General features: G+C 48.0%; 1 protein-coding gene across 1 annotated transcript; it reads left to right on the forward strand.

The window, feature by feature from the left end:
• The first annotated feature begins 22,379 nt into the window (after positions 1–22,379).
• On the forward strand, positions 22,380–55,244 carry LOC122932802 (aldehyde dehydrogenase family 3 member B1-like). Its single transcript, XM_044287422.1, has 5 exons — positions 22,380–22,471; positions 35,531–35,705; positions 37,017–37,127; positions 39,723–39,843; positions 55,094–55,244. The coding sequence occupies exons 2-5, from the start codon at positions 35,547–35,549 to the stop codon at positions 55,189–55,191; spliced, it is 489 nt and encodes a 162-aa protein (XP_044143357.1). The 5' UTR covers positions 22,380–22,471; positions 35,531–35,546; the 3' UTR covers positions 55,192–55,244.
• Positions 55,245–67,059: the final 11,815 nt, after the last annotated feature.

Below are 67,059 nucleotides of genomic sequence, written 5' to 3' on the forward strand. Positions count from 1 at the left end.
TATACAATGTACTGTCCTCTGTAATATACATATATATATATACAGCAGATAAAGGTTCGCAGCACTCCTTCCTTGAAAGATAAAATGTGCTCTTTTATTCACACACATCAAGTGACAACGTTTCGGTTTTCTCACAGAACCCTTCTCGAGTGCAATAGTGCTGATCTAAGTACATAGTAAGGTTGTTACCAATACAAACATGCTGCACTCCCCTCTTGTGATTACAATTCACTCATCTGTATCTATGTAAACAGCCTAACCAGCCCTTTCTATATACGCCCTCGTGTCCTGACCACACTGCATAATCATAGTGCATGTATAAAGTGCCGATAATAAAGTGCATGGTGCAATTAAAAATCCCTAATTTCTATACCTTGCTGGGGGTATATGCAATGAGCTGAATGGCTGGCGCCTTGACTCGTGTAGGTACGCGGTGACTCCCGCGTCTCGTCCTCGCCACTGCGCATGTGCCGATCACTCACCAGCTGTTCGGCCGCACATAAACTCCATGCGTCACCAACAGGCGGGGTCAAAGCGCCGCAACGTCTGGCATACTGCGTCACACGTAACCCGTGCATCACGTGCCCACGCGTCCGCCGCCGCATCAGCCAGCGTCACTTCACTTATCCTTTCCGCCATTTTACAGCAGGGCAATCTTTTGGGCAATACCTCTATATAACATCCTACTCATCACCATTGCTTTCTACTGCCCTAGTTACCATCCCAGCGAGATAAGATAATGCTGCTATACAGTAATCAAACAACATAACCAATCGTATTGTAATATAACTAAAAAGCATAATTTTCCACAGGGTTCACCCAACACAGCGTTCTGGACACACAAGAAGAATGGACAACAGAGAAGGGGCACTAACCGACCATCCCCCCTGTTACCCTAAACTCAACGTTTAATCCTTTCGGTTTCAAAGTATCCAAACAGAAGATCCATCTGAGCTCCTTTTTCTTTAAGACAGTCAACCTGTCCCCTCCTCTTTCTAATGGTTTAACGTGATCCAAGATCATAAATCTCAGGTCACTTTCCTTATGAGTCTTCTCCACAAAGTGTTCCGACACCGGTAGACCTCTTCTTCCTTATGAGTCTTCTCCACAAAGTGTTCGGACACCGGTAGACCTCTTCTTCCTTATGAGTCTTCTCCACAAAGTGTTCGGACACCGGTAGACCTCTTCTTCCTTATGAGTCTTCTCCACAAAGTGTTCCGACACCGGTAGACCTCTTCTTCCTTATGAGTCTTCTCCACAAAGTGTTCCGACACCGGTAGACCTCTTCTTCCTTATGAGTCTTCTCCACAAAGTGTTCCAACACCGGTAGACCTCTTCTTCCTTATGAGTCTTCTCCACAAAGTGTTCCGACACCGGTAGACCTCTTCTTTTACTTCTGATGGATTGTCTGTGGTCATTCGACCTCGTTTTCAGATCACACGTGGTTTCACCCACATACAGCTTTTTGCAAGGGCACCATAGCACATAGATTACCCACGATGAATCACGTGTGAGATAATGTTTGATGTTGAATATCTCCCTCGTTTCGGGATGTGTGAATGCAGACCCCTTATGCATGAGTCTGCAATTCACACACCGCAAACACGGGAAACATCCTGTACGTTTTGTCTTCAAGAAGGTTTGTCTTAATAGATTTTTCTCAGGGCCTTTGGAATGCACCACTTTGTCCCTGATGTTCCTTGCTCTTTTGTATGCCATCATAGGCGGTTCCTTAAAAGCCGCTATGGTGGGATGAGCACTGCTCAATAATCCCCAATGGCGCCTCACTATGCGCTCTATATTAGGACTTAACTCATTATAAGATGACACAAAGGGTAACCTCTCGCTAGCATGTTTTGGTTTAGTAACTAACAACTCCTCTCTGGACATGCCTCTCACTTTATCAGCGTGTCTTTTCACCAGACTTCTGGGATATCCCCTATTCACAAACGATTGCTCCATGTTCCTTAATGCCTGATCCACTATTCTCCTTACTCTGAGCATTTGACTAAATGGTAAAGAATTCACCATTCTTCTTGGGTGTCCACTTGCAAAATGCAGCAATGTGTTCTTATCAGTGGGTTTTATATTCAAATCCATGTGTATTTGTTCATTCTCTACATAAACCTGGGTATCAAGATACTGCACCGGGTCCACCGATGCCGTTAATGTAAACTGGATCTCCTTATCTAAGGAGTTCAAGTGTACATGAAAGTCCATCAGTGCGTCCATGGTGCCAGATGTCATCTATGTATCTCCACCACGTCAAAACTTGGTTGAAGTGGGGAGATTCATAGACAAGTCGTTCCTCAAATGACCGTACAAATATATTTGCATAGGTGGGCACAGCGTTGGACCCCATCACCGCGCCCACCATCTGCAGATAGAACTGTCCTTGGAACACAAAATAATTGTTCCGCAACGACAGCTCCAGTAGTATCAAGATGAACTGGTGAGTATGTGCAGGATATTGCGAATCCTGCAACATCTCAGCAACTGCCAGTAAGCCCTTTTCATGATTAATCGAGGTGTACAATGATACCATGTCAAAAGACGCTAGTATAGCCCCCTTCGGGATCCGTATCCCTCTTAGTTTGGTGATGAAGTCTCCAGTATCCCTAATGTATGATTTTGCACCCATGGCGTATTCTCTCAATATTTTGTCAAGAAAGACATTAATATTCGAGAAAATCGAGTTCCTGTCAGAAATTATCGGCCGTCCCGGAGGATCTTTTAGCCTCTTATGTATTTTGGGTAATACATATATAGTTGGACTAACTGGAGACTTCACCACCAAAAACTCCTTGAGTTGTTTATTAATAAGGCCCTTTTCTTCTGCCAAACTTAGCTGTACCTCTATTTTTTTTGACAATCTCAAACCTGGGGTCCTTACCCAATGGTTTGTACACACCAGGTTCTGCTAATTGTCTGTGTATCTCCTTTACATGTTGAGCAGTGTCCATGACCACGATCCCACCACCCTTGTCGGCAGGTTTTATGGTGAGATCGGGGTTCATGGACAAACTCTCTAAGGCAGACATTTCTTGCGCAGTGATGTTTGGTTTCACAAATGCATCGGATTTAGTTTTTCGCCTCAATAAAGCTCTATCTCTTTTCACTGCATCGATAAAACATTCCAGGGCATGTGAATTCACAATGGGGAAAAAAATCACTTTTTAAATGCAGACCAAATTGTCTCAATGTTAACCCCATATCTGATGAGATAGCCTCATCTGCAATAAAAGTATCAGTGGAACCGGGGTCGAACCGCACCCTCAGTCTAAGATTCCTGAAGAGGCGGTTCAAGTCCAGTTCCAACTGAAAACCAATCAGGCTTAGCCTGTGGACAGAAGGACAGTCCTTTGTTCAATACTTTCAATTCATGTTCAGTCAATGTATGTGAAGAAATGTTTACCACTACATTCTTCTCTATTTCCTCTTGGCATTCGTCCGTCTGGAGTTGTTGGTCCTCATCAATCTTTGCGCTCTGGTTTTTTAACCCTAACCCCAAAAGATTGCCCTGCTGTAAAATGGCGGAAAAGATAAGTGAAGTGACGCTGGCTGATGCGGCGGCGGACGCGTGGGCACGTGATGCACGGGTTACGTGTGACGCAGTATGCCAGACGTTGCGGTGCTTTGACCCCGCCTGTTGGTGACGCATGGAGTTTATGTGCGGCCGAACAGCTGGTGAGTGATCAGCACATGCGCAGTGGCGAGGACGAGACGCGGGAGTCACCGCGTACCTACACGAGTCAAGACGCCAGCCATTCAGCTCATTGCATATACCCCCAGCAAGGTATAGAAATTAGGGATTTTTTATTGCACCATGCACTCCTCTGGGGAATCCCAGCTAGCAAAGGTCTGTCCTAGGGTATCAGTCGGGGAATCGGGTCTTACCTGGGTCTCGGCGGCAGGTGGGCTGGTTCCAGCAACACGGGTCTGGGCCCGGGTAGTTACTGGGTGGACATCAGCAGGTCCCATTGGAGCATAAGCAGAAACCAAAGGGGCCAGGTCATTCCCGAGCAAGACATCAGCAGGCAAGTCTTTCATAACCCCCACATTCACATGTCCAGAGCCCACTCCCCAATCTAAATGAACCCGGGCAACAGGTAGACGGAACACGGCGCCTCCTGCTACCCTCACTGCCACAGTATTTCCAGTGTGTTGGTGTTCCGAAACAAGGTTCTTTTGGAGCAGGGTCATAGTGGCCCCGGTGTCTCTCAGACCAGTGACCACTTTACCGTTTAGTCTAACGGTCTGCCTGTGCTGCTGCCGGTTATCCTGCTGGGCTGCTTGTACTGGATCCGCCTCATGTAGTATACCCCAAAATTCCTCCTGCTCAAGACAGTGAGCGGAAGGCTGGGGTGGCTGCTGATTTCCGCCGGCTGGTTTTCTCCACGACTGCGCTGGGTTGGTATTGTTCAATGGGCACTCCGGTCTCTTGTGCCCCAGCTGTTTGCACCCATAGCACCGGATAGGCTGAGAGTAATCCCGGGCATTGAACCGAGCTGGCTGAACATAATTGTTCGCTGGTGGTATTGTGGGGGTGCGTTGCGCTGGGGGGTGATACACAGTAGTGGTTGGAGGTGCTGCCGGTTTGTACCCCACTCGGGTAGGGACCTTGGCTGCTGTCTGGTCTAGCCTTCGTGCATCTGTGTATTCATCGGCCAGACGAGCAGCTTCAGGTAAGGTAGCGGGTTTGCGGTCCCTAACCCACTCTCTGACTCCTGCAGGTAACCGATCAAAGCAGTGCTCCAACAAAAATACTTGCAGCACCTCTTCCCCAGTTACCGCTTGGCACCCTGCCATCCAGTGGGCTGCGGTGCGGTGTACCCTGCATGCCCACTCCACATAAGAATCGCCAGCCTGCTTGTTAGTGTCCCGGAATCGCCGCCGGTACGCCTCAGGGGTGACAGCGTATCTGGCCAAAAGGGCATCTTTTACTGCCCAGTAACTTGTAAGATCCTCCTCTGGGATGGCCCGAAAAGCCTCACTGGCCCGGCTGGATAATTTCCCAGAGAGGATAGTGACCCATTCCTCTGCGGGTACCTGGTGTAAGGCACACTGCCTTTCAAAATCGGCCAGGAACCCGTCAATCTCTCCCTCCGCTTCCACAAAATGTCTAAATGCAGCAAAAGGTACCTTTCTCCTTCCATTGTTATTATGGGGTACATCTGCTGCTGCAGCTCCTCTTCCCTGTAGCGCCTGTTGTGCTGCTACTGCTGCTTGCACCTGGACCACAATATCTGCTGCAGGGTTGGGGCCAAGGTGTGCCAGCCTTATCTGGACTGCCCGGTTAAATTGTACCTCCTCGGGTGTTAAATCCAGTATGCCAGGCCCATTAGCTCTCTCCGTTCCCTGTGCTGCATCCATCTCCAATAATATAGAAATAATCTCTCTCTTCTTGAGATTACTCGCTGATCGTCCTCTGCGTTCCAATATACAGACGTGGACAAAATTGTTGGTACCCTTTGGTCAATGAAAGAAAAAGTCACAATGGTCACAGAAATAACTTTAATCTGACAAAAGTAATAATAAATTAAAATTCTATAAATGTTAACCAATGAAAGTCAGACATTGTTTTTCAACCATGCTTCAACAGAATTATGTAAAAAAATAAACTCATGAAACAGGCATGGACAAAAATGATGGTACCCCTAGAAAACACAGAACATAATGTGACCAAAGGGACATGTTAATTCAAGGTGTGTCCACTAATTAGCATCACTGGTGTCTACAACCTTGTAATCAGCCATTGGGCCTATATATATGGCTCCAGGTAATCACTGTGTTGTTTGGTGATATGGTGTGTACCACACTCGACATGGACCAGAGGAAGCAAAGGAAAGAGCTGTCTCAAGAGATCAGAAAGAAAATTATAGACAAGCATGTTAAAGGTAAAGGCTATAAGACCATCTCCAAGCAACTAGATGTTCCTGTGAGTACAGTTGCACATATTATTCATAAGTTTAAGATCCATGGGACTGTAGCCAACCTCCCTGGACGTGGCCGCAGGAGGAAAATTGATGACAAATCTAAGAGACGGATAATCCGAATGGTAACAAAAGAGCCTAGAAAGACTTCTAAAGAGATTCAAGGTGAACTTCATGCTCAAGGAACATCAGTGTCAGATCGCACCATCCGTCGTTGTTTGAGCCAAAGTGGACTACATGGGAGACGACCAAGGAGGACACCATTGTTGAAAACGAATCATAAAAAAGCAAGACTGGAATATGCCAAACTACATGTTGACAAGCCACAAAGCTTCTGGGAGAATGTCCTGTGGACAGATGAGACAAAAATCGAAGTTTTTGCCAAGGCACATCAGCTGTATGTTCACAGACGAAAAAATGAAGCATATCAAGAAAAGAACACTGTCCCTACTGTGAAACATGGAGGAGGCTCTGTTATGTTCTGGGGCTGCTTTGCTGCGTCTGGCACAGGGTGTCTTGAATCTGTGCAGGGTACAATGAAATCTCAAGACTATCAAGGAATTCTAGAGAGAAATGTACTAGCCAGTGTCAGAAAGCTTGGTCTCAGTCGCAGGTCATGGGTCTTGCAACAGGACAATGACCCAAAACACACCGCTAAAAACACCCAAGAATGGCTAAGAGGAAAAAATTGGACTATTCTAAAGTGGCCTTCTATGAGCCCTGACCTCAATCCTATTGAGCATCTTTGGAAGGAGCTGAAACATGCAGTCTGGAAAAGGCACCCTTCAAACCGGACACAACTGGAGCAGTTTGCTCATGAGGAGTGGGCCAAAATACCTGCTGAGAGGTGCAGATGTCTCATTGACAGTTACAGGAAGCGTTTGATTGCAGTGATTGCCTCAAAAGGTTGCGCAACAAAATATTAAGTTAGGGGTACCATCATTTTTGTCCATGCCTGTTTCATGAGTTTATTTTTTTACATAATTCTGTTGAAGCATGGTTGAAAAACAATGTCTGACTTTCATTGGTTAACATTTATAGAATTTTAATTTATTATTACTTTTGTCAGATTAAAGTTATTTCTGTGACCATTGTGACTTTTTCTTTCATTGACCAAAGGGTACCAACAATTTTGTCCACGTCTGTATCTTTAAGGGTAGCACGCCTTAATTCCTCATACTGCATCTCCACCCTGGGATTTGTAGCTGGCCTTCTGGGCGGTAGGATTCATCCCGTTGCTTGCCACCAATTGTTACGACACTCACCGCCAGGTAGATGACGCCGCTGGTTAGTGAATAAGCCCCTTTCTCCAGGAATGCAGTTTTTAATCCAGCCGATCATCAAACCCCCGAATGGAGCATACGAACGTGGCAACTCCCGATCAGCAATTCAGTCGAACTCCTTCCACAGCTAGCAATATACGAAAGCGCTGTCCCAATAATAAATCCCTCCATAAACGAGACCAAGCTCCGTCTTGAAAGTCAAACAGGGAATGTTTTATTGAGGGCTACCCGCCCATTTTTATGCAGGTCCCCATCTGGTGGACACGCTCCTAGGGGCCCAGAATGGAGACTGGGACACAGGACAGACATGCAGCACTACAGAGACAATACATCCCCACAATGCATTATGGTTTCCTCCTCTCTGCCCTGGAGACACCCGAGGAATAATCCAATTATCTCCCAAGACAGAGGGAAATCACCAATACACATGTGGGGACAACAGAACAGACATCACCATTTACACACACAATGTCACAACCCTTTTCAATACACAGACATTTAGCGTCCCACAATGGCACAAATTAGACCAGGAGTTCAAGTTGGTTCAAGTCCTTTGTGAACAATGAGGCCATTTAGGTTACCTAGCAGCACACGCCTCTCCTGGGTGGCCGTCCGTCCAGTAGTTCCAATCGGTATGTGGGGAAACACACGAACAGGGGCATACGGACAGGAAATCCAGCGAAATGAAGGCAAACAGACGAACCAGCAATATAGGTCTATACAGATGGATCTGTCACAATATATATATATATACAGTATATTGTCCTCTGTAGTATATATACAGTATACTGTCCTCTGTAGTATATATACAGTATACTGTCCTCTGTAGTATATATATAGTATATTGTCCTCTGTAGTGTATATACAGTATACTATCCTCTGTAGTATATATATAGTATATTGTCCTCTGTAGTATATATACAGTATACTGTCCTCTGTAGTGTATATATATATACAGTATATTGTCCTCTGTAGTATATATACAGTATACTGTCCTCTGTAGTATATATACAGTATACTGTCCTCTGTAGTATATATATATATATATATACAGTATATTGTCCTCTGTAGTATATATACAGTATACTGTCCTCTGTAGTATATATACAGTATACTGTCCTCTGTAGTGTATATACAGTACACTGTCCTCTGTAGTATACAGTGGAGGAAATAATTATTTGACCCCTCACTGATTTTGTAAGTTTGTCCAATGACAAAGAAATGAAAAGTCTCAGAACAGTATCATTTCAATGGTAGGTTTATTGTAACAGTGGCAGATAGCACATCAAAAGGAAAATCGAAAAAATAACTTTAAATAAAAGATAGCAACTGATTTGCATTTCATTGAGTGAAATAAGTATTTGAACCCCTACCAACCATTAAGAGTTCTGGCTCCCACAGAGTGGTTAGACACTTCTACTCAATTAGTCACCCTCATTAAGGACACCTGTCTTAACTAGTCACCTGTATAAAAGACACCTGTCCACAGAATCAATCAATCAAGCAGACTCCAAACTCTCCAACATGGGAAAGACCAAAGAGCTGTCCAAGGATGTCAGAGACAAAATTGTAGACCTGCACAAGGCTGGAATGGGCTACAAAACCATTAGCAAGAAGCTGGGAGAGAAGGTGACAACTGTTGGTGCGATTGTTCGAAATGGAAGGAGCACAAAATGACCATCAATCGACCTCGCTCTGGGGCTCCACGCAAGATCTCACCTCGTGGGGTGTCAATGGTTCTGAGAAAGGTGAAAAAGCATCCTAGAACTACACGGGAGGAGTTAGTTAATGACCTCAAATTAGCAGGGACCACAGTCACCAAGAAAACCATTGGAAACACATTACACCGCAATGGATTAAAATCCTGCAGGGCTCGCAAGGTCCCCCTGCTCAGGAAGGCACATGTGCAGGCCCGTCTGAAGTTTGCCAATGAACACCTGAATGATTCAGAGAGTGACTGGGAGAAGGTGCTGTGGTCTGATGAGACCAAAATAGAGCTCTTTGGCATTAACTCAACTCGCTGTGTTTGGAGGAAGAAAAATGCTGCCTATGACCCCCAAAACACCGTCCCCACCGTCAAGCATGGGGGTGGAAACATTTTGCTTTGGGGGTGTTTTTCTGCTAAGGGCACAGGACAACTTATTCGCATAAACGGGAAAATGGACGGAGCCATGTATCGTGAAATCCTGAGCGACAACCTCCTTCCCTCTGCCAGGAAACTGAAAATGGGTCGTGGATGGGTGTTCCAGCACGACAATGACCCAAAACATACAGCAAAGGCAACAAAGGAGTGGCTCAAGAAGAAGCACATTAAGGTCATGGAGTGGCCTAGTCAGTCTCCGGACCTTAATCCAATCGAAAACCTATGGAGGGCGCTCAAGCTCAGAGTTGCACAGAGACAGCCTCGAAACCTTAGGGATTTAGAGATGATCTGCAAAGAGGAGTGGACCAACATTCCTCCTAAAATGTGCGCAAACTTGGTCATCAATTACAAGAAACGTTTGACCTCTGTGCTTGCAAACAAGGGTTTTTCCACCAAGTATTAAGTCTTTTTTTGTTAGAGGGTTCAAATACTTATTTCACTCAATGAAATGCAAATCAGTTGCTATCTTTTATTTAAAGTTATTTTTTCGATTTTCCTTTTGATGTGCTATCTGCCACTGTTACAATAAACCTACCATTGAAATGATACTGTTCTGAGACTTTTCATTTCTTTGTCATTGGACAAACTTACAAAATCAGTGAGGGGTCAAATAATTATTTCCTCCACTGTATATACAGTACACTGTCCTCTGTAGTATATATACAGTATATTGTCCTCTGTAGTGTATATACAGTATACTGTCCTCTGTAGTATATATACAGTATACTGTCCTCTGTAGTGTATATACAGTATACTGTCCTCTGTAGTATATATACAGTATACTGTCCTCTGTAGTATATATACAGTATACTGTCCTCTGTAGTGTATATACAGTATACTGTCCTCTGTAGTATATATACAGTACACTGTCCTCTGTAGTGTATATACAGTATACTGTCCTCTGTAGTATATATACAGTATACTGTCCTCTGTAGTATATATATATACAGTATACTGTCCCCTGTAGTATATATACAGTATACCGTCCTCTGTAGTATATATACAGTATACTGTCCTCTGTATTATATATATACAGTATACTGTCCTCTGTAGTGTATATACAGTATACTGTCCTCTGTAGTATATATACAGTATACTGTCCTCTGTAGTGTATATACAGTATACTGTCCTCTGTAGTATATATACAGTTTACTGTCCTCTGTAGTATATATACAGTATACTGTCCTCTGTAGTATATATACAGTATACTGTCCTCTGTAGTATATATACAGTATACTGTCCTCTGTAGTGTATATACAGTATACTGTCCTCTGTAGTATATATACAGTATACTGTCCTCTGTAGTATATATATATATACAGTATACTGTCCTCTGTAGTGTATATACAGTATACTGTCCTCTGTAGTATATATACAGTACACTGTCCTCTGTAGTGTATATACAGTATACTGTCCTCTGTAGTATATATACAGTATATAGTCCTCTGTAGTATATATACAGTATACTGTCCTCTGTAGTGTATATACAGTATACTGTCCTCTGTAGTGTATATACAGTATACAGTCCTCTGTAGTATATATACAGTATACTGTCCTCTGTAGTATATACACAGTATACTGTCCTCTGTAATGCATATACAGTATACTGTCCTCTGTAGTATATATACAGTATACTGTCCTCTGTAGTATATACACAATATACTGTCCTCTGTAGTATATATACAGTGTACTGTCCTCTGTAGTATATATACAGTATACTGTCCTCTGTAGTATATATACAGTATACTGTCCTCTGTAGTATATACAGTATACTGTCCTCTGTAGTATATATACAGTATACTGTCCTCTGTAGTATATACACAATATACTGTCCTCTGTAGTATATATACAGTGTACTGTCCTCTGTAGTATATATACAGTATACTGTCCTCTGTAGTATATATACAGTGTACTGTCCTCTGTAGTATATATACAGTATACTGTCCTCTGTAGTATATACAGTATACTGTCCTCTGTAGTATATACACAGTATACTGCCCTCTGTAGTGCATATACAGTACACTGTCCTCTGTAGTATATACACAGTATACTGTCCTCTGTAGTATATATACAGTATACTGTCCTCTGTAGTATATATATACAGTATACTGCCCTCTGTAGTGTATATACAGTACACTGTCCTCTGTAGTATATACACAGTATACTGTCCTCTGTAGTATATATACAGTACACTGTCCTCTGTAGTATATACACAGTATACTGTCCTCTGTAGTATATATACAGTATACTGTCCTCTGTAGTATATATACAGTATACTGTCCTCTGTAATGCATATACAGTATACTGTCCTCTGTAGTATATATACAGTATACTGTCCTCTGTAGTATATACACAATATACTGTCCTCTGTAGTATATATACAGTGTACTGTCCTCTGTAGTATATATACAGTATACTGTCCTCTGTAGTATATATACAGTATACTGTCCTCTGTAGTATATATACTGTCCTCTGTAGTATATATACAGTATACTGTCCTCTGTAGTATATACACAGTATACTGTCCTCTGTAGTGTATATACAGTACTGTCCTCTGTAGTATATACAGTACACTGTCCTCTGTAGTATATATACAGTGTACTGTCCTCTGTAGTATATATACAGTATACTGTCCTCTGTAGTATATACAGTATACTGTCCTCTGTAGTATATACACAGTATACTGCCCTCTGTAGTGCATATACAGTACACTGTCCTCTGTAGTATATACACAGTATACTGTCCTCTGTAGTATATATACAGTATACTGTCCTCTGTAGTATATATATACAGTATACTGCCCTCTGTAGTGTATATACAGTACACTGTCCTCTGTAGTATATACACAGTATACTGTCCTCTGTAGTGTATATACAGTACACTGTCCTCTGTAGTATATACACAGTATACTGTCCTCTGTAGTATATATACAGTACACTGTCCTCTGTAGTATATACACAGTATACTGTCCTCTGTAGTATATATATACAGTATACTGCCCTCTGTAGTGTATATACAGTACACTGTCCTCTGTAGTATATACACAGTATACTGTCCTCTGTAGTGTATATACAGTACACTGTCCTCTGTAGTATATACACAGTATACTGTCCTCTGTAGTATATATACAGTACACTGTCCTCTGTAGTATATACACAGTATACTGTCCTCTGTAGTATATATACAGTATACTGTCCTCTGTAGTGTATATACAGTATACTGTCCTCTGTAGTATATATACAGTATACTGTCCTCTGTAGTATATATACAGTATACTGTCCTCTGTAGTATATATACAGTATACTGTCCTCTGTAGTGTCATTTACTTTACACAGTTTAATGTCCTCTCCAAAAATAGATATTTCACTGTGCAAGCCTTCTCATTTTATAACTAACTAGTGTTGAGCACCAAAGTGCTCGGATGCTCTGGCCGAACACCTCGGGATGCTCTGGCCGAACACCTCGGGATGCTCGGGTCGAACACATCGGGATGCTCGGGTCGAACACATCGGGATGCTCGGGTCGAACACATCGGGATGCTCGGGTCGAACACATCGGGATGCTCGGGTCGAACACATCGGGATGCTCGGGTCGAACACATCGGGATGCTCGGGTCGGGATGCTCGGGTCGAACACATCGGGATGCTCGGGTCGAACACATCGGGATGCTCGGGTCGAACACATCGTGATGCTCGGGTCGAACACCTCGGGATGCTCGGGTCGAACACATCGGGATGCTCGGGCCGAACACATCGGGATGCTCGGGTCGAACACATCGGGATGCTCTGGCCGAACACCTCGGGATGCTCGGGTCGAACACATCGGGATGCTCGGGTCGAACACCTCGGGATGCTCGGGCCGAACACCTCGGGATGCTCGGGCCGAACACCTCGGGATGCTCGGGTCGAACACCTCGGGATGCTCGGGTCGAACACATCGGGATGCTCGGGACGAACACATCGGGATGCTCTGGCCGAACACCTCGGGATGCTCTGGCCGAACACCTCGGGATGCTCGGGTCGAACACATCGGGATGCTCGGGTCGAACACATCGGGATGCTCTGGCCGAACACCTCGGGATGCTCTGGCCGAACACCTCGGGATGCTCGGGCCGAACACATCGGGATGCTCGGGCCGAACACATCGGGATGCTCGGGCCGAACACATCGGGATGCTTGGGCCGAACACATCGGGATGCTCGGGCCGAACACATCGGGAACTCTAGAAATGGTTCGGGAACAGCATGGGGAGGACGTCTGGATGCATCTTGGACTCCCAGGTCGCTGCTGGGAACCATGTTGTCCGAGTAGTGCGCCACTTTTACAGACTGTCAAAAATACACACAAAGCCGAAGATAAAAACGATTTTAGTATAAATATATTTAAGAGTTGCACAACTAACCCAGAGATCATGGTAGGTGCTCTGATCGATATGATACCTCCAATCACGTGAAAAAGTTATATATTAAAAAAGATCGATCGGCGCTCACTAACTGTTCCAAGCTGCCAGCATTTTAATAAACAATAAAATTCCATCTATTCAATTGCCAATGTTTCACACTAAAAACAGTTGAGCACGCTAAAAACCAAATACACAAAATTCAAACATGCGTATGGTTAACCTAATGTGTGCTTGCATCCTGTATAGAACTGATTTGAATGTCACTGCAAAATGATCAATCCAAAAATACCGTCCCGTTTCAGCTGAAAAACAAGGCAGATTCTGCTCATTTGCATGTCTTTCCCATATGTCCATGTTTATGCAAATGAGTTTTTACATGACAAAACTGTAAAGAAAGGTTATTGAATATTATGTTAGGATAATCAGAAAACTTTTTGTCGCCCTAATGATATTGATCTAGGTGCGCAGGTCCACCCAAGCCATCCAACAGATGCGAGGCAACTTTGATTCTCAGTCAGATGAGAGCTGGTTTGGAATGTCTCAGTGCACACGGCTGCCATTGTAAGGTAAGCTGACTGTATCTGTCTCATGGGTAGATTGGTGGTTTCCACATACCTGGCTTTTGGCATATAGCCTTTGTGTGGTTGTCTATTGTATTTTATAGATTCCAAGATGCATCCAGCTATCCTCTTAATGCTGTTTCCATACCATTTTGATGGAGTTTCCATCAATTTCTAACCTTTTTTTGTAAACCAGACACCCTCTTTTCTTCAGAGCAGAGGGTGCTTGGTTTGATGCTCGGGTCTCCCATTGACTTTCATTGTATTAAATTGTAGTCGAGCACCCGCAGTATTCGGCCGAGCACTGCTATGTCCCGAGCATAGCGATGCTCGAGCCGAACAGCAGTTCAGCCAAGCTTGTTCGCTAAACACTTATTATATGCGAGGGCCTGCAGGTGAGCTGACCCTCTAAACATTATATGTGAGAGCTTGCAGGTGAGCTTAACCTTTGAAATATTATATGCGAGGGCATTATATGTGACGAATAGGCATGTTGATATGATGGAAGAGGAGGAGGATGAGAAAAGCAAGATTCAACCATATACCCTTGTTTGTGGTGGAAGACATCCATGCCCACTCCTGGCTTGTGAAGAGCGGAAGCTGACTGGAAAGGCGACGACCATGTTGCAGCTGGTATTCTACTACTGCCCTCTGCTGCTCACAATGCCTGGCCGACATGTGGAATGTGGAGTTCTAGCGCATGCTCACGTCGCACAACAGCTGGTGATCTGGCAATTTCCAGCGCTGCTCCATCTTTGACAGACTGGTTGCAGCTGTCGATGACTTGAAGAAATCGGCACACACGCGGTGCACTTTCACCAGAAACTCAGGCAAATTGGGGTAGGTTTTGAGAAACAGCTGAACCACTAAGTTGAAGACGTGGGCTAGGCATGGGATGTGTGTGAGCTTGCCGAGCTCCAAAGCCGCCACCAAGTTACAGCCATTATCAGACACAACCATGCCTGGTTCTAGGTTAAGTGGCGAGAGCCACAGCTCGGTCTGCTCTCTTATACCCTACCACAGCGCTGCGGATGTGTGCTGTTTGTCCCCTAAGCAGATCAGCTTCAGCAGGACCTGTTGCCACTTCCCCACTGCAGTGCTACACTGCTTTCAGCTACCGACTGATGGCTGACTTGTGCTGCATGCGGATAATTCGGAGGTGGAAGTGGAGGAGAAGGCGGAGAAGTGGGGGTTGGAGCCACTAATGTAGGTGGTGGCGGAAACCCTGACAGAATTAGTGCCCGCAATACTTGGCGTCGGTAGCACCTGTGCCATCCAAGTGTACGACTCGCTCTCGCCCTCCACAACATTCACGCAGTGTGCTGTCAGGGAAATGCAGCGTCTCTGGCCGAATGCACTTGTCCATGTGTCCGTGGTTAAGTGGACCTTCCCAGTAACTGCGTTGGTCAGGGGACGTGTGATGTTCCGGGACACATGTTGGTGTAAGGCGGCAACGGCACACCTTCAAAAATAGTGGCGGCTGGAGATGGCCGCTGACATCAGGCTGCAGAAGGCCTCAGTGTCCACAAGCCTAAATGGCACCAACTAATTTGGTGCATTTAGTGCTATGGCCTGTGGGTGGGTGGCTGGGTATTTGCGATTGCGTTCAAATGCCTGGGTAAGGACATTTGGACACTGCACTGGGACATGGAAGTGGATGTGGTCACTGATGGTGATTGCGAAGGTCCAGGTGCAGGGTGGGAGGCATCCGGGCCTGCGCCTTCAACAGGGGATTGGCCAGCACGTAACACAGGGGAAAATGAGGCAGTGGTGTGACCCGCAGACACTGATTGTGGATCCAGGCGTTCGTCCCACTTATTACGGTGCTTGGATGCCATGGGGCGGATCATGCTGGTGGTGGTGAGGTTGCCACTGTTCACGCCCCTGCTCATTTTGTTACGGCACAGGTTGCAAATCACAATTCTTTTGTCGTCCGCACTTTCCTAAAAAAAGTCACATACTGCGGAACACCTACCCCTTGGCAAGGCAGATTTCCTCAAGGGGGTGCTCCGTGGAATAGTTGCGGGTCTGTTTGGTGTGGCCCGCCTTCTCCCTTTTGCCACCCCACAGCCTCTTACAGCCTGTTGCGGTGCAGCAGATCCCTCCCCCTCTGCACTGCTGTCCTTGCATGGCTTTCCACCTTCCCAGGTTGGGTCAGTAACATTATCGTCCACCACCTCCTCTTCCACTTCCTCACTCTGATCATCCTCCTTACTTGTTGACCTAACCACAACCTCATTGTGATTGACAACTTTGTCTCATCCTCTTCATCAACCTCTTGAGACAATTCATCATCATCCACCTCATTAAACAGTGATTGCCATTCCCCACCGTCATCTTCTTGTGACTGTGGATGCTCAAGAGTTTGAGAATCAGGGCACAAGATCTCATGTCCCTCTTCAAGCGGGCTTGTCGAGAGGACCAAATCAAGGAATGGCACTGAAAAGAGCTCCTCGGAATATCCGAGTGTGGGATCACTTGTTTGCCCAGACTCTCCATGGTGGGAGGAAGGAGAATCAGGGTGAGGATTGCGTTGGCCAGACTCTTGGCTACTGAGACTGGACTTGGTGGAAGACAGGGTGGTGCTTAACCGACTGGAAGCATTATCTGCTGCAATCCAACCTACCAACTGGTTGCACTGGTCTGACTTCAAGAGCGTTGTCCTGCGCCTCCCTGCAAACTGCGACATGAAGCTCGGTATCGTGGATGATTGATTTTCTTGTGCTCTGGCAGCAGGCACAGTTTCACCGCGCCCAGGGCCACGGCCTCTGTGTGCACCATCAGCAGCACGGCCACTTCCCCGTCCCTTACTGCTCACCTTGAGCATATTAAATGTTATATATGATTGAAAGTCTGTCACACGTACAGTAGAGCAGGATTTGGAAGTGTATGAGCAAACAAATTTAAAAATGTATTTGGGATGTGGAAACGTCGCGCAGGAGATATCCCGCAGGTAAAGTCAATGCTGCCACCAGCGGCAAATGCAAAATTACAGGGAATGTCACAGGTGTTTTGGATTGGGAAACATTACACAGGAGAGGTCCCACCGGTAATGTCACTGTCCACAGCGTCTACGTAAAAAAAAGTCCACTGGATGTCACAGATAAATGTTTTCAGCGCACACGTTACACAGGAGATGTGGCGCAGCTAACGTCGCTGTCTTCAGCGGTCTAACTATTGCACGCTATTTAGTGCAGGATGCCCTAAAACTAGATATTACTGCCACACACTACAGTCCTTAAAAGGACTTTTGGGATTCTAAATTTTTAGCAAATTAGCGCAGGTTGCGCCAAAAATATATATTGCTGCTGCCACACACACAATAGTCCTTAAAAGGAATTTTGGGTCTCTGACAATTTTTCCAATAACATTATTCCTATATCACTCCCTACACTATCTGTCCCTTCCTCAGCTATATAGCACCCGATGACGCGTTCCGGCCAGCCAATAACTGTAATGCCAGCAGCCAACATGGCTATGGCATTACAGTGAGGGCAGTACTTATCTGCACGCTTATTGGCTGCGTAGCGAAACGTGCTGGAAGTAGACTCGAGCATTGCGCTCAAGCACATGTGGTATTCGGCCGAATACCGCCATGTGCCGAGCATCGAGATGCTAGAGCCGAACTGGTGTTGGATCAACACTAATACTAACCTTCTATGTCGTTCAGTGTCAGACGCTTTGGAGAAGTCCAGATACAAGACATCCATTGATTCGCCGCTGTCAAGTCTAGAATTTACCTCCTCATAGAAACTGATTAAATTAGTCTGACATGACCGATCCCTCATGAAGCCGTGCTGATATGGCGGTATTTGCTTATCTTCATTGAGGTGCTCCAAGATATCATCTCTTAGAAAACCTTCAAACAGTTTACCCACAACAGATGTTACACTTACCGGCCTATAGTTTCCAGGCTCTGTTTTTGGACCCTTTTGGAATATTGGCACCACATTTGCTATGCGCCATCCTGTGGGACATTCCCTGTCAGTATAGAGTCTGCAAATATCAGAAATAAGGGTCTGGCTATGACATTACTTAATTCCCTTAGGATACGGGGGTGTATGCCATCTGGTTCCGGTGATTTGTCTATTTTAATCTTTTTAAGACGTCGCTGTTGTAATGGGGAATTTATTTTTGCATTCTGCATGTCATCTGACAGTTTATTTTCCTTAGTGAATACAGTGGAGAAAAAATATGTAACAGCTTTGCTTTCTCCTCGTCGCTCTCTGCGACTCCCCCCTCATCACTCTTTAAAGGGCCGAAACCTTCAGATTTATACTTTTTACCATTTATATAATTGTAGAACATTTTAGGGTTAGTTTTGCTCTCTTTGGCAATTAATCTCTCGGTCTCTAGTTTGGCCGCTTTTATTTGTTTTTTACATATTCTATTTTTTCCTTAGAGTTTTTCTTTTTGTCATTTATTGCTTTCTTTACAGTTCTATTTATCCACATTGGTTGTTCCTTAACATTCTATACCCATACGGGATGTACCTCTCACAATTAGACTTTAGGATGCTTTTAAAAATATCCCATTTTGTGGCTGTATTTTTATTTTTTAAGGACTTTGTCCCAGTTAGTTAGGCTGTTGGCTTCTCTTAGTTGGCTAAATGTAGATTTTTTGAAGTTTGATATTGTGTGACTGTCTACCTATGTGTATGAGTGTGTCTGCCTGTGTGTATGAGTGTGTCTGGCTGTGTGTCCACGAGTATCTCTGCCTTTGTGTATATCAGTATGTCTGCCTGTGTATGTATAAGCGTGTCTGCCTGTGTGCGTATGAGTGTATCTGTCTGTGAGTCAATGAGTGTATCTGTCTGTGTGCGTATGAGTGTATCTGTCTGTGAGTCAATGAGTGTGTCTACCTGTGTGTATTAGTGAGTATGCCTGTGAGTGTGACTGTCTGTGTATCTGAGTGTACCTTTGTATAGTAGTGTGTCTGCCTGTGTATATGAGTGTGTCTGCCTGTGTATATGAGTGTGTCTGGCTGTGTGTCCACGAGTATCTCTGCCTTTGTGTGTATCAGTATGTCTGCCTGTGTATGTATAAGCGTGTCTGCCTGTGTGCGTATGAGTGTATCTGTCTGTGAGTCAATGAGTGTGTCTACCTGTGTGTATTAGTGAGTATGCCTGTGAGTGTGACTGTCTGTGTATCTGAGTGTACCTTTGTATAGTAGTGTGTCTGCCTGTGTGCGTATGAATATGTATGCCTCTTTGGATATGAGTGTGCCTAACTGTGTTTGTGTATGACTGTATGTCTGTGCACGTGTGTCTGCATGATTGTATATTAGTGTGTCTGCATGTGCACATGTGAGTGTGTCTGCATGATTGTGTATTAGTGTGTCTGTAAGATTGTGTATTAGTGTGTCTGCATGTGCACATGTGAGTGTGTCTGCATGATTGTGTATTAGTGTGTCTGCATGTGCACATGTGAGTGTGTCTGCATGATTGTGTATTAGTGTGTCTGCATGTGCACATGTGAGTGTGTCTGCATGATTGTGTATTAGTGTGTCTGCATGTGCACAGGTGAGTGTCTGCATGATTGTGTATTAGCGTGTCTGCATGTGCACATGTGAGTGTGTCTGCATGATTGTGTATTAGTGTGTCTGCATGTGCACATGTGAGTGTGTCTGCATGATTGTGTATTAGTGTGTCTGCATGTGCACATGTGAGTGTGTCTGCATGATTGTGTATTAGTGTGTCTGCATGTGCACATGTGAGTGTCTGCATGATTGTGTATTATTGTGTCTGCATGTGCACATGTGAGTGTCTGCATGATTGTGTATTAGTGTGTCTGCATGTGCACATGTGAGTGTGTCTGCATGATTGTGTATTAGTGTGTCTGCATGTGCACATGTGAGTGTGTCTGCATGATTGTGTATTAGTGTGTCTGCATGTGCACATGTGAGTGTCTGCATGATTGTGTATTAGTGTGTCTGCATGTGCACATGTGAGTGTGTCTGCATGATTGTGTATTAGTGTGTCTGCATGTGCACATGTGAGTGTCTGCATGATTGTGTATTACTGTGTCTGCATGTGCACATGTGAGTGTCTGCATGATTGTGTATTAGTGTGTCTGCATGTGCACATGTGAGTGTGTCTGCATGATTGTCTATTAGTGTGTCTGCATGTGCACATGTGAGTGTGTCTGCATGATTGTGTATTAGTGTGTCTGCATGTGCACATGTGAGTGTCTGCATGATTGTGTATTAGTGTGTCTGCATGTGCACATGTGAGTGTGTCTGTAAGATTGTGTATTAGTGTGTCTGCATGTGCACATGTGAGTGTCTGCATGATTGTGTATTAGTGTGTCTGCATGTGCACATGTGAGTGTCTGCATGATTGTGTATTAGTGTGTCTGCATGTGCACATGTGAGTGTGTCTGCATGATTGTGTATTAGTGTGTCTGCATGTGCACATGTGAGTGTGTCTGCATGATTGTGTATTAGTGTGTCTGCATGTGCACATGTGAGTGTGTCTGCATGATTGTGTATTAGTGTGTCTGCATGTGCACATGTGAGTGTGTCTGCATGATTGTGTATTAGTGTGTCTGCATGTGCACATGTGAGTGTCTGCATGATTGTGTATTAGTGTGTCTGCATGTGCACATGTGAGTGTGTCTGAATGATTGTGTATTAGTGTGTCTGCATGTGCACATGTGAGTGTCTGCATGATTGTGTATTACTGTGTCTGCATGTGCACATGTGAGTGTCTGCATGATTGTCTATTAGTGTGTCTGCATGTGCACATGTGAGTGTGTCTGCATGATTGTGTATTAGTGTGTCTGCATGTGCACATGTGAGTGTCTGCATGATTGTGTATTAGTGTGTCTGCATGTGCACATGTGAGTGTGTCTGTAAGATTGTGTATTAGTGTGTCTGCATGTGCACATGTGAGTGTCTGCATGATTGTGTATTAGTGTGTCTGCATGTGCACATGTGAGTGTCTGCATGATTGTGTATTAGTGTGTCTGCATGTGCACATGTGAGTGTGTCTGGATGATTGTGTATTAGTGTGTCTTCATGTGCACATGTGAGTGTGTCTGCATGATTGTGTATTAGTGTGTCTGCATGTGCACATGTGAGTGTGTCTGTAAGATTGTGTATTAGTGTGTCTGCATGTGCACATGTGAGTGTGTCTGTAAGATTGTGTATTAGTGTGTCTGCATGTGCACATGTGAGTGTGTCTGTAAGATTGTGTATTAGTGTGTCTGCATGTGCACATGTGAGTGTGTCTGCAAGATTGTGTATTAGTGTGTCTGCATGATTGTGCATTAGTGTGTCTGCATGTGCACATGTGAGTGTCTGCATGATTGTGTATTAGTGTGTCTGCATGTGCACATGTGAGTGTCTGCATGATTGTGTATTAGTGTGTCTGCATGTGCACATGTGAGTGTCTGCATGATTGTGTATTAGTGTGTCTGCATGTGCACATGTGAGTGTCTGCATGATTGTGTATTAGTGTGTCTGCATGTGCACATGTGAGTGTCTGCATGATTGTGTATTAGTGTGTCTGCATGTGCACATGTGAGTGTGTCTGCATGATTGTGTATTAGTGTGTCTGCATGTGCACATGTGAGTGTCTGCATGATTGTGTATTAGTGTGTCTGCATGTGCACATGTGAGTGTGTCTGCATGATTGTGTATTAGTGTGTCTGCATGTGCACATGTGAGTGTCTGCATGATTGTGTATTAGTGTGTCTGCATGTGCACATGTGAGTGTCTGCATGATTGTGTATTAGTGTGTCTGCATGTGCACATGTGAGTGTCTGCATGATTGTGTATTAGTGTGTCTGCATGTGCACATGTGAGTGTGTCTGCAATAGTTAATGAGTGTGTCTGTCTGTGACGTGTTACCGCACTCTCCTGTGTCCTGTTGGAATCACGCTCACACACACACACACACACATATACACGCACACGTGTGGTCTCCATGTCAACAGCTCGTTCTCAGATCGCTCATCTCTATTGTTTGATTCGAGCAGAAAGAGATTTATGTGCAGTGTAATGACCGGGCAGAAAGTCAAGTCATTACACAATCCTCACTGTCTTCATCATCCTCCTCCTCACCCTGGACTCCTCCTGCTCCTCCTCCTGTTCTCACTTCCTCCATCAGAAACAGTCCCAGCAAAGAAAGGAGGAAAACAACACACAGAGGTAAGACACTCCGCACACTACAAACACAACCAAAGCAGTGTGCACTACTACACACCATACACTACTACACACACAGAGGTAAGATACACATCACACTGTGCACTACTACACACCATACACAGGGAGGTAAGACACACTACAAACACAACCAAAGCAGTGTGCACTACTACACACCGTACACAGGGAGGTAAGACACTCCGCACACTACAAACACAACCAAAGCAGTGTGCACTACTAAACACACAGAGGTAAGACACACTACAAACACAACCAAAGCAGTGTGCACTACTACACACACAGAGGTAAGACACACTACAAAACACAACCAAAGCAGTGTGCACTACTACACACCGTACACAGGGAGGTAAGACACTCCGCACACTACAAACACAACCAAAGCAGTGTGCACTACTACACACCGTACACAGAGAGGTAAGACACTCCGCACACTACAAACACAACCAAAGCAGTGTGCACTACTACACACCGTACACAGGGAGGTAAGACACTCCGCACACTACAAACACAACCAAAGCAGTGTGAACTACTACACACCGTACACAGGGAGGTAAGACACACTACAAAACACAACCAAAGCAGTGTGCACTACTACCTACCGTACACAGAGAGGTAAGACACACTACAAACACAACCAAAGCAGTGTGCACTACTACACACCGTACACAGGGAAGTAAGACACTCCGCACACTACAAACACAACAAAACCAGTGTGAACTACTACACACCGTACACTACTACACACACAGAGGTAAGACACTCCGCACACTACAAACACAACCAAAGCAGTGTGCACTACTACACACCGTACACAAAGAGGTAAGACACTCCGCACACTACAAACACAACCAAACCAGTGTGCACTACTACACACACAGAGGTAAGACACACTACATACACAACCAAAGCAGTGTGCACTACTACACACCGTACACAGGGAGGTAAGACACTCCGCACACTACAAACACAACCAAAGCAGTGTGCACTACTACACACACAGAGGTAAGACAAACACAACCAAAGCAGTGTGCACTACTACACACACAGAGGTAAGACACACTACAAACACAACCAAAGCAGTGTGCACTACTACACACCGTACACTACTACACACACAGAGGTAAGACACTCCGCACACTACAAACACAACCAAAGCAGTGTGCACTACTACACACTGTACACAGGGAGGTAAGACACACAGCACACTACAAACACAACCAAAGCAGTGTGCACTACTACACACACAGAGGTAAGACACACTACAAACACAACCAAAGCAGTGTGCACTACTACACACACAGAGGTAAGACACACTACAAACACAACCAAAGCAGTGTGCACTACTACACACCGTACACAGGGAGGTAAGACACTCCGCACACTACAAACACAACCAAAGCAGTGTGCAATACTACACACCGTACACAGGGAGATAAGACACTCCGCACACTACAAACACAACCAAACCAGTGTGCGCTACTACACACACAGAGGTAAGACACACTACAAACACAACCAAAGCAGTGTGCACTACTACACACCGTACACAGGGAGGTAAGACACTCCGCACACTTCAAACACAACCAAAGCAGTGTGCACTACTACACACCGTACACAGGGAGGTAAGACACTCCGCACACTTCAAACACAACCAAAGCAGTGTGCACTACTACACACCGTACACAGGGAGGTAAGACACTCCGCAAACTACAAACACAACCAAACCAGTGTGCGCTACTACACACACAGAGGTAAGACACACTACAAACACAACCAAAGCAGTGTGCACTACTACACACCGTACACAGGGAGGTAAGACACTCCGCACACTTCAAACACAACCAAAGCAGTGTGCACTACTACACACCGTACACAGGGAGGTAAGACACTCCGCACACTACAAACACAACCAAAGCAGTGTGCACTACTACACACCATACACAGGGAGATAAGACACTCCGCACACTACAAACACAACCAAAGCAGTGTGCACTACTACACACCGTACACAGGGAGGTAAGACACACCGCACACTACAAACACAACCAAAGCAGTGTGCACTACTACACACCGTACACAGGGAGGTAAGACACACAGCACACTACAAACACAACCAAAGCAGTGTGCACTACTACACACCGTACACAGGGAGGTAAGACACACAGCACACTACAAACACAACCAAAGCAGTGTGCACTACTACACACCGTACACAGGGAGGTAAGACACTCCGCACACTACAAACACAACCAAACCAGTGTGCGCTACTACACACACAGAGGTAAGACACACTACAAACACAACCAAAGCAGTGTGCACTACTACACACCGTACACAGGGGTGTAAGACACTCCGCACACTACAAACACAACCAAAGCAGTGTGCACTACTACACACAGTACACAGGGAGGTAAGACACTCCGCACACTACAAACACAACCAAAGCAGTGTGCACTACTACACACACAGAGGTAAGACACACTACAAACACAACCAAAGCAGTGTGCACTACTACACACCGTACACAGGGAGGTAAGACACTCCGCACACTACAAACACAACCAAAGCAGTGTGCACTACTACACACACAGAGGTAAGACACACTACAAACACAACCAAAGCAGTGTGCACTACTACACACACAGAGGTAAGACACACTACAAAACACAACCAAAGCAGTGTGCACTACTACACACCGTACACTACTACACACACAGAGGTAAGACACTCCGCACACTACAAACACAACCAAAGCAGTGTGCACTACTACACACCGTACACAGGGAGGTAAGACACTCCGCACACTACAAACACAACCAAAGCAGTGTGCACTACTACACACCGTACACAGGGAGGTAAGACACACAGCACACTACAAACACAACCAAAGCAGTGTGCACTACTACACACCGTACACAGGGAGGTAAGACACACAGCACACTACAAACACAACCAAACCAGTGTGCGCTACTACACACACAGAGGTAAGACACACTACAAACACAACCAAAGCAGTGTGCACTACTACACACCGTACACAGGGGTGTAAGACACTCCGCACACTACAAACACAACCAAAGCAGTGTGCACTACTACACACAGTACACAGGGAGGTAAGACACTCCGCACACTACAAACACAACCAAAGCAGTGTGCACTACTACACACACAGAGGTAAGACACACTACAAACACAACCAAAGCAGTGTGCACTACTACACACCGTACACAGGGAGGTAAGACACTCCGCACACTACAAACACAACCAAAGCAGTGTGCACTACTACACACACAGAGGTAAGACACACTACAAACACAACCAAAGCAGTGTGCACTACTACACACCGTACACAGAGAGGTAAGACACACTACAAAACACAACCAAAGCAGTGTGCACTACTACACACCGTACACTACTACACACACAGAGGTAAGACACTCCGCACACTACAAACACAACCAAAGCAGTGTGCACTACTACACACCGTACACAGGGAGGTAAGACTCTCCACACACTACAAACACAACCAAAGCAGTGTGCACTACTACACACCGTACACAGGGAGGTAAGACACACAGCACACTACAAACACAACCAAAGCAGTGTGCACTACTACACACCGTACACAGGGAGGTAAGACACACAGCACACTACAAACACAACCAAAGCAGTGTGCACTACTACACACCGTACACAGGGAGGTAAGACACTCCGCACACTACAAACACAACCAAAGCAGTGTGCACTATTACACACCGTACACAGAGAGGTAAGACACACTACAAACACAACCAAAGCAGTGTGCACTACTACACACCGTACACAGGGAGGTAAGACACTCCGCACACTACAAACACAACCAAAGCAGTGTGCACTACTACACACCGTACACAGGGAGGTAAGACACACTACAAACACAACCAAAGCAGTGTGCACTACTACACACACAGAGGTAAGACACACTACAAACACAACCAAAGCAGTGTGCACTACTACACACCGTTCACAGGGAGGTAAGACACTCCGCACACTACAAACACAACCAAAGCAGTGTGCACTACTACACACCGTACACAGGGAGGTAAGACACTCAACAAGGGCACACTAAAAAAGAGGTAAGGACACACTACAACACAACAAGCAGTGTGCACTACTACACACCGTACACAGGGAGGTAAGACACTCCGCACACTACAAACACAACCAAAGCAGTGTGCACTACTACACACCGTACACAGGGAGGTAAGACACTTAGCACACTACAAACACAACCAAAGCAGTGTGCACTAATACACACCGTACACAGGGAGGTAAGACACACAGCACACTACAAACACAACCAAAGCAGTGTGCACTACTACACACCGTACACAGGGAGGTAAGACACTCCGCACACTTCAAACACAACCAAAGCAGTGTGCACTACTACACACCGTTCACAGGGAGGTAAGACACTCCGCACACTACAAACACAACCAAAGCAGTGTGCACTACTACACACCATACACAGGGAGGTAAGACACACAGCACACTACAAACACAACCAAAGCAGTGTGCACTACTACACACCGTACACAGGGAGGTAAGACACTCCGCACACTACAAACACAACCAAAGCAGTGTGCACTACTACACACCATACACAGGGAGGTAAGACACACAGCACACTACAAACACAACCAAAGCAGTGTGCACTACTACACACCGTACACAGGGAGGTAAGACACTCCGCACACTACAAACACAACCAAAGCAGTGTGCACTACTACACACACAGAGGTAAGACAAACACAACCAAAGCAGTGTGCACTACTACACACACAGAGGTAAGACACACTACAAACACAAAAAAAGCAGTGTGCACTACTACACACCGTACACTACTACACACACAGAGGTAAGACACTCCGCACACTACAAACACAACCAAAGCAGTGTGCACTACTACACACCGTACACAGGGAGGTAAGACACTCCGCACACTACAAACACAACCAAAGCAGTGTGCACTACTACACACCATACACAGGGAGATAAGACACTCCGCACACTACAAACACAACCAAAGCAGTGTGCACTACTACACACCGTACACAGGGAGGTAAGACACACAGCACACTACAAACACAACCAAAGCAGTGTGCACTACTACACACACAGAGGTAAGACACACTACAAACACAACCAAAGCAGTGTGCACTACTACACACCGTACACAGGGAGGTAAGACACTCCGCACACTACAAACACAACCAAACCAGTGTGCGCTACTACACACACAGAGGTAAGACACACTACAAACACAACCAAAGCAGTGTGCACTACTACACACCGTACACAGGGAGGTAAGACACTCCGCACTCTTCAAACACAACCAAAGCAGTGTGCACTACTACACACCGTACACAGGGAGGTAAGACACTCCGCACACTTCAAACACAACCAAAGCAGTGTGCACTACTACACACCGTACACAGGGAGGTAAGACACTCCGCAAACTACAAACACAACCAAACCAGTGTGCGCTACTACACACACAGAGGTAAGACACACTACAAACACAACCAAAGCAGTGTGCACTACTACACACCGTACACAGGGAGGTAAGACACTCCGCACACTTTAAACACAACCAAAGCAGTGTGCACTACTACACACCGTACACAGGGAGGTAAGACACTCCGCACACTTCAAACACAACCAAAGCAGTGTGCACTACTACACACCGTACACAGAGAGGTAAGACACTCCGCACACTACAAACACAACCAAAGCAGTGTGCACTACTACACACCGTACACAGGGAGGTAAGACACACAGCACACTACAAACACAACCAAAGCAGTGTGCACTACTACACACACAGAGGTAAGACACACTACAAACACAACCAAAGCAGTGTGCACTACTACACACCGTACACAGGGAGGTAAGACACTCCGCACACTACAAACACAACCAAACCAGTGTGCGCTACTACACACACAGAGGTAAGACACACTACAAACACAATCAAAGCAGTGTGCACTACTACACACCGTACACAGGGAGGTAAGACACTCCGCACTCTTCAAACACAACCAAAGCAGTGTGCACTACTACACACCGTACACAGGGAGGTAAGACACTCCGCACACTTCAAACACAACCAAAGCAGTGTGCACTACTACACACCGTACACAGGGAGGTAAGACACTCCGCAAACTACAAACACAACCAAACCAGTGTGCGCTACTACACACACAGAGGTAAGACACACTACAAACACAACCAAAGCAGTGTGCACTACTACACACCGTACACAGGGAGGTAAGACACTCCGCACACTTCAAACACAACCAAAGCAGTGTGCACTACTACACACCGTACACAGGGAGGTAAGACACTCCGCACACTACAAACACAACCAAAGCAGTGTGCACTACTACACACCATACACAGGGAGATAAGACACTCCGCACACTACAAACACAACCAAAGCAGTGTGCACTACTACACACCGTACACAGGGAGGTAAGACACACAGCACACTACAAACACAACCAAAGCAGTGTGCACTACTACACACCGTACACAGGGAGGTAAGACACACAGCACACTACAAACACAACCAAACCAGTGTGCGCTACTACACACACAGAGGTAAGACACACTACAAACACAACCAAAGCAGTGTGCACTACTACACACCGTACACAGGGAGGTAAGACACTCCGCACACTACAAACACAACCAAAGCAGTGTGCACTACTACACACCGTACACAGGGAGGTAAGACACTCCGCACACTACAAACACAACCAAAGCAGTGTGCACTACTACACACACAGAGGTAAGACACACTACAAACACAACCAAAGCAGTGTGCACTACTACACACCGTACACAGGGAGGTAAGACACTCCGCACACTACAAACACAACCAAAGCAGTGTGCACTACTACACACACAGAGGTAAGACACACTACAAACACAACCAAAGCAGTGTGCACTACTACACACACAGAGGTAAGACACACTACAAAACACAACCAAAGCAGTGTGCACTACTACACACACAGAGGTAAGACACACTACAAACACAACCAAAGCAGTGTGCACTACTGCACACACAGAGGTAAGACACACTACAAACACAACCAAAGCAGTGTGCACTACTACACACCGTACACAGGGAGGTAAGACACTCCGCACACTACAAACACAACCAAAGCAGTGTGCACTACTACACACCGTACACAGGGAGGTAAGACACTCCGCACACTACAAACACAACCAAAGCAGTGTGCACTTCTACACACCGTACACAGAGAGGTAAGACACTCCGCACACTACAAACACAACCAAAGCAGTGTGCACTACTACACACACAGAGGTAAGACACACTACAAACACAACCAAAGCAGTGTGCACTACTACACACCGTACACAGGGAGGTAAGACACTCCGCACACTACAAACACAACCAAACCAGTGTGCACTACTACACACCGTACACAGAGAGGTAAGACACACTACAAACACAACCAAAGCAGTGTGCACTACTACACACACAGAGGTAAGATACACTACAAACACAACCAAAGCAGTGTGCACTACTACACACCGTACACAGGGAGGTAAGACACTCCGCACACTACAAACACAACCAAACCAGTGTGCGCTACTACACACCGTACACACAGAGGTAAGACACACTACAAACACAACCAAAGCAGTGTGCACTACTACACGCCGTACACACAGAGGTAAGACACTCCGCACACTACAAACACAACCAAAGCAGTGTGCACTACTACACACCGTACACAGAGAGGTAAGACACACAGCACACTACAAACACAACCAAAGCAGTGTGCACTACTACACACCGTACACAGAGAGGTAAGACACACAGCACACTACAAACACAACCAAAGCAGTGTGCACTACTACACACACAGAGGTAAGACACACTACAAACACAACCAAAGCAGTGTGCACTACTACACACCGTACACAGGGAGGTAAGACACTCCGCACACTACAAACACAACCAAAGCAGTGTGCACTATTACACACCGTACACAGGGAGGTAAGACACTCCGCACACTACAAACACAACCAAAGCAGTGTGCACTATTACACACCGTACACAGGGAGGTAAGACACTCCGCACACTACAAACACAACCAAAGCAGTGTGCACTATTACACACCGTACACAGGGAGGTAAGACACTCCGCACACTACAAACACAACCAAAGCAGTGTGCACTACTACACACCGTACACAGGGAGGTAAGACACTCCGCACACTACAAACACAACCAAAGCAGTGTGCACTATTACACACTGTACACAGGGAGGTAAGACACACAGCACACTACAAACACAAACAAACCAGTGTGCACTACTACACACCGTACACAGGGAGGTAAGACACACTACAAATACAACCAAAGCAGTGTGCACTACTACACACCGTACACAGGGAGGTAAGACACTCCGCACACTACAAACACAACCAAAGCAGTGTGCACTACTACACACCGTACACAGGGAGGTAAGACACACAGCACACTACAAACACAACCAAAGCAGTGTGCACTGCTACACACACAGAGGTAAGACACACTACAAACACAACCAAAGCAGTGTGCACTACTACACACCGTACACAGGGAGGTAAGACACTCCGCACACTACAAACACAACCAAAGCAGTGTGCACTACTACACACCGTACACAGAGAGGTAAGACACTCCGCACACTACAAACACAACCAAAGCAGTGTGCACTACTACACACACAGAGGTAAGACACACTACAAACACAACCAAAGCAGTGTGCACTACTACACACCATACACTACTACACACTGTACACTGCTATACACACAGACGTAAGACACACAACACACTGTGCACTACTAGACACCATACACTACTATACACAGGGAGGTAAAACACACACAGAGGTAATACACACTACAAACACAACCAAAGCAGTGTGCACTACTACACACCGTACACAGGGAGGTAAGACACACTACAAACACAACCAAACCAGTGTGCACTACTACACACACAGAGGTAAGACACTCTGCACACTACAAACACAACCAAAGCAGTGTGCACTACTACACACACAGAGGTAAGACACACTACAAACACAACCAAAGCAGTGTGCACTACTACACACCATACACAGGGAGGTAAGACACTCCGCACACTACAAACACAACCAAAGCAGTGTGCACTACTACACACCATACACAGGGAGGTAAGACACACAGCACACTACAAACACAACCAAACCAGTGTGCACTACTACACACCGTACACTACTACACACTGTACACTGCTATACACACAGAGGTAAGACACACAACACACTGTGCACTACTACACACCATCCACTACTATACACAGGGAGGTAAAACACACAACACACTGTGCACTACTACACACCATACACTACTACACACCATACACTACTACACACCATACACTACTATACACTGGGAGGTAAAACACACTGTGCACTACTACACACCATACACTACTATACACAGGGAGGTAAAACACACTGTGCACTACTACACACCATACACTACTATACACACAGAGGTAAGACACACAACACACTGTGCACTACTACACACCATACACTACTACACACACAGAGTTAACATACACAACACCCTGTGCACTACTACACACCATACACTACTACACACTATACACTACTACACACACAGAGGTAAGATACACAACACACTGTGCACTACTACACACCATACACTACTACACACCATACACTACTATACACACAGAGGTAAGATACACAACACACTGTGCACTACTACACACCATACACTACTACACACCATACACAACACACTGTGCACTACTACACACCATACACTACTATACACACAGAGGTAAGACACACAACACTGGGCCACTACGTTGACTTTTCATGCAATTGCTACTCTCACCACTCTGTGATCGACCACTATATTGACTTCTCATGCTGTTGCTGCAGTGGCCGGGTTTGGGGTGGCCCCAACGCTACATTGGGTTCCCCTGACACTGTCGAGGTGTCACCACATGTTGCACCCCAATGGGAAATAAGTCCAGAGAGCCCGGGTCTGCAGTAACCAGGGGGCTTCTTTACTGAAGGAATTCAGATGCAAAACAAAACAGGCGAGGCATAGGGCTGGCTTCTCCAGTCTCCTCTCTAGGATGAGGCATAGGGCTGGCTTCTCCAGTCTCCTCCCTGAGACGAGGCATAGGGCTGGCTTCTCCAGTCTTCTCCCTGAGATGAGGCATAGGGCTGGCTCCTCCAGTCTCCTCTCTAGGATGAGGCATAGGGCTGGCTTCTCCAGTCTCCTCCCTGAGACGAGGCATAGGGCTGGCTTCTCCAGTCTTCTCCCTGAGACGAGGCATAGGGCTGGCTCCTCCAGTCTCCTCCCTGAGACGAGGCATAGGGCTGGCTCCTCCAGTCTCCTCCCTGAGACGAGGCATAGGGCTGGCTTCTCCAGTCTCCTCCCTGAGACGAGGCATAGGGCTGGCTTCTCCAGTCTCCTCCCTGAGACGAGGCATAGGGCTGGCTTCTCCAGTCTCCTCCCTGAGACGAGGCATAGGGCTGGCTCCTCCAGTCTCCTCCCTGAGACGAGGCATAGGGCTGGCTCCTCCAGTCTCCTCCCTGAGACGAGGCATAGGGCTGGCTCCTCCAGTCTCCTACCTGGTAGAAGAAGTGTTTGATGCTCAGGAACGGCCTGAGCTAGCTGTCCCTCTCTCTCAGAAGGCTGGCACCCTGGTCAAGGGCCCACAGTTTGTAGCTCAGTAGTCCATGTGGCTTGATCACAGGGTTAAGGACCCATGGTTTGTGGCTCAACGTCCCCATCTCAGCCTCTTCTGGTCCCTCAGTAGTCTGGCAGAGTCTTCCCCCCTCTAGCACTGGTCTCTAACTGCAGCACACTAGGGGCTCTGACTGCTCTCCTTATATACAGTTTTAGCTAGAATAGAACCTTCTAGCAGGAGGGTGCAGTGGAGCTGCTCAGCACAAACAGATACAATGTTTCAGCTCCCGTCTGGTATAGACTTACATTACAGCTTCAGTGATACTCAATGGTAATGACACAGCAGGTTTTCCAAACAAAAACAAGTTTCCAGACATAACAACTGAGCTAAAACCAGACATTCACAAGGTCAGGCTGTCTGGTTCTGGTGGTCAACAAGTCTGGCTTTTTCCCTCTAAAACATGGTCTTCTTTAAACCCTATCTCAGCTGTGGAAAACTACCAGCTTCTCATTTAAAGTCCTAACAGTCTCTCAGTATTCATAACCCTGTCCACAGAGCCATGTAAATACAAGTATAATGAACAGGAGTTAACAGTTGTCACCCATCCCACTCTGTGACTGGTCCACTATGTTGACTCCTCATGCCGTTGCCACCTCACCTTTCTATTCCGGTGCCACTATGTTGACTTCTCATGTTGTTGCCACCCTCCCCACTCTGTGATGGGGCCACTGTGTTGACTCATCATGCGGTTGCCACCCTCACCACTCTGTCGGGGGCTCTACTTGTTTCAGCGTGTAACAGAACAGGTTCTGTAGACATCTATGTGGAATCAGCTGACGGTGTAAAAGTAGTGCGCTCTTTCACTCTATAGTAGTGCAGTGATTCTAAGAGCGTCGCCTGTCATCTGCATGTCATACGGACGCACAGGATTATTTCACTACCACAGCAGACTCCCTATGTGTGTTACTGCAAGGCACAGTGCTCTACGCCGCTATACAGGCACAGTGCTCTACACCGCTATACAGGCACAGTGCTCTACACCGCTATACAGGCACAGTGCTCTACACCGCTATACAGGCACAGTGCTCTACACCGCTATACAGGCACAGTGTTCTACACCGATATACAGGCACAGTGCTCTACACCACTATACAGCCACAGTGTTCTACACCGCTATACAGGCACAGTGTTCTACACCGCTATACAGGCACAGTGTTCTACACCGCTATACAGGCACAGTGTTCTACACCGCTATACAGGCACAGTGTTCTACACCGCTATACAGGCACAGTGTTCTACACCGCTATACAGGCACAGTGCTCTACACCGCTATACAGGCACAGTGCTCTACACCACTATACAGCCACAGTGTTCTACACCGCTATACAGGCACAGTGTTCTACACCGCTATACAGGCACAGTGTTCTACACCGCTATACAGGCACAGTGTTCTACACCGCTATACAGGCACAGTGTTCTACACCGCTATACAGGCACAGTGCTCTACACCGCTATACAGGCACAGTGCTCTACGCCGCTATACAGGCACAGTGCTCTACACCACTATACAGGCACAGTGTTCTACACCGCTATACAGGCACAGTGTTCTACACCTCTATACAGGCACAGTGCTCTACACCACTATACAGGCACAGTGCTCTACACCACTATACAGGCACAGTGTTCTACACCGCTATACAGGCACAGTGTTCTACACCGCTATACAGGCACAGTGTTCTACACCGCTATACAGGCACAGTGTTCTACACCGCTATACAGGCACAGTGTTCTACACCGCTATACAGGCACAGTGTTCTACACCGCTATACAGGCACAGTGCTCTACACCGCTATACAGGCACAGTGTTCTACACCGCTATACAGGCACAGTGCTATACACCACTATACAGGCACAGTGCTCTACACCGCTATACAGGCACAGTGTTCTACACCACTATACAGGCACAGTGCTCTACACCGCTATACAGGCACAGTGTTCTACACCGATATATAGGCACAGTGTTCTACACCGCTATACAGGCACAGTGTTCTACACCACTATACAGGCACAGTGCTCTACACCACTATACAGGCACAGGAAATAGCTGATTTTAACATGATTTCTCACGAATAAATTCAGATGGAATTTCTCTAATTTCTAGGGATAATGTTAATAAGAAGGTGCGTCGTGTCTTCTCTCCTGTCCCCGCGGATTCTCCACTTCTCAGGATCTGTAATTCACATTTTTCCTCAGGTCCAACACAGGAAGAATGGCCAATGATGAAAATGTCGCCCGTCTGAGACGCAGCTTTCGGGAGGGGAAGACGAGACCCTTACAGTTCAGGATGTCACAGCTGGAAGCCCTGAGCAGATTCCTGGAAGAAAATAAGGAGCCGATAATGGAGAGTCTGAAAAAGGACCTGAGCAAGGTGAGAGCTGTGCACAGGTCACATCCAAAGCAGCACGCAAACCTCAGGAACCTGCTGCTGGGATGGTGTAAAGGAGTGGGGTGGGTGAAGTGCTAGAGGTGCTCCGTCACAGGTCACATCCAAAGCATTAACCAATCTCCATACAGTGTAGAAACATTGTCATACAATGTAGATATATCACCATCATACAGTGTAGATATATCACCATCATACAGTGTAGATACGTCATCATCATACAGTGTAGATACATCATCATCATACAGTGTAGATATATCACCATCATACAGTGTAGATATATCACCATCATACAGTGTAGATATATCACCATCATACAGTGTAGATACATCATCATCATACAGTGTAGATACATCATCATACAGTGTAGATACATCATCATACAGTGTAGATATATCACCATCATACAGTGTAGATATATCACCATCATACAGTGTAGATATACCATCAACATACGGTGTAGATATACCATCATCATACGGTGTAGATATACCATCGCCATACAGTGTAGATATACCATCGCCATACAGTGTAGATATACCATCGCCATACAGTGTAGATATACCATCGCCATACAGTGTAGATACACCATCGCCATACAGTGTAGATATACCATCGCCATACAGTGTAGATATACCATCGCCATACAGTGTAGATATACCATCGCCATACAGTGTAGATACATCATCGCCATACAGTGTAGATACATCATCATTATACAGTGTAGATATACCATCGCCATACAGTGTAGATACACCATCGCCATACAGTGTAGATATACCATCGCCATACAGTGTAGATATACCATCGCCATACAGTGTAGATATACCATCGCCATACAGTGTAGATACACCATCGCCATACAGTGTAGATATACCATCGCCATACAGTGTAGATATACCATCGCCATACAGTGTAGATATACCATCGCCATACAGTGTAGATATATCATCGCCATACAGTGTAGATACATCATCATTATACAGTGTAGATATACCATCGCCATACAGTGTAGATACACCATCGCCATACAGTGTAGATACACCATCGCCATACAGTGTAGATATACCATCGCCATACAGTGTAGATATACCATCGCCATACAGTGTAGATATACCATCGCCATACAGTGTAGATACACCATCGCCATACAGTGTAGATATACCATCGCCATACAGTGTAGATATATTATCATACAGTGTAGGAATATTACCGTCATCCAGTGCGTCCCCGAGTGCTTCCCACCAGGAAGGGAGAATCGGGTGGATTCGGTGACCGCTGTTCCTCATTTTGCAGCCGCCATTTGAAGTGGAGATATCGGAGCTGAGTCTGGTGAGAAGTGAGATTAACCTGGCGCTCAACAACCTGGGCTACTGGATGAAGGATGAGCCTGTGTCCAAGAATATGGTGAGTCCACAGCTTCATACCAAGCAGGAGCCATGTCCACCACACTAAGAGGAACGTTTGCAGGCCATCCCTCACGTGTCCACACTGTGGGAAGCTACTCAGATGAGGGGAGGACAGAGACATGGAGGTACAGAGTTAGTGCATGTGTCGGCTTATGACCTCGATTGCAATGAGGGAGACCTTAACTGCATGGACTTGGGAGGAATGTCCTCAACCATAAATGTAAACCATAAGATGACCTCAACTGCGTAAAACAGGGTGATGTCTTTATCCATAAGAGCAAACCGAACAGATGTCCTCAGCCACACAGACTGGGGGGATTACCTAAACTGCATAGGATGGGGGGGTGTCTTCAACCAAAACGGCAAGCATGGAGATGCCATGAATGAAATCCTAACACTGCAGGTGTAGATACAGAACTTTATAGTACGCTGGAGTTCTTCAGTCCTGGACTTCACACTTCTCCACTGTGTTCTAGGATCTGGATGGTCATTTTAACATATTAAAATTTTAGTATTTTTGACTGAAGCAATGTCGCCTTTCAGTGAGTGGCACTCATCATCCAGCGTGGTTGGCCTGGTCAGGCTTGTGAGGTCCACCTGGGCAAGGTGGACAATGTCATCCATGTGTTAACCATTAGCTGCAGGCAAAAACCTTGGAGCTGTAGACATTAAGGGTCTGTATGAATTGGGGGTCTCCTGGGGTCTCTGTGTAGGTGATCCTTGTTTCCGCTTTTCTAAAAGACAACATCAATTGGCAGAAAGGTCAAGGGTCTGTGTTTTTCAGTGTCCTAAGTCTCTCTGACAAATACTTTAGCACCAGAAGCTGACCACGCTGGCATGGGTGAACAATGTGCCAAGCTTCCAAAGCTTAAAGTTGGTATCGAGTTACAGACGGGTTAACAGGATGTTGGCACTCACTTGATCTGTACTTGAGACCTAGGCTCATGCTTCATGTGATCAGAACCTTGATCTGAAGCTGCAGAGATATTCCAGCCAATCCTCTCCTACAATGCTCCCCCCCCCCCCTCCAGTGTCCTGGAGCTTGTGAGCGAGGGGGGGGGGGGGGGCATTGTCGCTCTCTATGCAGCGTGCATAATAAAAAATAGCACAACCTACTCCAATGGATGCCATACACTAAAGATGAAGCCATCAATGGCATGGACCAACATGCGATGGGCACCAGAGCCACGTGTAAGGCAGATCAGGCCACATTTATCATGCATGAGTGATTGGTTAGGATCGGACTCCTGGGATCTCAGGAATCACAAGAAGGTGGGTGATGACACCCCACTGTGTACACTAATGATGAGAAGAGCATTGGGTGGGGTTTGACTTCAAGGACCCCACAAATCACTAGAAGGTGGGTGATGACACCCCACTGTACACACTGAAGATGAGAGGGGCACTGGGTGGGGTCTGACTGCTGGGACCCCACGAATCACTAGAAGGTGGGTGATGACACCCCAATGTACACACTGAAGATGAGAGGGGCACTGGGTGGGGTCTGACTGCTGGAAGCCCACGAATCACTAGAAGGTGGGTGATGACACCCCAATGTACACACTGAAGATGAGAGGAGCACTGGGTGGGGTCTGACTGCTGGGACCCCACGAATCACTAGAAGGTGGGTGATGACACCCCAATGTACACAATGAAGATGAGAGTAGCACTGGGTGGGGTCTGACTGCTGGAAGCCCACAAATCACTAGAAGGTGGGTGATGACACCCCAATGTACACAATGAAGATGAGAGTAGCACTGGGTGGGTTCTGACTGCTGGGACCCCACGAATCACTAGAAGGTGGGTGATGACACCCCACTGTACACACTGAAGATGAGAGGAGCATTGGGTGGGGTCTGACTGCTGGGACCCCACGAATCACTAGAAGGTGGGTGATGACACCCCACTGTACACACTGAAGATGAGAGGAGCATTGGGTGGGGTCTGACTGCTGGGACCCCACGAATCACTAGAAGGTGGGTGATGACACCCCACTGTACACACTGAAGATGAGAGGGGCACTGGGTGGGGTCTGACTGCTGGGACCCCACGAATCACTAGAAGGTGGGTGAAGACACCGCAATGTACACACTGAAGATTAGAGGGGCACTGGGTGGGGTCTGACTGCTGGAAGCCCAGGAATCACTAGAAGGTGGGTGATGACACCCCACTGTACACAATGAAGATGAGAGGAGCACTGGGTGGGGTCTGAGTGCTGGGACCCCCAAATCACTAGAAGATGGGTGATGACACCCCACTGTGCACACTGAAGATGAGGGGCATAGGGTACCATCCATTATAGTGTACAGTTATAAGGGGACCCCTAAATTACACAGGATATCCCAAAGTGTCTCAGGAAAATTACAGGGTGGAGGGGGTGCTGGTAGATCACTGGTGGAAGTGGGCACTATGGGACCAGTAGCTGTATACTGGCCCCCGGGAGATGAGCAGGGACGCATATACCGCAATGTAGTGCCTGTCCTGGGAGTCCTAGTAAGGTTAGTCCTCCACATACCTGTAACATGTTTTGACCAATCACCTTGCTATAGTCTGCAATATGAAATTATTGCTGATGGTCTCCTTCTTCATCCAGGTCACAGTCATGGACACTGCTTTTATCCGGAAAGAGCCATTTGGAGTGGTTCTCATCATTGCACCCTGGAATTACCCTGTGCATCTCTCTCTCATCCCTCTTGTTGGGGCGATTGCTGCAGGTTAGTACCTACCTCTTTGGCTCTGACCATGACCTCAACATCTCTGTATTCCCATATATAGTGACAGAAGCCAGAACCTCCTGCATCAACATCGAGCCTAGTTTTATACAAAAACGTAGACAGAACCGGGACAATGTCACAGATAGTGGTGGGCTCCAGTAGTCCAGGTGGGAAATGATTGGGATCTGGATCAGAGATGTAGCAGTATCAGGAGAAAACACTTGCTGTGGTGAAGCACCAGATCTGTCGAAGCGCAATTTTACCCCTCCATTTTCTCTCTGTACATCAGCTGCTCTCTCCTTCCCTCGCCCTTAGACTCTTTCATCCCCTCACCCTCAGAGTGGCGATTAGGATGATCCTTCCTGGATCAATTTGCTGCCTCGCTGCCCCACTTATTGTCTTCAGAACTACCCCCACAGACTGTAACATCCCCACAGACAGCCCTATCTCCCCGGCTGCCTCGCTGCCCCACTTATTGTCTTCAGAACTACCCCCACAGACTGTAACATCCCCACAGACAGCCCTATCTCCCCGTCTGCCTCGCAGCTTCTATCTCTACCCTTCTCTCTTGGACTTTCACAAGTTTCAAACTCTCAGATGCATAAAGACGATAACACACTTGACCTGGTCTTCTTCCTGCTCTGCTTCTGACTTTACTACCTCTCCTCTTCTACTCTGACCACAACCTTCTCTCCTTCACCGTCACAAGTCCTCATCCATCTTGGCACGCTCCTACTTATCACACACTCACAAATCTATGTGTCATTGACACTATGAAACTTACAGACTCTACAGTCATCACTGTCTTTCATATCTTGTCCTGAACTGGCTTCCAAACACTATAATACCACCCTCAGAAGAGCCCTGGATGAAGTAGTGCCCCTAACCTCCAAACAGAGATGAAAGAAACAGGGCTTAGACCTCAAACTCACTTCTTCCTGCGATGCTCAAGAAGTGTCGAATGCCTATGGAGAAAAACTTGCACACCATAAGATTTGGTTTCCAGTACCATCTCTATGCCAATGACGCCTAACTGGACACTTCAACCTATGACATCATCTGTGTTGTACTGCAGGACACCACTGACTGTCCAGTGTCTCAAACATAATGTCCTCTCTCTATCTGAAACTGAATCTTTCAAAAATTGAAGTACAGATGTTTTCGTCTGCTAAACTACCTAAACCTGATATTTCCATCTCAGTGCTTGGCACTACCATCATACATAGGAGGGCGCCTGCAGTCGGTGTTATGTTTTACACTGATATTTCCTTTACTCCCCTTATATTCAAACTCTTGCTCATTGTTGCCCTGATCCATTCCAGTTTGGTTTACTGTAACTCATTACTAATTGGTCTGCCCCTCACCAGACTCTCCCCTCTCCGATCTATCCGGAATGCAGCAGGCAATCAATAAATACAGGACCAACCAGGGCAAGGTTGATTATACACGTATTTACAAATGCCTATGCAGGCAGTAGAAACCTATCTCTCTAACTGCTACTCAATGCCTCCGCAATGTGCCAGTGCTCTCCACAGTGCTGCACCCCCTACATCTCCTCCTCATCTCTGTCTACCATCCTACCTGTACTCTCCACAGTGCTGCACCCCCTACATCTCCTCCTCATCTCTGTCTACCATCCTACCTGTACTCTCCACAGTGCTGAACCCCCTACATCTCCTCCTCATCTCTGTCTACCATCCTACCTGTACTCTCCACAGTGCTGCACCCCCCTACATCTCCTCCTCATCTGTCTACCACCCTACCTGTACTCTCCACAGTGCTGCACCTCCTACATCTCCTCCTCATCTGTCTACCATCCTACCTGTGCTCTCCACAGTGCTGCACCTCCTACATCTCCTCCTCATCTCTGTCTACCATCCTACCTGTACTCTCCACAGTGCTGCACCCCCTACATCTCCACCTCATCTCTGTCTACCATCCTACCTGTGCTCTCCACAGTGCTGCACCCCCTACATCTCCTCCTCATCTCTGTCTACCATCCTACCTGTACTCTCCACAGTGCTGCACCCCCTACATCTCCACCTCATCTCTGTCTACCATCCTACCTGTGCTCTCCACAGTGCTGCACCCCCTACATCTCCTCCTCATCTCTGTCTACCATCCTACCTGTACTCTCCACAGTGCTGCACCCCCCTACATCTCCTCCTCATCTGTCTACCACCCTACCTGTACTCTCCACAGTGCTGCACCTCCTACATCTCCTCCTCATCTGTCTACCATCCTACCTGTGCTCTCCACAGTGCTGCACCTCCTACATCTCCCCCTCATCTCTGTCTACCATCCTACCTGTGCTCTCCACAGTGCTGCACCCCCTACATCTCCTCCTCATCTCTGTCTACCATCCTACCTGTACTCTCCACAGTGCTGCACCCTCTACATCTCCTCCTCATCTCTGTCTACCATCCTACCTGTGCTCTCCACAGTGCTGCACCTCCTACATCTCCACCTCATCTCTGTCTACCATCCTACCTGTACTCTCCACAGTGCTGCACCTCCTACATCTCCTCCTCATCTCTGTCTACCATCCTACCTGTGCTCTCCACAGTGCTGCACCCCCTACATCTCCTCCTCATCTCTGTCTACCATCCTACCTGTACTCTCCACAGTGCTGCACCCTCTACATCTCCTCCTCATCTGTCTACCATCCTACCTGTACTCTCCACAGTGCTGCACCTCCTACATCTCCTCCTCATCTGTCTACCATCCTACCTGTACTCTCCACAGTGCTGCACCCCTACATCTCCTCCTCATCTCTGTCTACCATCCTACCTGTACTCTCCACAGTGCTGCACCCTCTACATCTCCTCCTCATCTGTCTACCATCCTACCTGTACTCTCCACAGTGCTGCACCCCTACATCTCCTCCTCATCTCTGTCTACTACCCTACCTGTGCTCTCCACAGTGCTGCACCTCCTACATCTCCTCCTCATCTCTGTCTACCATCCTACCTGTGCTCTCCACAGTGCTGCACCCCCTACATCTCCTCCTCATCTCTGTCTACCATCCTACCTGTGCTCTCCACAGTGCTGCACCCCCTACATCTCCTCCTCATCTCTGTCTACCATCCTACCTGTGCTCTCCACAGTGCTGCACCCCTACATCTCCTCCTCATCTCTGTCTACCATCCTACCTGTGCTCTCCACAGTGCTGCACCTCCTACATCTCCTCCTCATCTCTGTCTACCATCCTACCTGTGCTCTCCACAGTGCTGCACCCCCTACATCTCCTCCTCATCTCTGTCTACCATCCTACCTGTGCTCTCCACAGTGCTGCACCCCCTACATCTCCTCCTCATCTCTGTCTACCATCCTACCTGTGCTCTCCACAGTGCTGCACCTCCTACATCTCCTCTCATCTCTGTCTACCATCCTACCCGTGCTCTCCACAGTGCTGCACCCCCTACATCTCCTCCTCATCTCTGTCTACCATCCTACCTGTACTCTCCACAGTGCTGCACCTCCTACATCTCCTCCTCATCTCTGTCTACCATCCTACCTGTGCTCTCCACAGTGCTGCACCCCCTACATCTCCTCCTCATCTCTGTCTACCATCCTACCTGTACTCTCCACAGTGCTGCACCTCCTACATCTCCTCCTCATCTCTGTCTACCATCCTACCTGTAGCTCTCCACAGTGCTGCACCTCCTACATCTCCTCCTCATCTCTGTCTACCATCCTACCTGTACTCTCCACAGTGCTGCACCTCCTACATCTCCTCCTCATCTCTGTCTACCATCCTACCTGTGCTCTCCACAGTGCTGCACCTCCTACATCTCCTCCTCATCTCTGTCTACCATCCTACCTGTAGCTCTCCACAGTGCTGCACCTCCTACATCTCCTCCTCATCTCTGTCTACCATCCTACCTGTGCTCTCCACAGTGCTGCACCTCCTACATCTCCTCCTCATCTCTGTCTACCATCCTACCTGTACTCTCCACAGTGCTGCACCCCCTACATCTCCTCCTCATCTCTGTCTACCATCCTACCTGTGCTCTCCACAGTGCTGCACCCCTACATCTCCTCCTCATCTCTGTCTACCATCCTACCTGTACTCTCCACAGTGCTGCACCTCCTACATCTCCTCCTCATCTCTGTCTACCATCCTACCTGTGCTCTCCACAGTGCTGCACCCCTACATCTCCTCCTCATCTCTGTCTACCATCCTACCTGTACTCTCCACAGTGCTGCACCCCCTACATCTCCTCCTCATCTCTGTCTACCATCCTACCTGTACTCTCCACAGTGCTGCACCTCCTACATCTCCTCCTCATCTCTGTCTACCATCCTACCTGTACTCTCCACAGTGCTGCACCCCTACATCTCTCCATCTCTGTCTACCATCCTCTGTCCTACCCCCTACATCTCCTCATCTCTGTACCCCTGGCTCTCCACAGTGCTGCACCTCCTACATCTCCTCCTCATCTCTGTCTACCATCCTACCTGTGCTCTCCACAGTGCTGCACCTCCTACATCTCCTCCTCATCTCTGTCTACCATCCTACCTGTACTCTCCACAGTGCTGCACCTCCTACATCTCCTCCTCATCTCTGTCTACCATCCTACCTGTGCTCTCCACAGTGCTGCACCTCCTACATCTCCTCCTCATCTCTGTCTACCATCCTACCTGTGCTCTCCACAGTGCTGCACCCCCTACATCTCCTCCTCATCTCTGTCTACCATCCTACCTGTACTCTCCACAGTGCTGCACCCCCTACATCTCCTCCTCATCTCTGTCTACCATCCTACCTGTACTCTCCACAGTGCTGCACCCCCTACATCTCCTCCTCATCTCTGTCTACCATCCTACCTGTGCTCTCCACAGTGCTGCACCTCCTACATCTCCTCCTCATCTCTGTCTACCATCCTACCTGTGCTCTCCACAGTGCTGCACCTCCTACATCTCCTCCTCATCTCTGTCTACCATCCTACCTGTGCTCTCCACAGTGCTGCACCCCTACATCTCCTCCTCATCTCTGTCTACCATCCTACCTGTGCTCTCCACAGTGCTGCACCCCTACATCTCCTCCTCATCTCTGTCTACCATCCTACCTGTGCTCTCCACAGTGCTGCACCCCTACATCTCCTCCTCATCTCTGTCTACCATCCTACCTGTACTCTCCACAGTGCTGCACCCCTACATCTCCTCCTCATCTCTGTCTACCATCCTACCTGTGCTCTCCACAGTGCTTGCACCTCCTACATCTCCTCCTCATCTCTGTCTACCATCCTACCTGTGACTCTCCACAGTGCTGCACCCCTACATCTCCTCCTCATCTCTGTCTACCATCCTACCTGTGCTCTCCACAGTGCTGCACCTCCTACATCTCCTCCTCATCTCTGTCTACCATCCTACCTGTGCTCTCCACAGTGCTGCACCTCCTACATCTCCTCCTCATCTCTGTCTACCATCCTACCTGTGCTCTCCACAGTGCTGCACCCCTACATCTCCTCCTCATCTCTGTCTACCATCCTACCTGTGCTCTCCACAGTGCTGCACCTCCTACATCTCCTCCTCATCTCTGTCTACCATCCTACTGTGCTCTCCACAGTGCTGCACCCTCCTACATCTCCTCCTCATCTCTGTCTACCATCCTACCTGTACTCTCCACAGTGCTGCACCCCCTACATCTCCTCCTCATCTCTGTCTACCATCCTACCTGTGCTCTCCACAGTGCTGCACCCTCCTACATCTCCTCCTCATCTCTGTCTACCATCCTACCTGTGCTCTCCACAGTGCTGCACCCCTACATCTCCTCCTCATCTCTGTCTACCATCCTACCTGTGCTCTCCACAGTGCTGCACCTCCTACATCTCCTCCTCATCTCTGTCTACCATCCTACCTGTGCTCTCCACAGTGCTGCACCCCTACATCTCCTCCTCATCTCTGTCTACCATCCTACCTGTGCTCTCCACAGTGCTGCACCTCCTACATCTCCTCCTCATCTCTGTCTACCATCCTACCTGTGCTCTCCACAGTGCTGCACCCCCTACATCTCCTCCTCATCTCTGTCTACCATCCTACCTGTAGCTCTCCACAGTGCTGCACCTCCTACATCTCCTCCTCATCTCTGTCTACCATCCTACCTGTGCTCTCCACAGTGCTGCACCTCCTACATCTCCTCCTCATCTCTGTCTACCATCCTACCTGTAGCTCTCCACAGTGCTGCACCCCTACATCTCCTCCTCATCTCTGTCTACCATCCTACCTGTGCTCTCCACAGTGCTGCACCCCTACATCTCCTCCTCATCTCTGTCTACCATCCTACCTGTGCTCTCCACAGTGCTGCACCCCCTACATCTCCTCCTCATCTCTGTCTACCATCCTACCTGTACTCTCCACAGTGCTGCACCTCCTACATCTCCTCCTCATCTCTGTCTACCATCCTACCTGTGCTCTCCACAGTGCTGCACCTCCTACATCTCCTCCTCATCTCTGTCTACCATCCTACCTGTGCTCTCCACAGTGCTGCACCTCCTACATCTCCTCCTCATCTCTGTCTACCATCCTACCTGTGCTCTCCACAGTGCTGCACCTCCTACATCTCCTCCTCATCTCTGTCTACCATCCTACCTGTGCTCTCCACAGTGCTGCACCCCTACATCTCCTCCTCATCTCTGTCTACCATCCTACCTGTGCTCTCCACAGTGCTGCACCCCTACATCTCCTCCTCATCTCTGTCTACCATCCTACCTGTGCTCTCCACAGTGCTGCACCTCCTACATCTCCTCCTCATCTCTGTCTACCATCCTACCTGTGCTCTCCACAGTGCTGCACCTCCTACATCTCCTCCTCATCTCTGTCTACCATCCTACCTGTGCTCTCCACAGTGCTGCACCTCCTACATCTCCTCCTCATCTCTGTCTACCATCCTACCTGTACTCTCCACAGTGCTGCACCTCCTACATCTCCTCCTCATCTCTGTCTACCATCCTACCTGTGCTCTCCACAGTGCTGCACCTCCTACATCTCCTCCTCATCTCTGTCTACCATCCTACCTGTGCTCTCCACAGTGCTGCACCTCCTACATCTCCTCCTCATCTCTGTCTACCATCCTACCTGTGCTCTCCACAGTGCTGCACCTCCTACATCTCCTCCTCATCTCTGTCTACCATCCTACCTGTACTCTCCACAGTGCTGCACCCCTACATCTCCTCCTCATCTCTGTCTACCATCCTACCTGTACTCTCCACAGTGCTGCACCTCCTACATCTCCTCCTCATCTCTGTCTACCATCCTACCTGTGCTCTCCACAGTGCTGCACCCCTACATCTCCTCCTCATCTCTGTCTACCATCCTACCTGTGCTCTCCACAGTGCTGCACCCCTACATCTCCTCCTCATCTCTGTCTACCATCCTACCTGTACTCTCCACAGTGCTGCACCTCCTACATCTCCTCCTCATCTCTGTCTACCATCCTACCTGTGCTCTCCACAGTGCTGCACCCCCTACATCTCCTCCTCATCTCTGTCTACCATCCTACCTGTGCTCTCCACAGTGCTGCACCCCCTACATCTCCTCCTCATCTCTGTCTACCATCCTACCTGTGCTCTCCACAGTGCTGCACCCCTACATCTCCTCCTCATCTCTGTCTACCATCCTACCTGTGCTCTCCACAGTGCTGCACCCCTACATCTCCTCCTCATCTCTGTCTACCATCCTACCTGTGCTCTCCACAGTGCTGCACCTCCTACATCTCCTCCTCATCTCTGTCTACCATCCTACCTGGCTCTCCACAGTGCTGCACCCCTACATCTCCTCCTCATCTCTGTCTACCATCCTACCTGTACTCTCCACAGTGCTGCACCTCCTACATCTCCTCCTCATCTCTGTCTACCATCCTACCTGTGCTCTCCACAGTGCTGCACCCCTACATCTCCTCCTCATCTCTGTCTACCATCCTACCTGTGCTCTCCACAGTGCTGCACCTCCTACATCTCCTCCTCATCTCTGTCTACCATCCTACCTGTGCTCTCCACAGTGCTGCACCCTCCTACATCTCCTCCTCATCTCTGTCTACCATCCTACCTGTACTCTCCACAGTGCTGCACCTCCTACATCTCTCCTCATCTCTGTCTACCATCCTACCTGTGCTCTCCACAGTGCTGCACCTCCTACATCTCCTCCTCATCTCTGTCTACCATCCTACCTGTGCTCTCCACAGTGCTGCACCTCCTACATCTCCTCCTCATCTCTGTCTACCATCCTACCTGTGCTCTCCACAGTGCTGCACCCCTACATCTCCTCCTCATCTCTGTCTACCATCCTACCTGTGACTCTCCACAGTGCTGCACCCCTACATCTCCTCCTCATCTCTGTCTACCATCCTACCTGTGCTCTCCACAGTGCTGCACCCCTACATCTCCTCCTCATCTCTGTCTACCATCCTACCTGTGCTCTCCACAGTGCTGCACCCCTACATCTCCTCCTCATCTCTGTCTACCATCCTACCTGTGCTCTCCACAGTGCTGCACCCCCTACATCTCCTCCTCATCTCTGTCTACCATCCTACCTGTGCTCTCCACAGTGCTGCACCCCTACATCTCCTCCTCATCTCTGTCTACCATCCTACCTGTGCTCTCCACAGTGCTGCACCCCTACATCTCCTCCTCATCTCTGTCTACCATCCTACCTGTACTCTCCACAGTGCTGCACCCTCTACATCTCCTCCTCATCTCTGTCTACCATCCTACCTGTGCTCTCCACAGTGCTGCACCCCTACATCTCCTCCTCATCTCTGTCTACCATCCTAACCTTTCTCTCCACAGTGCTGCACCCCTACATCTCCTCCTCATCTCTGTCTACCATCCTACCTGTGCTCTCCACAGTGCTGCACCTCCTACATCTCCTCCTCATCTCTGTCTACCATCCTACCTGTGCTCTCCACAGTGCTGCACCTCCTACATCTCCTCCTCATCTCTGTCTACCATCCTACCTGTGCTCTCCACAGTGCTGCACCCCCTACATCTCCTCCTCATCTCTGTCTACCATCCTACCTGTGCTCTCCACAGTGCTGCACCCCTACATCTCCTCCTCATCTCTGTCTACATCCTACCTGTACTCTCCACAGTGCTGCACCTCCTACATCTCCTCCTCATCTCTGTCTACCATCCTACCTGTACTCTCCACAGTGCTGCACCCCCTACATCTCCTCCTCATCTCTGTCTACCATCCTACCCTGTGCTCTCCACAGTGCTGCACCTCCTACATCTCCTCCTCATCTCTGTCTACCATCCTACCTGTGCTCTCCACAGTGCTGCACCTCCTACATCTCCTCCTCATCTCTGTCTACCTCCTACTGTACTCTCCACAGTGCTGCACCCCTACATCTCCTCCTCATCTCTGTCTACCATCCTACCTGTGCTCTCCACAGTGCTGCACCCCCTACATCTCCTCCTCATCTCTGTCTACCATCCTACCTGTGCTCTCCACAGTGCTGCACCCCCTACATCTCTCCTCATCTCTGTCTACCATCCTACCTGTACTCTCCACAGTGCTGCACCCCCTACATCTCCTCCTCATCTCTGTCTACCATCCTACCTGTGCTCTCCACAGTGCTGCACCCCCTACATCTCCTCCTCATCTCTGTCTACCATCCTACCTGTACTCTCCACAGTGCTGCACCTCCTACATCTCCTCCTCATCTCTGTCTACCATCCTACCTGTGCTCTCCACAGTGCTGCACCCCTACATCTCCTCCTCATCTCTGTCTACCATCCTACCTGTGCTCTCCACAGTGCTGCACCTCCTACATCTCCTCCTCATCTCTGTCTACCATCCTACCTGTGCTCTCCACAGTGCTGCACCTCCTACATCTCCTCCTCATCTCTGTCTACCATCCTACCTGTGCTCTCCACAGTGCTGCACCTCCTACATCTCCTCCTCATCTCTGTCTACCATCCTACCTGTGCTCTCCACAGTGCTGCACCCCTCTACATCTCCTCCTCATCTCTGTCTACCATCCTACCTGTGCTCTCCACAGTGCTGCACCTCCTACATCTCCTCCTCATCTCTGTCTACCATCCTACCTGTGCTCTCCACAGTGCTGCACCCCCTACATCTCCTCCTCATCTCTGTCTACCATCCTACCTGTGCTCTCCACAGTGCTGCACCCCTACATCTCCTCCTCATCTCTGTCTACCATCCTACCTGTGCTCTCCACAGTGCTGCACCTCCTACATCTCCTCCTCATCTCTGTCTACCATCCTACCTGTGCTCTCCACAGTGCTGCACCTCCTACATCTCCTCCTCATCTCTGTCTACCATCCTACCTGTGCTCTCCACAGTGCTGCACCTCCTACATCTCCTCCTCATCTCTGTCTACCATCCTACCTGTGCTCTCCACAGTGCTGCACCCCTACATCTCCTCCTCATCTCTGTCTACCATCCTACCTGTGCTCTCCACAGTGCTGCACCTCCTACATCTCCTCCTCATCTCTGTCTACCATCCTACCTGTACTCTCCACAGTGCTGCACCTCCTACATCTCCTCCTCATCTCTGTCTACCATCCTACCTGTGCTCTCCACAGTGCTGCACCTCCTACATCTCCTCCTCATCTCTGTCTACCATCCTACCTTTAGTTCCCACAGTGCTGCACCCCTACATCTCCTCCTCATCTCTGTCTACCATCCTACCTGTGCTCTCCACAGTGCTGCACCCCCTACATCTCCTCCTCATCTCTGTCTACCATCCTACCCGTGCTCCCCACAGTGCTGCACCCCCTACATCTCCTCCTCATCTCTGTCTACCATCCTACCTGTACTCTCCACAGTGCTGCACCTCCTACATCTCCTCCTCATCTCTGTCTGCCATCCTACCTGTGCTCTTCACAGTGCTGCACCCCCTACATCTCCTCCTCATCTCTGTCTGCCATCCTACCTGTGCTCTCCACAGTGCTGCACCCCTACATCTCATCCTCATCTCTGTCTACCATCCTACCTGTGCTCTCCACAGTGCTGCACCCCCTACATCTCCTCCTCATCTCTGTCTACCATCCTACCTGTACTCTCCACAGTGCTGCACCCCCTACATCTCCTCCTCATCTCTGTCTACCATCCTACCTGTGCTCTCCACAGTGCTGCACCCCCTACATCTCCTCCTCATCTCTGTCTACCATCCTACCTGTGCTATGGAGTGTGTGAGACAGTGAGGGGCATGAGGGCCCTCAGGGTGTGAGGAAGTAAAGTGCATGAAATAGCAGAGAGAACAGAGGCATAAAAGAGCACAGGGAGTGAGAGATTGGAGGCCATGATGAGATGTAGGACATGAGGCAGCTGAAAATGTGAGGGAGAGAGGAATGTGAGGGAGTGAAGAGCATGTTGGAGCAGAGAGTGCAGAGGGTGTGAGAGAGCAAAGCGGAAGAAGGAACAGAGGATATGAGGAAGTGTAGAGCGTGAGGACATAGTGTGTGTGAGGAAGAAAAGAGAAAGAGGAAACAGAGGATATGAGGAAGTGTAGAGCATGGGGCACAGACTTGAGGGAGTGGAGAGTGTGAGTGCAAATTGGATGTGAGGGAGCAGCAGGCATGAGGGAGTGGAGAGTGTGAGAGCACAGAGGGTATGAGGGAGCAGAAGGCATGAGGGAGTGGTGACCGTGAGATAACAGAGCAAAATACATGAGGAAGTGGTGAGCTTGAGGGCACAGAGGGTGTGAGGGAGCATAAGACATGAGAGAGTGTAGAATGTGAGGGCACAGAGGGTGTGAGGGAATAAAGAGTATGAAGGAGCAGAGGATGTGAGGAAGTGGAGAGTGTGAGGGAAAAGAGGGTGTTAGGGAGCAGAAGGCATGAGGGAGTGGAGAGCTTGAGGACACAGAGGGTGTGAGGGAGCATAAGACATGAGAAAGCGTAGAATGTGAAGGCACAGAGGGTGTGAGGGAGCAGAAGGCATGAGGGAATGGAGGGTGTGAGGGAGCAGATTGAATGAGGGAGTGGAGAATGGGAGGGAGCAAAAAACATGAGGGAGTGGAGAGCTTGAGGGCACAGAGGGTGTGAGGAAACATAAGACATGAGAGAGTGTAGAGTCTGAGGGAGCAGATTGAATGAGGGAGTGGAGAACGTGAAAGAGCAAATGACATGAGGGTGTGGAGAGCGTGAGGGAGTAGAGAGTGTGAGAGCACAGAGCGTGTGAGGGAGCAGATTGAATGACGGAGTGGAAAACGCGAGGGAGCAAAAGACATGAGGGAGTGGAGAGCTTGAGGGCACAGAGGGTGTTAGGGAGCAAAGAGCAGAAAGGAGCAGAGGATGTGAGGGAGTGGAGAGCATGAGGGCACAGTGTGTGTGAGGGAGCAGAAGACTTGAGGGAGTCGAGAGTGTGAGGGAACAGAGGGTAAGAGGGAGCAGAAGGCATGAGGGAGTGGAGAGCGTATGGGCACAGAGGGTGTGAGGTAGCAGAAAGCATGAAGGAGCATAGAGTCTGAAGGATTTAAGAGTCTATAATTCCTGTAAAGGAAGCAGATGTGGATCTGCTTGGTCACTTAAATGGGGCTACTTCTTAGGGTGCTATTTAAGTCACCCTCCTGGTATTCATTCATTAACAGTGATGAGCGGCAGGGGCAATATTCGAATTTGGGATATTTTGCGAATATTCTTTATATATTCGCAAATTTGAGAATTTGTGATCTCCAGTCATTATTTTCTTGATTGCGAAAATCGGCAAACAGTAAATTCGTGCTAAAAATTTTGCGATACGAAAATTTGCGATCAACACTGCTCCCAAAGTCAAAGATATTGCAGCCTTCTCATTGGCCCACAAGCAAGAAGCAGTGAGGGATCATGGGTACTGATGAATATCTAGAATATTCGCAAAGTGCCAATATAAGACTCCACTGCATGGGTAACTACTAGGCTGCTACATCCTAGAATAGTCTCTGTTTAAGTGACTACTGCTGCATGGGGGTCAAAAGACACTGTTGTGGAGCACTGTGAGATCAGGCAAAACTGTAATCAGAGACAGGCTGAAGTCAGGGCGTTCAGAGTACGTGCAATCCAATAAACACTCCAAGATCCAGGAGTTCAGTGCAGATCAGGCAGAGAAGAGTCAACGCTATAGGTCAGCCAAAAGTCGGTACACGGTACAGGCAAGTAAGCTAACAGCACAGAAAACTAGCACACTACATCCTATTTGCTCAGGCACCTTTTCACAGGGTTAAGTGCCTTAAATACCCCAGGATGGCAAGCCATTGACTGGGGAGCAGGGTGCTGATGCACTGGCCCTTTAAGACCCAGAAAGAATGTGCCTTATGGGTAGTGAGAGGCATTGCCAGCACGAAACAGGCATCGGCTATGTGAAGATGTGAAAATTACACACTGGTGTGTCCGGGCAGCTGGAGAGGTGGAACGTCAGAGTGCAAGCAAAGTGTTGGGGCATGCCCAATGGAAGGAGTGGAGCAGCAGTGGGCAAGCACTGCCTCCATGAAATCTTGTCCAGTTAGGACTTTGAATCCTGATTTTTTTTTCTTTATAGTAAAGTATCTAATTACTATGAAATTTTACCAAAAGACTATCCCCTTGAGAAGATTCAGTGGCCAGGTTTAGGGAGGCCCCAATGTTACGCTGGTTCCCCCGATCACCGTCAAGGTGTCACCATGGTTTCTGCTCTCTTAAGGGATGGTAAAGCATGGTGCACCCCAATAGTCTAGAGAGTAAAGGTCTGCAGTAACAGTGAGCTTCTTTACTGGAGGAATTCAAGTGCCAAACAAAACAGGTGAGGTGTAGGGCTGGATTCTCCAGTCTCCTCCCTAGGACGAGGCACAGGGCTGGATTCTCCAGTCTCCTCCCTGGCAGAAGAAAGGTTTGATGCTGAGGAAAGGCCTGAGCTAGCTGTCCCTCTCTTTCTCACAAGGCTAAGTAGGGTGGCGTGGCACTCTTGTCCTGGTTATGTGGATGCTGGGGTTGTGGGTTCCTAGCCCTCAGTAGTATCAATATAGAAACTTCAGCACTCCAGGGAATATTGCAAAACCCATGGTGTGGATACACATGTCTACCAGCTCAACAGATTTTCCATGCTTGCTCCTAATTCTCCACTGGCAACTTGTGTTTGAAAAAGGTCAGAATTGACCGAAACGTCACACTGTCATTTTAAGTTGCCTTGCATAAGAAAAAAATAAATAAATACATCTCTATATCACCATATTCACTGGAGTGCCAAAGTTTCTCAGAAGGCTGGTATCCTGGTCAAGGCCCATGATTTGTAGCTCAGTAGTCCGGGTTGCTCCTTGGTGACCCATTGTCCGTGGCTCAGCGTCCCCATCTCAGCCTCTTCTGGTCACAGAACACTAGGGGCTCTGACTGCTCTACTTATACACAGTTTTTGCTAGACTAGAACCTTCTAGCGGGAGGGTGGAGCGGAGAAGCTCAGCACAAACAGATACAATGTTACACTTCCCGTCTGTCATAGACTTACATTACAGCTTCAGTGATACTCAATGGTAATAACACAGAAGGTTTTCCAGACAAAAACAAATTTCCAGAGGTAACAACAGAGCTAAAACCAGACATTCACAAGGTCAGGCTGTCTGCTTTTTCCCTCCATCCCTCTTTAAACTCTATGGCAGCTGTGGAAAATTACCAGGTTCCTATTCAAAGTCCAAAAAATCTTCTCAGTATTCATTAACCATTTCCACAGTGCCATGTAAATACAGTGATAATGAACAGGATACCGATCACAACATATCTAAAAAAGGCAGGTACACAGTATTAAACAATGCATGTTAACCCTTTCAAGTGAAATAAAATAAGAAGTGAAGGGAACGGGCAAATGTCCACAAATGTCCAAGTGTCAAAGTACTCCCTGCTCCAGGGCACTGACAAGCCCACGACTCATCTAGGCCACATTTCTTGTGACAGATTTGTAGTTCCGCCATATATTATGCATACTGGCCATTTTCTTTAAGAAAACCCCTCCCCCCTCCCGTGCTTCCTTGATCAATACCCCCAGCCAATAGGGTAATCTCTAGAAGTAGGTGAGGAATTGGGCTACTGGAGAACTGTGTCGGGATCGACCCTCATACTGGGGAGAATTGTTAATAATATATAAATAATATAGATAAGAGTATGAATGGTTCTTCTTAGTATTATTGCGTCTAATTGAATAATGCGAACAATGATAATAAAACTATAAAGTGTTACTAATAGAAATCCAATAATAAATAATATATGATGATTGTTCGCGCTCTTATTTCTAATACCCGATGTGATCCTTGTTACTTCTGATATTCGTTATTGTTCTGCAGGTAACTGTGTGGTGGTGAAGCCGTCGGAGATCAGTGAGAACACGGAGAAGCTGCTTGCTGACAGTCTTCCGCGTTATCTGGACAAGGTTGTTGCTTAGTTTGATGTTGCTGTTGCATTTCTCTCATTGTTTGCTGTGCCCCCTCTAGCATGTGCTTTCTGTATCGCTCCGACCACTGCTCACCCCACGTGTATATACCATAGGTCACAAATAACACAGAAATATGCAAAAATCAAGAGTTTGGATACTGTGAGTGACTCTTGGGACACAGTCAGGGGCGCACCACCAATGAGGCCAGATCAGGCAGCACCAGGTAAGGGCAAGAGGGGGGCAGAGGAAGGGCCATGGGCAATGAGCACTTTCATTGTGGCAAAGGGGCTCAGTTAAGAAATTGGCATGGGGGGGCACCTCCCCGAGGCATGAAATCATCCCACACATCAGCGGAGGCCTATTGCTGGGTAAACCATGAACTGAACTTTATTGACACACACACACACACACATCAAGTTTATACAGCGCACATAACTCCTCCCCCAGTATCCTGGGAGATAATTGAGTGACAACATAAGCCCCGCCCCATGTGTCACATCCTTAGTTGGCTGTGGTAAGACTGTGAGAAGAGTCAAACAGTGTTCATGATGGAGGGCATAATAAAGGGCTCTCCTTCCCACTGCTCCCTCCTTGCTGACAGCTCCGGCAGACACAGATGGACCGTTTTCGGGTAGACTTAGGGCTGTCCGGGTAGCCCCTGAGATACTTAAGCTGCCAACTCCATTTGCCTAGACAGGCCATCCGCATTCCCGTTCAGCTTGCCAGGCCAGTAGTGTATAGTGAAGTCGTACGGTTGTAGGGCTAGACTCCACCTGGGAAGACGGGTGTTATCCCCTGCAACTCGGTTGAGCCAGACTAGGGGATTGTGGTCGGTGATGAGGGTGACTGCACGGCCATAGAGATAAGGTGTCAGTCTTTTCAGTGCCCAGACGAGAGCTAGGCACTCTTTTTCGAGCTGCATAACTGACCTCCCTGGGCAATAGTTTCCGGCTCAGATAGGCTACTGTGTGCATCCCCCCCCCCCCCCCACATTCTCTCGGACCTGGCTTAACACTGCCCCCAGTCCAAACATGGAAGCATCTGTGTGAACGATAAAACGTTTGTTAGGGTCAGGGGCAGCGAGAACAGGTGCATTTACAAGAGCTTGCTTCAGGGTCTGGAAAGGTGTCTCACACTCCGGGGACCACAGGACCTGTCGGGGAGATGTTTTCTTCGTCAGGTCTGACAAGGGTTTGGCCACATCGCTATAGTCAGGGACAAAGTGTCTATAGTAACCGTCTGTCCCTAAAAAAGCCATAACTTGTGTCTTGGTATGGGGAGTGGGCCAATTGGCAACAGCCTCAATTTTAACCGGCTCCGGTTGTTGTCTTCCACAACCTACCCTGTGTTCCAGATATTGAACTTCCGCCATACCAATGTGACACTTCTCAGGTTGCAAGGTCAAACCAGCTGCTCTGATCCTGTCAAATACGATCCCTATGTGTTCTAACTGGGCTTCCCATGAATCGCTAAAAATGTCGTCCATGTAGGCACGCGCAGAGTCCTGGAGCCCATCTAGGAGACGATCTACCATTCTTTGGAATGTAGCTGGGGCATTCTTAATCCAAAACGGCATGACCCTAAATTAATACAGGACGAACGGGGTGACGAAGGCGGATTTCGGAACAGCATCCTCGGCTAGGGGAATTTGCCAGTAGCCCTTGCATAATTCGATAGTAGTCAGATACTTCCCCCTAGCGATGCGGTCCAGCAGTTCGTGTACCCGGGGCATTGGGTAGGCGTCTGTAACAGTCTTATAATTTAGTCTTCAGTAATCTACACAGAAGCGTGTCGTCCCGTCCCGCTTTAGCACTAGTACCAAGGTCTTTCAGAATGCTCAATGACTCCTTAGCAAAGCATCTCCTTTATTTCTTTACACATCCCTTCCCGGAACGGCCTTGGGGATGCCGCAGGGAGGTTGCCTCAACGGATCCTGGCCTGGAGTCTCTACCTTGTGGGTTGCTAGTCTAGTGTACCCGGGCTCCTGAGAGAATGTGGCCTGTTTGGCTTCCAGAAGAGTGATCGCCTGTGTCCGCTCCTGAGGTCCCAGCCGTTCCCTCAAGTGCACCAACTCTATGGCCCTTTCTCTCTGGTCACTCCCTAGCAACTCGGGTAACGGTAAGTTATCTGTATACTCAGAAGCTGGGGTTCATACGGCAGCCACTTCTTCCTCTTTCCCTTTGTACTCCTTGAGCATGTTGATGTGAAATGTGCACTTCACATCCTCATTCTCACAACTGGCTACAGTGTAAGTAGTGTCACATATCTTCCCAATAATCTGGTATGGTCGAAGCCAGGCAGCCTGTAGTTTGTCATGCAGGACCGGTTTAAGTACCATAACCTTCTGTCCCAGTTGAAAACTACGGTATTGGGCCTTCCGGTCATACCATACCCGCTGGCGCCGCTGGGCCACCTGAAGGTTCTCGCGTACCATCTGAGTCAATGCCTCCATTCGGTCCCTCAATTCCAGCACATACGGTACCACCGGGGTCCCTGCCGATTCTCTGGCCCCCTCCCAATGCTCCCTAATTAGATCTATGGGTCCCCTCACTTACCTCCCGCATAGCAGCTCGAAGGGCGAGAATACCGTTGATTCCTGCGGCACCTCCCTATAAGCAAAGAGGAGGTGAGGCAGGAACCATTCCCAGTCTCTGTAGGCGGCCGTGAACGTCTTCAGCATTTGCTTCAGAGTTCCATTAAATCGCTCACAGAGACCATTAGTCATGGGTTTTATCCCACAGATCTTCCATAGCTGATGTGTTACAGACGCTGTGAATTGGGTACCCTGGTCAGATAGAATTTATATGGGAAATCCTACTCTTGAGAATACCTTAACCAGGGCATCTGCTACTGTTTCAGCCTCAATATTGGGCACTGCTACCGCTTCAGGGTACCTAGTGGCGTAATACACTGTGGTCAGGATGTAACGTTTACCGGAGCGGCTAGGTTGAGCCAGGGGCCCTATTAAATCCACCGTTACCCGACTAAAGGGCTCTTCAATTATGGGCATGGGGATCATTTTGGCCCTAGTGTGGTCACCTATCTTGCCCACCCATTGGCATACTTCACAAGTTTGACAATACTGTCGGACATCATTGGAGATTCCTGGCCAGAAAAAATGTTGGGTCACCCGGATGCCCAAATGCCCAGCTAAGCGGATGTCGTGCCCAATTCTGAACAGCTCCTGCCTATACTTTTGGGGGATGACTAGCTGATATTTACGCTTGGGCCATGGGGCTTTTGTCCTAGAATCGGTTAGCCTATACAATCTGCTACCTTTCCATACATACTGCTCCCCCTCCAGTCCCCCTTGATCAGTTACAGCATTTTCCCTTTAGTAAGGTGGGGTCTCTCGCTACCTATTTCCCAAAATCCTCAGGGGTGTCCCAGGATAGGGGCTCTACTGTCGCTGTTGGGAAAGTGAATCTTACCTGGGTTCCCAGAGTTTGTGAGGGGTCTTCTGAAGAACGACTCTGGGCTCTGGTAATTACAGTGTGCACCTCCTGGTTGGGTGTAGGCATAAAGACAGACGTAAGAGGACTCAAATCATTGCCAAGTATCACATCGGCGGCAAATCCTTCATGACCCCCACCTTTACTGTTCCAGACCCCACACCCCAATCCAAATGAACCTGGGCAGTGGGGATTCTATAGACGACTCCCCCTGTCACCCGAACAGCAATAGATTTGCCTGTTGGCTCCTTGTTGTTATTGAGCAAATGTCTCTGAATCAATGTGATGGTGGCCCCTGTATCCCAGGGGCCTTGGACAGTTTGGCCATTAACCATCACCAGTTGACAGTGGTGTTGTCGTTTATCCTCACTGGCTGCCTGTACCGGATTAGCTTCATAAAGGAACCCCAGGGGTTCTTCTCAAGATAACTCCCGGGCCTCCCCAGTAGTTGGAACTGGGTAATCAAGTGAGCGGACTGCTGCCCTGGTGCTGGCACCTGACGGAGGGTTCCAGTTAGATCGGGGTTGTTCCAGTGGGCAGTCCCTACGGTAGTGTCCCACTTGCTTGCACCGGAAACAGCGAGGTCCAGTAGTCTGTGGAGGTCTATAGGCCGCTGCTGCAGGTCGCTGAGGTGGTTGACGGCTCCCTCCTGGTGGTTGTGTTGGGGCCTCGACCCGAAGTAGTTGTGGTTTGAGGGGAGGTTGTTCTGGCTTCCGGGCATCCATGTATTCATCGGCCATCCTCGCCGCCTCTTGCAAGGTGAGAGGGTTATGGTCCCTCGCCCACTCCTTTGCATCTGGAGGGAGCAACGTTAGATTTGTTCCAGTAGTACCAGTTGTAATCATTCCTCCAGGGTGGTGGCCTGACAGTCATTCACCCAGTGGGTGGCTGCCCTATGCAACTGGCAAGCCCACTCTGTGTACGAGTCCGACTCTGCATTCCTGGAGTCTCTAAATTTCCTCCAGTACCCCTCTGGGGTCACTGCGTACCTGGCTAGGAGCTCCTCTTTTACTCGCTCATAGCTACTCAGGTCCTGATCAGGGATGGCTCTGAAAGCATCTGCTGCATTGCCAGATAGCTTTCCAGCTAAAATTGAAACCCATTCCCCCTCTTCTACCTTGTGCAGGGCACATTGTCTCTCGAAATGGGCCAAATATCCATTGATTTTGTTGGTGCGCTCCTCAAATGCTTTGAATGCACAAAAAGGAATTTCCCACAATTCGTGGTTAGCGCGGGAACAGTACGGTATAGCCGCTGTAGTTTTCTGGGCCTCCACAAGATGGATCTATAATTCCCTCTATTTGTTTGCATTTTCATTCGCACTATCAATGACGCGGAAAATAATCTAAGGCAAAGGATTCGGCCCAAACAGCGCTAGCCGTTCCCTTATTTCTCTGTCCACTTCACTTTCCTCTGTAAGCACAGCTGGGGTAACCGCAGCCATGCGCTCCTTATCCAGCTCCATTAGCTCGCTGATAATAAGATGCTTTGCTTTATTGCTGCCAGTACCTCCACGAACTTCCAGTAGTTCTTTCAACGTGTTGCGCTTGAGTTGGTTGTAGCAGCCTTCAATGCAAGCTTCTCCGGTTCCCGCCTCAGATTATGAAGCCATGGAAAAGAGATGATCCCACCACTGCCGCCAAATGTGACGGTCTGGTCAACTCCCACTGTCACGGGTCCCCTTTTTCCTGCCCGGATCGTAAATAATCCTGTCATGCGTACTCCCTCAGGCATGAAATCATCCCACACATCAGCTGAGGCCTATTGCTGGGTAAACTATGAACTGAACTCTATTGACACACACACATCAAGTTTATACAGAGCACATAACTCCTCTCCCAGTATCCTGGGAGATAATTGAGTGACAACACAAGCCGACCCCCTCCCCATGTGTCACATCCTTAGTTGGCTGTGGTACAACTGTGAACAAGAGTCAAACAGTCTTCATGATGGAGGGCATAATAAAGGGCTTTCCTTCACACTGCCGTACCATTTAGTCGAGTCTGATGTCATTAGGAAGCTAATGGCGTGTGCTAAGCCTTGTTGGAAGAATCATAACCAGCATTATTTCACCCAAAAAGGCATTCCTGACGTGTATGTACTCTCAGGTGACAATGTGGGATCCTCCCTTTGATTGTCGCTATGTGGTAAGGTTCTCGCCATGCTGGGCAACTGGAGCAGGCAGGGACAGTGCATGTCCTTGACGGCCCACTGGCAGTGACGAGTCAGCAGCCCGGCAACAAGGCCAGGTCCTACTGTTCCTCCCCACAATTGTCGGCCTGGCTCCCACACCAGGCACTTGTCCGCCTCCTCCTCCATGAACATGTTCCTGTCCACAACAGCAGCAGGACACACGGTCGCTCGCACTAACCCTCCTTCCTACCACATGTGTCAGGTCAAGCGTTGCCACGCCGTGTTGGAGCTGATTGGCCTGGGAGATAATAGCCACACCGGCAAGCAGTTACTAAACTAGATCAAGCAGCAAACATCCCACTGGCTGTCACTCGGCTGACTCCAACTAGGCAAGGTAGTAAGTTACTATAGATGCCAAATCCTGGCCACCCTGACCTCGGAGGAAATAATGCATGCTCCCTGCATGGCGTACGTCATCAACCTAGTGGTGCAGCACTTTCTAAATAAGTACACTGCCTTGTGCAAGGTGCTGGCAAAGTCCAGGAGACTGTCCAAGCATTTCAACCTCTCTCTTACGTGGCGAGAAAAGCTCTCCTGGACCTGCAGCGACAGAAGGGCCTGTCGCTTCACCGCTTTATCCGTGACGTGCCAACTTGCAGTAATTCAACATTGAACATGCCCAAGCGTCTGTACGAGCAGCAGAAAGCTATGAACAACTTTGTCATGCACCAGGCCACTTCAGCAGGGAGCATGTGTTGCTTTAAGGTCATGCAGCAGCAGCAGCTCAGCCGAGGAAGCACTTTGAAGAGGTCACAAAGTTTGTTGGCAGGGACAACTATGGCATGAACAACGTCATTCCCCTCATAGTTATGTTAGAACAGATGCTGACGCTCATGCAGCAGGCGACCATGGTGGAAGAAGAACAGCTGTCCACCCTATAGCTGTTGGGGACCCACAAGGAGAAACTATGGAGGAGGAGGATATGGAACAGTCACTGGAGGAGCAATAGAATGATGATGGCACTGGCCAAGACACCCAATTGTCTCAGTGTGTGTGGGGGGGGGGGATAGAATTGGAAAGAACTGGCTCCTTATGCACACTTGCCAAAAAGGTGACCTGTATACCAGTCTGATGATTACTGGATAGCCATGCTTTTGGACCCATGCTATCAAAGCAAAATAGAAAACAGGAATGTTTTTATTTTGCTGAAAAGAAGACCAGGTTGCTTTATTACCAGGATACACTGTGTACAACGCTTGCCTCAGCTTCTATCGAGGAGACACCTGCTAGCATAAGCAGCAGCCATTCCAGTCTTAGGAATATGATGGAGCAGTTTATTCATGTACCGAACCTGGCTGACTCCTATCAGCAAATGGAGATGCACCACCAGAACAATTGGGTTCAGTCCTACCTGCCTCTAGCCTTTCTCTGGCACATACCCTGTTCCCTGACCCCAAGGACTTCTGGAGAGGCAAACTGGAACAGTGTCTGGAAATAGCCCAGTTTGCTCTCGCTGTTTTGTCTTGGCCAGAATCCAGTGTCATCTTGGAGAGGGTTTTCAGAATGGCAGAGGGCTTGGTGACTTCCAAAAGAATAAAGTTGTCCTCCACCAGTGTCCAAAACATCACTTTTGTCAAAATGAACAAGGCATGGATCTGTGAGGATTTTACAACTCCCCCAGGTAATGTGCGGCGTGACACCCCCCCATGGTCAATCGGGTTCCAGTGTTTAGGAATGGCAAGTGGTATGTTGTGGCCCTAATAGTTTGTGTCATGGTGGATACTGTCCCTCCCCGGGGTTAGGCTCTGCAGCAACAACGGAGTTATAGTTGGTGGAGTAAGTAGAGTCTAGACTTGGTGAAGTTTAACAGTTTTTACTGAATAAACTTGCAATGAACTTGTGTCATCCAAACAATACTTGATCTTTCTCTTGGCTCCAGCAGCAAAGGGTAAACTGGCAGGTGAACTTGAATACTTTGTTTTATCTCTCTGCTGCTGTGCTAATCTCTGGCTTCAGTCTGGTTCCTATCCACTTCATTTACTGTTTCTTATGACAGTGAGGTATCCTGTGACCTGTTTTGCTGAGTAGGGTGTCTTTAGCACCTAAATCTTCCTCCACCCCCTCCCTTGGTAGGAAGCAAGACTAGCCCACTTCTGCCCAAAAGGTGGAGAATGGAATGGTAAGTTCCATTCTATCGAAAGGTACACTATGCCAGATATACTGCCACCTGCTGGACAACCAGGCACAGTGCATGCAATACAGCACATAAATGACATATTATTAAGCAACAGTATAAGGGGAACTGGAATTAAATACACATTATTTGCTAACCATTAGGGACAGTAGCTAGGTGTAAGAATGGTAGTGCCCCATCTGGGATACTATAGATGCTAATGTGTATAAATACAGGTAGCATTCTTACCCTGTCGGGGCATAATTTTTCAATGCTTGCTCCCAACAAGCCACAGTTTTTTTTTATCCCATCACATCATCTGCTCCTGATAAGGGACAATTTTTGAAAGCTTTGGAATATAAAAAAAGCAGAACTCATGTCCCGTCGTTGTGTGGTATCAAACACGCTGCATGTTAACGCTATCAGCCACGTGTTTCCCCACAGCCATGTATGGCAGCGTCACTCAGACATCATTTACTATTGCTGTCATTACATTCAAGAGCTTAAATTGGGGGAAGAGGGGGAGAAAAAAATAGAAAATTAATAAATAAATAAAAAATATAAAAGACTAGAGAGAAAAAAGGTTCTAGGAGACCTCAGAGTTTCATACAGTGCCTTGAAAAAGTATTCATACCCCTTGAACTTTTCCACATTTTTTCGGGAAACTCCACAAACTTAGATGTAACAGTGAGACGAAGATGAGACATGGTTTTCATAATCTATATACTGTATATAAAAAAGGACGTATGTGTGTGTGTGTGTGTATGTTCCGCCATCACTCCATCGGTTTCAATGAAACTTGGTGTACACATCCCTTGCTATCTGGAAAGAAATCTTGCGGGGTCTCAGCTCTCTAGGATGTACCGTTTCTGAGATATTCCCCAAAAATGACCTTTATTAGCCAATACAAGCCTGCAGGTCTTTCTCTTTATATCCCAGTTGCCATGCACACGGTCACATGACCCTTATCAGCCAATAGAAGCTCGCAGGCCCTTAGTCTTCACACACACAGCTTTACTCCAGGTTTCCATAACAACCCGGCCACCCCAAGTCACACGACACACAGGTCACAACTACACTGCTACATACATGCATCTTGGATGGATTTTTTTGCGACTGTCGCAGTATGTCACATGTCGCAGTGCGACACCGTAGCTTATCATCATTATAAAAATTGTTGAGACAAAATGTCGCGCAACACATGTCGTCGTGTAGCCCTCGCCTTAAAGGGGCAGGGCCTTGTGGAGGTCACTGTTAAAGAAGCGGGCACTATGGAGGTTACTGTTAAAGGGGCGGGCACTGGGGAGGTCACTGTTACAGGGGCGGGCACTGTAAGGGTCACTGTTAAAGGGGCGGGCGCTGTGGAGATCACTGTTAAATGGGCGGGCACTGGGGAGGTCACTGTTAAAGGGACAGGCACTGGGCAGGTCAATGTTAAAGGGGCAGGCACTGTGGGGGTCACTGTTAAAGGGGCGGGTTCTGTGGGGGTCACTGTTAAAGAGGTGGGCGCTCTGGAGATCACTGTTAAAGGGGCGGGCACTGTGGAGGCCACTGTTAAAGGGACGGACACTGGGGAGGTCACTGTTAAAGGGGCATACACTGTGAAGGTCACTGTTAAAGGGGTGGGGTGCTGTATAGGTCACTGTTAAGGGAGCGTGCCCCTGAGAAGGTCAATGTCAAGGGAGTGAGGTGCTTTGAAACTCACTGTTAAAGGGGTGGGCTTCTGTGAAGCTCAAAGTTAAGGGGATGGGCTGCTGTAGTCGTCCCATTGTGAGGAGGCGGGGCACTGTGGGGGGTCAGTATTAAGGAGTAAGGGACAGTGGAGTTCACTGTTAAAGGGGCGGGTGCTGTAGAGGTCACTGTTCTAGTGGATACTGTCGATCTTTTAACGACACAGAAAAATTAAATGAAATAGATTAAATCTACCCGTGCGAAGCCGCGTCCTTCTACTAGTGTTAGATAAATAAAAATCTGGAAAGTGTGACGTGCATTTGTATTCAGCCCCCTGTACTTTGGTCACACTGGATTTTATTTAGGGATATCAATCACCTTCAGAAGTCACCTCATTAATACATTGAGTCCATCTGTGTGTAATGTCTTCTCGGTATAACTCCAGCCATTCTGTGAAGGCCTCAGAGGTTTGTTATATAACATTAGTTATCAAACAGCATCATGAAAACCAAGGAACACACCAGACAGGTCAGGGATAAAGTGGTAAAGTGTAAAGCAGGGTTAGGTTATAAAAAATATCACAAGCTCTGGACATCTCACAGAGCACTGTTCAAACCAACATCCGAAAATGGAAGGAGTATGGCACAACTGCAAACCTACCAAGACATGGCCGTCCACCTAAACTGACAGCCCAGGCAGGGAGAGCATTAATTAGAGAAGCAGCCAAAAGTAGGGCTGAAACGAGTACCTCACCAAATTGAGTAATCGACAACAAAAAAATCCGTGATGCAAACTTTTAGCATTGAGGATTCATTTGTGTCCACGTGACCATGCAGCGGGAGTAATAGCAAGCACTTCACTCCGTGGTCTCCTGCTGCACTCGAAATACTCACCTTTCCAGCAGGGAGCCCCGGACACTCCACAGCATGTCCATGGTCCTGCACTGCACTGACCTTCTGACATACGCACGCTGTGACCTGATGCGGCTGTGTGAACGTCAGGCGCAGAGCAGTGAGGAACGATGGAGTGTCGGCGGAACCCCTGCTGGAAAGGTAAGTTGGTGCGACTAAGGTCGGGCGCCCAGAGCTGCTGGCACAAGGGGGGAGAGCTGCTGGCACTGGGGGAGTGGAGCTGATGGCCTTCTGTGGGGGGGAGAGAGCTGATGGATGGCACTGGGGTGGGGAAAGCTGATGGCACTGGGGAGCTGATGGCACTGGGAAGCTGATGGCACTGGGGTGGGGGAAAGCTCATGGCACTGGGGTGGGGGAAAGCTCATGGCACTGGGGAGCTGATGGCACTAGGGAGCTGATGGCACTGGGGGGTGGGGGAAAGCTCATGGCACTGGGGTGGGGGAGAGCTGATGGCACTGGAAGCTGATGGCACTGGGGTGGGAGAAAGCTGATGGCACTGGGGAGCTGTGGCACTGGGGGGCTGATGGCACTGGGGTGGGGGAAAAGCTCATGGCACTGGGGTGGGGGAAAGCTCATGGCACTGGGAAGCTGATGGCACTGGGGAGCTTGATGGCACTGGGGGATAGTGGAGCTGGTGGCACCGAGGGGAACTGATGCACTTGGGCTGAGTCGCACAGGGGGGAATGAAGGGTGTTGGCGACTGATGAGTTTTTAAAAAGGAAAAACAGTCTATTAATTCATTTTTTCTTATTATATTACTCGATTAGTGTAAAATAACATAATCGATAGAATACTCCGATATCTAAAATAATTGTTACTGCAGCCCGAGCCAAGAGGTCCCGTGGCTCACTCTGGAGGAGCTGCAGAGATTCACAGCTGTTAGTCGTGTACTCCATAAATCTGGCTTTTATGGAAGAGTGGCAAAAAGCAATGCAAAACGCTATGTGTGGTGGAAAACTAAGCCTGCACATCCCCCTAGACTAGGGCGGAGGTTCACCTTCTAGCAGGATAACAACCCTCAACATCCAGCTAGAGCTGCAATGGAAGGGTTTACATCAAGCATATTCAGTTGTTAGAACGGCCCAGTCACCGTCCAGACCTAAATCCCACTGAGAATCTGCGGCAGAGAATAATAGCCTTCAGATGCTCTCGTTCCAACCTGACTAAGCGCGAGCTCTTCTGCACAGGAGAATGGGCAGAAATGTCAGCCTCCAGATGTGCAAAGCTGGTAGAGACCGACCCCAAAAGACCTGCAGCTGTAACAGGAAAGGAGGTCCTACACAGTATTAACCAGGGGGTCGGGGGGCAGTACAAATCAACCACACACTTTATAGATTTTTATTTATAAAACATTGTGAAAAACTTGTTGGCATGTCAGCTAGCTTCCCAGGCTTTCTGATACTGACTAACGGTCTGAGGTCTCTTTTATTTCCCAGTAATGAGCCTTAGCAGCCACACCGTGCTGGAGCAAGGGTATGGACTGGTAGGTCCCGCTACCAAACCTACCCACCAGTCCAAAAAAATTCAGCCCACTTTG

This window comes from Bufo gargarizans, chromosome 3 (genome assembly GCF_014858855.1).
Source record: "Bufo gargarizans isolate SCDJY-AF-19 chromosome 3, ASM1485885v1, whole genome shotgun sequence".
In the NCBI taxonomy this organism is placed as follows: Eukaryota; Metazoa; Chordata; class Amphibia; order Anura; family Bufonidae; genus Bufo; species Bufo gargarizans.

Excerpts from the sequence above, each read along its gene's own strand:
- LOC122932802 (XM_044287422.1), top strand. The coding sequence starts at position 35,547 with ATGGCCAATGATGAAAATGTCGCCCGTCTGAGACGCAGCTTTCGGGAG. Across the intron at positions 35,706-37,016 it reads TGAAAAAGGACCTGAGCAAG|CCGCCATTTGAAGTGGAGAT; the intron begins GTGAGAGCTGTG and ends CTCATTTTGCAG. Across the intron at positions 39,844-55,093 it reads TGTTGGGGCGATTGCTGCAG|GTAACTGTGTGGTGGTGAAG; the intron begins GTTAGTACCTAC and ends ATTGTTCTGCAG.